The 72089-nt window shown below is 35.1% G+C and overlaps 4 protein-coding genes and 1 pseudogene across 5 annotated transcripts; 2 read left to right on the forward strand and 3 right to left on the reverse strand.

The window, feature by feature from the left end:
• Positions 1–14887: 14887 nt before the first annotated feature.
• LOC110704702 lies at positions 14888–16258 on the forward strand (annotated as a pseudogene).
• A 4038-nt stretch (positions 16259–20296) lies between these two features.
• Positions 20297–23450, forward strand: LOC110704789. Its single transcript, XM_021882597.1, has 2 exons — positions 20297–20451; positions 21829–23450. Exon 2 carries the CDS (start codon positions 21931–21933, stop codon positions 23023–23025), a length of 1095 nt encoding a protein of 364 aa, XP_021738289.1. The 5' UTR covers positions 20297–20451; positions 21829–21930; the 3' UTR covers positions 23026–23450.
• A 2439-nt stretch (positions 23451–25889) lies between these two features.
• Positions 25890–28260, reverse strand: LOC110704703 (disease resistance protein RPM1-like). The gene is made up of 3 exons (XM_021882516.1): positions 27310–28260; positions 26441–27045; positions 25890–26190 (listed from the first exon to the last, which is right to left on the reverse strand). Exons 1-3 carry the CDS (start codon positions 28236–28238, stop codon positions 25904–25906), a joined length of 1821 nt encoding a protein of 606 aa, XP_021738208.1. The 5' UTR covers positions 28239–28260; the 3' UTR covers positions 25890–25903.
• A 23498-nt stretch (positions 28261–51758) lies between these two features.
• Positions 51759–59619, reverse strand: LOC110704790 (superoxide dismutase [Cu-Zn] 2-like). Of its 2 annotated transcripts, XM_021882599.1 has the most exons (7): positions 59468–59619; positions 59282–59383; positions 58713–58808; positions 58597–58628; positions 55482–55557; positions 53950–54003; positions 51759–51952 (listed from the first exon to the last, which is right to left on the reverse strand). In XM_021882599.1, exons 1-7 carry the CDS (start codon positions 59550–59552, stop codon positions 51924–51926), a joined length of 474 nt encoding a protein of 157 aa, XP_021738291.1. In that variant the 5' UTR covers positions 59553–59619; the 3' UTR covers positions 51759–51923. The 2 variants fall into 2 exon arrangements, with proteins under 2 accessions (XP_021738291.1, XP_021738292.1); XM_021882600.1 differs by lacking the exon at positions 53950–54003.
• Positions 59620–62234: 2615 nt separating this feature from the next.
• On the reverse strand, positions 62235–66883 carry LOC110704791 (mitochondrial dicarboxylate/tricarboxylate transporter DTC-like). Its single transcript, XM_021882601.1, has 6 exons — positions 66524–66883; positions 66222–66305; positions 65460–65521; positions 64681–65042; positions 63114–63328; positions 62235–62657 (listed from the first exon to the last, which is right to left on the reverse strand). The coding sequence occupies exons 1-6, from the start codon at positions 66641–66643 to the stop codon at positions 62601–62603; spliced, it is 900 nt and encodes a 299-aa protein (XP_021738293.1). The 5' UTR covers positions 66644–66883; the 3' UTR covers positions 62235–62600.
• Positions 66884–72089: the final 5206 nt, after the last annotated feature.

The following is a 72089-nucleotide window of genomic DNA, read 5'->3' on the forward strand; positions in this document are numbered from 1 at the left end:
AAAGAGGAAACGAAATGAATGATTTTTTAAGACACGAAATGATTGATTTTGGTTTAAAACATTTTAGAAAAGGCTATAAATGGTCAAGGCTAAAGGGAAATTCATGAGACTCTTCAATTCTTCGCCTAACTCGATAATCAAAGACGTAAAAGGTACTCATCACTAGGTTTGGTTTTTGGGGAAACACAATCAGGTGTTTACAATGTAATCCCTCAATCAGGAAAAGCATTTACCACAACCTTTATTTCTTGAATATGTATCACTATTTTCATCCTTGGAGAAAGAGATTTGTATAAAGGTTCACAAAGAACAAAATTGTGATGAATTCTATTGTGCCCCAGAAATAAATCAATGATCAAGTTGATTGTGGGTGAATCTCGGTGTTTGTATCCAAATGGGGTTAAATGATACAACTAAGCTCATATTTATGCGCGGTAGCATTCCAGGTATTTAAAGTGGTTTTTATTCTGCGTGTTTATTTTTTATTGTTGATATGAATTCGGATTATACATGTTGTGTGTAGACATTAGTACTGAAGTTAGATGAACGGTGCTCGCATTACATAACTCCTTCTATTCTCAGTTATTGTTCCAAAATGTTTGAACCATTTATACCGTGTGGGGATCTCACCAAGATTGAACAGGTTTGAGAAATTTGAGATATGCAAGTTTTGTCCAATTTAAAATTTTAATGTGTTTGATGATTTGTGTAATACTCCGTATTTTTATAATATTTTTACATATATAAATTATTTATTTTATTTAAAAATTTAAAATGATTCATTTCATTTTAAAGAATTAATTATTTAAAAATAAAATAATATGAGGTCATTAATTGAGGCAATAAAAGTGTTTTGAATTGGGTCAACATCAATTTAATTGTTGGAACGACTTGTTGGGAATGAAGAACACTTAAGAGCCCAACAAGTTGTCCTCAAGGGAGAAGTTAAGGGGAAGTAGGATTAGTAATAACAGTTTTGGTAAATAAGTGTTTTGCTTTAAAAAGGGGGATATAAACACCACAAAACCCCAAGAATTTCACTCTCTAAAAATCATATTGTCATATTTCACAAAAACCCCAAAAGTTTTCCTCTGATTTCTCTCTCCTTTTTCCTCTCTCTTTTCTTCTCTTCCACGCCTCTCTCTCTCCTCTCTCCACTCACGTCCACCAACCATCGGCGCCACCACCATCACCGGCGAGCCACCGGCAACCAGTCGTGCGCACCTTTCTCTCTTTCTCCTCACGGTTTTGGTACAAGAAAAAAAAACACTCTTTACTCTTAATTTATTTCTAGCTTGTTTTAATTAATTTATAGCATGATTTTGATTATGTTTTGGTGTTGATTTTGGGTAGTTGATGTTGTTAATTTATTTTCTATAATTTTCAGATTTTAATTTAATCAAAGACCCCAATTTACAAACCCTAGAATTTGAGAATTTAATGTATATGGTTAGGGTTTGATCCTAGATTGTTGTGATTGTTAAATTAATGAATTAAACATGTTTCTAATGAGTTTTAAGCCCTCAATTAATGCTGGAATTTAATTATACACACTACTTTTTAATTATTGTGTTATGGTTTGATTACCCATAAAAGGGAAAAAGGTTTTAATGATTTAAATATGATTTCCTAGTCTATTAGTGATGTTTTATATTGAATAAGTATGCTTATTTAAGTCATGAAAACTAAGTCTTTTTTAGAGGATTTAAAGTACCCACTTAAAGAAAAGGTTTTAAGGCTTTTAAACCATTAAATTAAGTTATTTATTAGTAAGGTTTAAAGTGTATTATAGTTGCTGGAAATTTGTAAGAATAGTGGATTAATTATAGTTATGTATTTTTATTTGTAGGAAGCTTTGAGGTAGGTGATTTCTAGCTAGTGTGGCCGAGTTTAGGCACTATTCAAGGTACGTATGCGCATGAGATTAATTGTGTATGCGTAGTATCATGCTAAGAATGTAAAGTGTGTTCAAGTGATGAATTAGTAGCATGTTTGGTTGATTATATGCTTGGATTTGATGTTGGTTGATCATGAATTATTATGCAAGCATGTGAATATCACTACTAGAAAACAAGTCATTTTCGACGGAAATATTCCGTCGGAAACACCCTGAATTCTGTCGGAAAACACTGTTCCGACGGAATTTCCGTCGGAACGTGTTGTCGGAAGACCCTTTGTAGGAAAAACGCTCATTTCCGTCGGAAATTCCATCGGAATAGTGTTTTCCGACGGAATATTTTCGTTGAAAGTGATTTTTCCGGTACCAGAAAGTCCGTCGGAAATTTCCGACGAAATTCAAATCCGCCGGAAAATTCCGACAGAAATTCCGTCGGAAAATTTAATAGAAAAAAATAAAAAATAAAAACCCCACCCACCAGCCCACCCCCTGCCCCCACCATCAGCCCGCCCTATGTCCCTACAACCCAGATCCCCACCCACCAGCCCACCCCCACCCCCCACAACCCAGATCCCCACCCACAAAACCCCCACAACCCAGATCCCCACCCACGAAACCCCCACAACCCAGAACTACCCACCACCACTACAACCCACCACCGAATACCCACACCAGCCCACCCACCTAAAAAAAACAAATTCAAAATCCAAAATCAAAAAAACAAAAGAAAAATCAGAGAAAAAAAAACGAATAAATCCGAAAAAAAAAATCAAAAACACTAAAAATCAGAAGAAAAAAACAAAAAATGGCGAAAAGAAAAACAAAAACACCAAAATAAGGAAAAATCAGAAGAAAAAAAAACGGAAAAAGGCGGAAAAAAAAAACTAAAACGAAAACAAAGAAAAATCAGGAGAAAAATAAACGAAAAAAGTCCAAAATTCAAAACTAAAACACGAATAATAAAAAAAAAAAGTAAAAATGCCGAGAAAAATAAGAGAACTTACCTTGAATTCCATCAAAACCCCTAATTTTGCTTGAATTTGGGTTTTAAAGGTCAAATTCGACCATGAAAACTCTAGATCTAGGGTTTTCATGGTCGAATTTGATATGAAAAACCGTATTTTGTTGGTTCGTGGTTCGTGGTTACAAACGGCGGTGGTTCATGGTTACAAACGCCGGTGGTTCGTGGCTTTGGAAAATGAAGGGGAAGGAGAAGGAGGAGAGAGAAACAAGGGGAAGGAGAGAGAAAGAGAAGGAAGGAGAAGAGAGAGAAAGGGGAGAGGAAGGAGAAGGGCGAGAAACAGAAGGAAGGAGAAAGAGAAGGAAAGAGAGGAGAGAGAAAGAGAGGAGAGGCAGAGAGGAGAGGAGAGAGAAAATAGAAATGATAGGGGAGGGGGAACCGGGTTTTCTAGGGTTTTTAGGTTTGTTTTTTTATTTTTTTTAATTATATTCCGACGGAATATTTCGTCGGAAATTTCCGACGGATTTCATTTCCGTCGGAAACATAATGTTTCGACGAAATAATCCGTCGGAAATTTCCGACGGATTTCATTTCCGTCGAAAGATTAAGTTTCCGACGGAAAAGCCCATAAATTCTAACGGATTTGTATTCCGTAGGAAATCCGTCGTAAATTTCCGACGGAATTAAAATCCGTCGGAAAGTTCCGACGGATTTCATGTCCGTCAGAACTGGTCTGTCGTAAATTGGCCTATTTCTAGTAGTGTATGTTACTTGAGGCATGATACATGTTGAATGTGTATGAATCATGGAAGTAAGTTTTATTTTCAAGTATCAAGAAAGCATGAATTTAATAAGCAAGGCATATGTATGTTTAAAAGAGCTAAAGTTAGAATTATTGAGCATGATTCATGATTTTATTTCTCACCCATTTATTATTGGTGTTGAGTCAAGAAGTTAGTTTAATTATTTACTCACTCATGTAAGTTGAGTTTGAGTCAAGAAATTTTAGTAGTTCATCTTATGCACCAGGGTACTCCCTCCGTCCCATAATATAGTTCATGTTTGTGTTTTTACACGGTACTTAAGACATAGGAGGAGAAAGTGGATGAAGTACATTAATAAAAGTGAAAAGTACAATCATAGACAAAAGTTAGAGAGAGAAAGTGGAAAATAGTACAAGGCATGTGTAAAATTCAAGGATAAATTAGGAAGTACAATGAATAAAGTTAAAAAAGTGTGGGTATAATAGTCTTTACATACTATCCAAAAATAGAAACAGGAACAACATTTTGGATCTATAAAATAGGAAACAGGAACTATATTATGGGACGGAGGGAGTAGTAATCGTGCAACTTTGTGCACAAAACTAGGCAAGGAACCTTAATTAAAATAAATTGTATGTGCTCACTAATCAATTCAAGAATAAAATTGAAGTATGTATTGATGATTGTTGTATTGTATTCTTGATTGATTGGTTGGAGTCATTACATGTTAAATTGGTAAATCACGTAAAGTGTAAGAGGATACACACCAAAACTCTTGGAACGTATACACCTGGAGTATGAACATATGGGGTTTTATATTTAACCATAGCTTCTACAGGGGTACAGGACGCTGTACTTTCTTTTATTATTAATATGCGCTGGAATTTCTTCACTAGGCGACATTAGTTGGTACTCGCTTGGTTAGCTCCCAACTGAGGGGTCCCTTATTATTAAGGGATAGTTAAGGAAGGAAAACCATTCGATGCGTAATCCAAAGCTATTATCTAATAATTAATATTGTTAATTTAAGTCAAAGGTAAGTTGACTTGTGAATTGTATGGCAAGCATGTTTTAATTATTTATTGTTAGGATGATCATGTTAGTGTCGTGCAAATGTACTCAGGTTTTGTTGAGTCGTACTTTTCTGTTTGTGTTTGGCTTTACTTTGGATTGGCCCTACTATAACCCATACATGTTGTGAGTAGAGGGGTCGAAATTAAATAAAGAGAAAGTGACACGTACTTGAAGCATGAATGGAATGAGTGTAGAGATTTACTTGTTATGCTTTCGTAATTTTATATTTGAATTGTTGATTTATAATTCATGGACTAACATTGTTATGTTTTATTTTTAAATTGGTTTTGAAGGACCATGTTTATATTGGTTCCAATTTGTGAACATTTAATTTTACTTTTGTTTTGAGGTTGTGAACTCAAGTTTTATTTTGAAGAGTTGGTTTTTAATTTTAGACTTCCGCTGTGTGACTTTGAAAATAGCCTTAGCCATTACCACGGTGGTCGTTATATTTTGGTTATTTCCTAAAAGGAGTTTTATTTAGAGTAGAAAAAGTATTTTTAAAAGGAAGAAATTTCCTGGGTATTACAATATGTGTGTCACAAAATGTTGTTTGTTCATCATATATATATACATACCCATTATGGGAACAGAATCAAACCATTGGTTCCTATTGGTATATCATGTCTTTATAAATAAAAAGGTGTACATCGTTGATTCGCTACAGATCACTAACAACCGATACCTTCTTGCTATGGATATTGCAACTATCTAACTCTGTGTGAGCTAGCCTTATAAAAACTAATTGTGTGATTAAAATGGTTTTTGAAATTGTGATTAGATAAGCTTTACTAGCACTGCAATACGGAGAAACCCCTTTGGTCGAAAGAATTCAAAAATCTTACATTTGAAGTTTTAGATGTCCATAAACAACCAAATGTGTATATCTAACATCATTCCATTTACCTAAATGTTTTCATTATTCTAATCTTTTGTTGATTTAAATATTTTTTGTTATTCAATCATGATTGTGGAATGCATGTGTTGAAATACATCGAGTGTGGTGATATCAAGGCCATGAAAGACATTACCTATGCAGTATGGATGAAATTATATTACTTGTGAAACTCATCATTTTCTATTATCTAACAATTAATAACTCCCTTTTTATTTGTGTCATTGACCAGACAATTGACATGCGCGTAAGTACTTGGCAAAGCTTCTTCTTAGCGAGCATAATAATGAAAGCAACATCAAAAGGTTGATTGGCGCTAATTGCGTCTGAATGTTATAGACGACATTGTTCAGTCTGAATGTTATCTATAACTTGTTCGTTGTTCTTCTCTATCACTACTGTATTTTTGCACTTCCATTGTTCCTGTATGGTGCATGAGTTCTAATTACCAAAAGCTAAATAAGCTAAGGAAAAAAAGAAAAACAAAAAAAAAAGGTATTAAAAAAACATAAAATGGCACCTTCATCAATGTACAATAGCACGTACATTTACTTGAATTTCATTAACAAAGTGCCATAAATTTTGTACTCGTACGTCATACTTTTAATACCAAGTAATTTGATTTGTTAGAAAGGATTGATTATTAACTCATGCAACCTTGGTTAAAATTACACTAAAAGTCTAAGACATGGCTAAATTTAACATCTTTTCTAACCCAATTCTTACATACTGTAATAAATTGTGCTTCGTATAATTCTTAAATCTATTAGGCAATATTGTCTAAATTAAATTACAAACCACTTGGGCAAGTAGCATATATCTCATAATAACAAAATGTAAGTGATATAAGGGATATTTTTTTAATTTATAATAATGTTAATCATTAAAAAAAGAAAAAATGAATATATTTCTACCATTTTAAAAGTATGACTAAACTCTTATGAATAGTGTTGAGACAATTATGCCCCTAAAAATGTTTATTTACATATTTACCCCTTTTAAAAACACTTTTATGAATAGTGTTGAGACAATTATGTCACTAAAATATTTATTTACCTATGTGTCCTCATTAATGTTAATTGTTTTTTTCAACTCTTAAGAATATTGTGTGAACATTATACCCCTAAGAATATTTATTTACATATACTCCCTCATTAATGCTACTAACAACTAAAGTTGTAACATAATGTCAAACTGAAAGAACTTCCCGGACATAACTAGCTATGACGCGCGCGATAACCACCCTAGTAAAATAAAAATAAAGGTGAATAGCATGTGCTCTTAATCTCCGCCTGGATATATACTAAGTATATTCCATTGTTCATCAATATTATATTATCATGTATCATACATCGTATAGAAGAAGCATGTTGGGAGAGATTGTTATATATTCCCGTGTACACCGTACACCCATGAGTTTTTTGTTCTCACTTTTGATAATTGTTTTTCATTCAATAGTCAAATAAAGAGCAAAAACTAACCTTGGGTTAGTTGGGTGTATGATACACCCGAGTGTATATAACAAATTATGAGATGTTGGTAAAGAAATCCATTATCAATTCTTATCACTCTAGCGATGTGAAGTCTGTGTTTTGTTTCCCTAATTCATTAAAAGGTCATTTATTATCAAATAAACACTAATATAAAAACTACAGCAAATGCAACATCAACATCAAATAATTAAAAATAATAAATAAATAAAATCAAATATAATGGCTTTCTTCTAAATCTTATTACTAGGATGGACAACCCTTGCTTATATTGTCATATTTTTCTCTAGACAAATTGATGGCATTATAGTATCATAATTTTTTGCAATTATTAAATTAAAATACATATACTTTCCCTAGTCTCCTATGCACATCTTTAACTAATATAATATATCTTGAAGCATTGCATAAATGAAAATTATTTTTTAAAAAAAAAAAAAAAAAAAAAAAAAAGAAATAAGATAATCATTAAACTATACAAATACATTGAGATGTCATTCAAAAAAAATGTATCTTAAGATGAACATAACAATATCTCACAAATTTAAACGGTTACTAGTTTTTTTTAGAGAGAAGGGCTCTCTCTTCTCTTTAAAAGCCACGTCTTGTTTTTCTTCTTTGTTTTCTCTTTCGGATTCTCTTCTCCTCTGATCTCCCTCTTGTGTTCTCTCCTCTTCTCTCATGATCTCTCTTTCTTGGCTTCCTCTTTCTTGATTTAAAGCATGTATTCCTTGCTTTTTGCCATCGCCACCGCCGCTTCCTCCACCACCGCTTCCGCCGTTGTCGGCTCCTCCTCCGAACCAGCCCCTTCATCTTAATCTCTCTTTAGTTTCAAAGGGATGATTACCAAAGGGTTGGAAATTTAACAAGATTTTTCATATCTTGTTTTTTATATCATGCATGGCTTTGATATTACGGGTTTTTCCTTTGATTTCATTTTCTATGCTTCAATCCACTTCAATTTGTGGCTGGTTGTATATCTAGGGTTCAAGTCGGTGGAATTCGAAAAGCCTTGGTTCCACCGACTCCGCCACCTTCACCACTAGCATCGCCGCCTCCATCGTCACCACCAACGCCTTCGCCTTCGCGTCTTGGCCTCCGTTTGAATTTTCGGCAAACTTCCTTAGGTCATATTATTTTTGGGTCTTTGCTTTATTTTACAGTACTTTTTACTTTAGTTCAGCTTCCTATGGAAGCTTCTTGTATAGCTTCCTTTTTTGAAAGCTTTAGTTTGTAATTAAATTTTTTTTTTAAGTTGTACTTTTTTTTTAATCCTAATCTATAAGTCTGATTCTATAATATGTGGACTTTTAGATTTTAATGATCATTTCCTGTGATAGGGGGATTATTAATCGTGTATTTTACATTTAAAAAAATATCTCACAAATTTGACAGTAATTAAGTAGTTATGGTTTTAATAATTGCTCTCATATTTTCTGTCTCTCCTCTTTCACTCACTGCTTTCTCACTCCTCTTGCATGTATGTTAATGGTGACATAGACAACTATTAGGAAATCTGGTGGTATTGTGTTTGATTAATGCGGAACAAGTCAATGAAAAATAAGAACGAGAAAAACGATAAAAATAAAAAATAAAAAATACACAAGAATTTACGTGATTCGGTCAAATCAGATCTACGTCAGAATTTGGAGAATTCGAGTGTTGTTTCACTATAATGGAGAAAAAACAACGAGAATATACAAGGAGTCATAATTTTAATATATAATGGCTCTCTAGAGTGTGATCTAGTTAATCACCTAAATGATACCCTAATATATAGGTACTCTTCAAGTATCACTCAAGTAGTTGTTATAGAAGAAATATGGTTTTAGGAAACATTCCATAAAACAAGCTATGCTTCATCCGGAACCAAAAAATACCCCACTCGACCACACACGTGCTTTGGACGTCCTATGCTTAGCACGCCTGTGCCCTTTCCAAAAGGTCGAAGATGAGGCTGAAAATCTGAAACATTCCAACCAGGCACGGTCGTGTGTGGCCCTTTTTGGCAAAATGACAATTTTTCGTAAAATGATCATAACTTTCATGTTTCTTATAGAATTGGGCACATGACATGTCATTGGAAAGATTTTGATGAAACATGGTATCACCTCCAACTTGAATCACCTAAAGATCACTTATATATTTGAGAGATATGTGCATTCGAAGTCATCCCTATGTCATTTAACTAGAATTCTAGTCATAAATAACAGCAACCACCACCTACATCGCCTCTTATTCACCTATATGGTTGCCAAAATCATAGCAAACCAAACCCTTTGGATCCATCTTTTCTTCTCCTATAAAAATTCCCAAAACTTTTCAAAAAAACACTTGCTTCCCTCATTTCTTCTCTCTTCTTGATTCATTGATTTCTTTTCAAATGTGTTATGAATATTCTTAATTTCAATGACAAATAAATTTATGAACCTTGAAGATTTAATAATATGGAATTATTTCCAGATTATAAGTAGTATTTTGCAAATTAAAGTAAATTCTACATACGTTGTAATAAATACATATAAGTTTTTGAGGAATTCTTTTTAACCTATTTCTTAAAAGCAACATTCAAAGTTATTCTAAATACAAATTTTAGTTTTATTTCCAAACAACTTTGATATACAAAGATAATAAAAAAAAAACAAATGGTGTAATTTACATATCTCTCTCTCTCTCTCTCTCTGTCTATGTGGTACTACTGTCACGTGTCTACCAAAAATAAACCTAACTCTGACCTCCTAAAAAGGTAGTAGGGTAAGCTAGGGTCGATCCCACAGAGAATTAGATTATCAAATTATTACTTGTGTATGTTAGAAACCCTTGTTTTGAACAATGACTATTACGATCTAATATATAAAACTACGGACTTGAAAATAAGCTAAGTACGGAGATGTAAAACTAACAGTAAGAATAAATATTAAAAATCAAGAATGACGAAATAGGGATCGGGAGATATATTATAGCATTGGATACCAATTGTTCATCGAATTATATAAATCATGTTTTTATCTCAATGTTAGCCGATGAACACAAACAAGCATTCGAAACTTCCCTTAATTGCAAATAAACCAAACAAGCTCTTGGAATATTGTCTAACTAACTAACAATCTAGAACAAGCTCTCTAGACTCGATTAATTAGCAGCATTAATAATTAGGAAGTAGCTAACTTAAGTCACAAATCTCACAAGCTCAGATTCGTGCAACTTAAAGGATTGATAATCATCGGTATCGGACAAATTTTAGTCACCTATCGAACACCTAAGTGCTACTAAGGAGTACTAACCCGGAAAATTACGTATTACACGGTAATACTCTAGCAATTAAACTAACAAATTATACTAAAGATGGTTGGTCTGTAATATAAGATGACCGTTCAAACCAATAAAACAGAATACCAATCCAATCAAGAAATAAACATAATACAAATTACCACATTCTCACAACGCAATAATCCAATGTATAATATATCTCCGTACCCACTAATAATCTAGCCTAACATATCAAGAATTGAAGTACTAACAATGACACTTATATAAATCATATTTCTGAAGTAGAGGATAAATAACTATAACGGAACAAACTGTAAAATTATTTGACAAGATCTAATAAAAGAATGAACTATTGAAGGTAAAAATAACTTAGCAAAATACTCATTAATTGAAATTCTACATGCAAAAGTTGTAAATAATCAATTAAATTCAGAATACCAAATCAATGAAAGAGCAACCACGAACGACACTCCAACTAAACGGCTTCACCGCTGCTGCTGTTTCACTTAGGTGGTTTTCTTCACAGATCCGTTGTTCTGCCAGCCCAGAAAAATCAAAGCAGAGCCTCTGAATTCCCGTAGAAAATGAAGGATTACAGAACACAGCTAAGTCACCTCGACTTCTCCGTCCGCTGCTTCGCTTCACCGCTGCTGCACTGCTTTACCGCCGCTGCTCTGCTACTTTGCAGCAGCTTCGCTAGCCCAGAGAACAACCCAACCAAGCCTCCTTCGCTGTTCTTCGCTATTCTGCTGCTCAAAAAGTTCTCCTTTTTTTGTTGCCCAACAAGATCTCAAGATAAGCTCTAGAATCTCACCACCAAAAACCCCAAAAATACGGATCTGAATTCCACCAAGAACTCCCCTAACAGAACGATAAAGAACCTTTTATTCATCTCAGCTGCTCCGAGTATTTCGCTCCCATCCTCAGCTGATTCCATCTCTATCTTTTCTTGCTTGACATTTCCCGCAAAAATCGCTCAAGGGTTTATTTGTGCCTTACCCGCAATAAACAGTGAGAGGAGCTCTCACTGCTCTATTTTTTTTTTCTTTTGTTTTGGCTGAGTAACCAGTTGGTGTACTTCATGAGTTCATGGTCCACTTGGCTATTTGCTATGAAACATTATTGGGTTGATACACATGTGAGTCGATTGGGCTTGTGAGCTTTGCTTTGTTTAATCCGGGCGGAAATAAAATATCACCTTGATATCGTAATCTTCCTTCCTACAAACAAATAAATAAAATAGTAGTAAATCGTGTCTTTAAATCATTAATTGTCAATATAAAATCAAGAGTTTAATATATATAAATAATATACTTTTACGACCCTATTACTGTGGCTTTGGGCTTTTGGTCATATATCACCTAATAGGAGAACCATTATATATGTCTCATGTACCTTTCCATTTTTAAAAAAATATCAAGACATGTACCTTTCCATTTTTAAAATAACAACAAGACATTAAATTGTATTAAAATTTTATCACTCCTTGTATGATGGAGAATGTGAATACTTTGACAAAGACGTAGCTAGAGCTTCTTATCAAGAACATTTATTTTCCTTCGTTATTCTGTCTTCTTTACTAAATTATTTGCTGAAATATTCTTTCTTCTTCCTTATGTTATTTAATATCATCTTTTCTTTGTTATTCTTTTTTCGTTTTATAGTTAACACAATAAGTATAACAAATAAGGGTATCTCTAATGGTAAATAACAAAAAGTTATAATATGCCTTATCATATTGGATATTTAAGATACAACACTTTCAAGTTACAATATTCTTCAATGGTTGGCTATAATACCTTATAATTTGCATATATTATTACTTTAATTCAATCAACACTTGTTTTTAAATAACCAAAATTTTACAAACGGTGTAGCATGGTGCATGTTTTAACAACAAGCTAAGTAATTAATGTTTTATTCCAATCATTATTAGCTACTTGCTATATATTTTAAACAATAAATAAAATGGGATTTTGACATTTGATTTGTTTATAATTTTTTTTCTCCGAAAATATCTACTTCGTATAAGTTAGTGAACGAAACAGAAGATATCTTAACCCCTTATTAAAGGAATATTAATTATTGAGGAGTAAGGCGGATGGGCATAGCCTCTCTTTTCATCTCTCTATTTTTCTCTTTATAAATCGATCACATTCCCTATCTTCCACAATAAAATAATAAATATATAAAAAAATAAATAAATAAATTCTCACTCACTTCACAATATCCCTTTCCTCCCCTTTCTTTAATGTATTCCCTAGACAATGAGTATCTTCTTTCATTTTTTCTTTCTACTTTCATTCGTACAATAACATTTATATTAATTAACTACTTACAGAACGCGCGTTTGATTCCGCGAGGTAGGATACTTAAATAATGCAATTGGATAAATGTTGGGTGATGTGATAATACTTCATTACTTCCTCTATGTCTTTTGAAGTTTCTAATTTGACTATGCACATTTGTCAATGCACGTAAATCTTTATATATCCTAATTTTTTTTTAGTTGTTGGTTATACTTATAACAGTCAAAGTAATACTTTCTCCGTTCTTTTTTATTTTACCCATTTTGACCTTTACACTATTCACCACTTTTTCTTTAACCGTCTTTTATGAATTATTTGCAAGAGAAAACATATTCATGTGGGATCTTATTAGAATTGTCATAATAAATACTATCATAATATATAAATTTTATAATTTTTACTTATAGAGAATTAAATTTATTAATGACTAAAGTTTTGCATTGACAAACGTGATACATGAAGCAGGTCAAGTAAAAAAAGAACAGAGTATAATGTCAAATAAATACCTATAAAAAGTGGTGGCATAGTGGTTAAATATGGTCATTTTTGAGCAAAAGGTTAGAGAATCAAACTTTAGCAACCCAACTTTAAAATAATAGGTTGTAGATGAAAATAATTATCCTACTAAGGCCCTGTTCACTTCACCTTAAAAAAAATAATATTTAGTAAAAATAATTTCAGTTTTATAAAAATTAGGGTCGTCACAACCTTTTTGGAGGCCCTATGCAAATATGGAGTGTATAATTTGGTACATGAATTATCTCTACTAGGCTTATTTTTATACCAGAAAATAAAATCGTTGTTTTTTCCCGCACTTAAAAAAACAAATATATAAATGTTGTAATTATCAAAATGAAATACTCCATCCGTTTTTTTTTTATATATATAAGCTAGAGTTGAGATTTTCCACTATTCATATGTCATCATTAACTTAAATTTTTTTACCGATATATAATATATAAATATGATCATATAATATGTTGTTGGATTTGTCATAATGTCTGCTTTTATAAATTAATTTTCTCATAATTTTTACTAATCTATCATTAACAATGTTGATGGTCAAAGTTGTGTCTCGATAAATGTACAAATTTGACTCTAGCTTAAAATAAAAAAATAAAAAAATAATAATAAAAAAAAAGGAGAGAATAAAGGATTAAGTCATTTACTATGGCAGAAAACAAAATGCATTAATAGTTGTGGAAATAGTAAATATTAAATTAAATTAAATACGTGTTAATTACATTTTGCCAAATATATATTGAAAATTAAGCTGTTAGTGGGAATGCTTTAAAAAAAAGTTAATTACATTTTGCCAAAAATATGGAATAATCAAGGCTTTTTTAGTGGGAATGCTTTTGCAAATAAAAAAAAAAAAAAAAAAATTAAAAATTTAAAAAAAAAACAAAACAAAACAAAACAAAATTAACCACTAGGCTACAATTAGTATGTATGAACATGTTATGCAGCATATATTATTTATTCATTTACTTTGAGGCCCCAACCAAATTTGGGCCCTCTGCGGCCACACAGGCTGCACTGGGTATGGGCCGGCCCTGGTAAAAATAATTTCAGTTTAACAAAAATCAGTAACTCTAAAGATAATAATAAATCAGTAAAAATAATTTCAATTTTGCAAAAATAATTTCAGTTCAGTAAATTTAATTTAAATTCAGTAAAAATAATTTAAGTTCAGCAAAATTAATTTAATTTCAGTAAAAGTAATTTCAGTTCAGCAAAAATAAAGTGTATGAGGTGAAGTGGCCTAAAATTTACCTTTATACAAACCAAATTAAACAATAAAATAATAGTACAATGTAGTATACAAACCAAATTAAACAATAAAAGATACTTGTTAAAAAAAATCAACCTATGAGTAAACAAATTGTTTTAACTTTCTACAAAAGTTTTGTTTACTCATTTAAACAAATACTATCTACTTCCATTTCTGAAATTTCAACTCACTTACTATTCATATGGTCAAAATAAAATAACTTTGACCATATTTTATGAGCTGTACAATATAAATAAATTAGCATGTGAGATCATATTAGATTCTCCTTATTATAAATAATCCAAATATCAACTTCTTACATATTTCACTTATATACAACCGGAGTTATTCATGGTCAAAGATGTTCATTGGAAACCGCGCAATTGCTCAAACTTTCAGGAACGGAGGGAGTATAATTTATTAAAATTCTCAAAATCATCTCCTACAAGTTTTACTCTTTTATTTAGGTAAGCAAATTTTACAGAACTTTGTTTATATGATTTGGATTCATAGAGTATATTCTATCTTAGTTTTTCTAAAGCTTTAGCTTTCACAATGCCTACTAAAATATTCTTTTAATCTTGCAAGAAAACTTTAAATTTTGTGTTCACATAAAAAAATGAAAAAAAAAATAAAAAAAAAAAAGGTAAAAAAAAAAAAAAAAAAAAAAAGCCTGCATTATATTCCTATAAATACAGAACTTGGTGAGACCAAAATATATTGAATTGAGACGCATAAACATTCCCTTAACTATTCTGCTCAATTACGGTATTCATTCTTTTCCTCTTAATCTATAGTTTCTATACTAAGTTATAATAATGTTACGTTGATGTTGATTTTCTAACATAAACTTCCTGACTCTTTTACTTCTTTTGTTAATTAATATGTAACGCTTTTGGATGAACATAGCTAAGCTAAGCTAAGGTAAGAATGGCTTCAGTTCAAGTTGATGCCTAATTCAATGGCAAGCAGAAAGCAGCAGTCGAAAAGGCGATGCAAGAGGCACAAAACATCCTAGCCAACAACGATGCTGTGAAGGATGAGCAATATCAACTGGTTGCAGTAGGAGGTGTTATGCAGAATTCCCAAACTCGCCCAATAAGGCTTATGAAAACCCATGAAGTTAAGGGAAAGTTCGTAACCAACCCTCCTAAGACAATCGGCGGAGAAGCTCCTGGTGCGTTTGTGCACCAAGGTGCTACTTCGCAAGGACAACTTCAAGTGATTGTAGGCTCAAAGTGTGCAATTGTTTATGGTACCATTGACAGGGCTTTTCCTGGTCTTGGTTACCTCTTGGCTTGGGACAAGCCTGACAATTCCGATGAAATTAACAAGGTATGACATTCAAATAAGATATATATGTACGCAACATGTAAATCTACAGCAATATAATGCGATACTATGGGACAGAGAGAGTATGCATGTATGTAGCACACAATATGTGCATATGTACGAGGGAACAGACAAATGAATTAGTTTTTACGATGTTTGCAGGTGTATGTGGAAGCTGGGGATCTTACAAGCTGGAGAAAATGGAGTGGAGTGAAATCGAACCAAAACTAGATGCATCCACAAAAGTACCTTCGTCGATGCTGAGACAGGTGCTGCAGCCACAGCTGAAATCAAGGACAATGGCAATAAACGGGCTTTGATTGCTGCTAGCTTCGATCGTTTCTTACCCAAGCCTTGATTATTATATCATGTCAACCAACTTCGCTATAACATCCAAGGGACTTGTTACTTTTAATTAATCTTGTAACCTGCCTTTTCTATTATTTATGCGGCTATTATCATGTTTATGAATAAATAATTCCCCTTGGTTTAGATAATGGTGTCTATTACTAATTTACTACTTCCTCCGTTTCATAGTGATGTTCTTGTTTATGTAAATCGATGTAAGTTTTTACCCATCTTTGACCGCAAATATCTTTAGTATCACATTAGCAAAAATTATAAAAGTTATTAGATATTAATAATGTACTCATCAAAACGAATCAAACTAGATACCACATGACTATATTTGTTCTTATAGATTGAGAGAAATTAAGAAGATTCTCTCTATTTTTAAAAAGTCAAAGATTCCAAACAGGAACATCATTGTGGAACGGAGGGAGTATAATCTATGTTCACCTTTTTTTTTTTTATCTCAATGTCAATTCTTTATTTTTGCACTTTCATGGTCGTTTAACCAATACTTAATAATGTTTCGTGCATGAGTTCAAATTGTTAGAAAGAATGGGCAGAAATAATAATTGTAATTCTGTTGAGCCTTTTGGTTTTGATGGACAAATTGACAAACTCGACTAATGAATGTTTTGAGTCTTTGGTGAATAAAGGATTCAAGCAAAGTTCGTTCCGGAGTAGGAACTTGGATGCGGAGTAGCATTCTTTAAAAAGCCTCGTGCAAATCTCACGTTCTAGTTTTAATTGTGAGCACTCAATAATATAAAGTCGGAAAGGAACTCAATGACTTATGTTAAAGACTACTGGAATAAAAGTTAGTTTTAAAAGATAATTTCTTAAAGAAAAGATAATTTGTAAAAGTTTTAATAAAGATAATTATCGAAGATAATTATCTAGTTGTTTTAATAAATAATAAATTTATCTTTTCAAATAAAATCTTTTTAAACAACCTTTTGATAATCTTTTAAATAAATATTTGATAAAGTTAGCAAGTGGTTTTTCTGTGAGAAAATCTTTTATACGGCTAATGGTTATCAAGTTGTTAGGATAGTGGTTTAATTAGATAAGGCTAGGAAACCTCTTCATGATCACAATCTGTCAAGATAACTCCACAAGTTGTTAGTGGGTTGTTGACATGTGGACGTGATTATGGTGGAGGTTAATGACTAAGCCTTCTCTATAAATACTCATGCAAACTATCTCAGAATAACATAACTCTTGAGCATAAAAATTCCAGTAGCCATCTAATAACATAAAGAGAGTTATTTTCCTTCATATATTCTTGAGTGCAATAGGTATTTGTAATCACAGATTGTATTCAAGTACTTAGGGGTTGGGATTGTGAGTTTGTAAAGTGAGGTCAAGGAAGCTTCGTTGCTGAAGTCTTCTGTGAGAGTTGGGAACAAGTTCCTAATTTGGGGAACTTGTTAACGGGTTTGAATCTTCACTTGTAAAGAGTTTGATTACTTAGTGGAAATTTAGAAAAGCCTATATCTTCTCTCGTCACTATTTCATTTAGTTAAATTCCGCAAAAAGTTTTTAGATTTCACCTCAAATACAATTCACCCCCCCTCTTGTATTAGCCAGTTAGACTTTCAGTTGGTATCAGAGCGGGAACTCAGAACACGCAGGCAACCCTGTTGAGTAAGTTCCTGGAAAATGGCTTACACAGAGGAAAAGGAATTCGGGAGTACATCCATTCAAAGGCCTCCATACTTCAACGGCAAATTTTATCCTTATTGGAAGGATAAGATGGAAATCTTTATCCAAGCAGAGAATTATCAGGTATGGCGAATTATACAAGTAGGAGATTACGAAATTACGAAAACGAATGCTAATAATGAGGTAATCCCTAAACCTATGGATGAGTATGAAAAAACTGATTTTGAAAAACTTGAAATGAATGCTACTGCCAAAAAGTTTTTAATTTGGGGACTTGGACCCGATGAACATACTCGTGTCAAAGGGTGCAAGTCCGCAAAGGAAATTTGGGATCTTCTGGAAGTTACACATGAAGGAACGTCAGATGTTAAACGTTCCAAAATAGACATTCTTTTGTCTCAGTATGAGCGCTTTGAAATGGGAAACAAAGAATCCATTAAAGACATGTTTACTCGATTTAAAGGTATTACTAACGAACTAACGTGTCTTGGCAAGATAATTCCTATAGATGAGCAGGTCAGAAAAGTCTTAAGAAGTCTTCCAGACAATGACAGATGGAGAGCAAAGGTTGCAGCGGTGCAGGAATCAAAAGACTTCACCAAGTTCAATCTGGAACATCTTGCGGGTTCCCTCATTACTCACGAGATCCAGTCGAACAATCGGACTCAGGAGACTGTCAAAAGTCAAGGGCTAGCATTAAGAGCTAATGAAGAATCCGAAGAGAAGTCTGACATCGATGAAGAAGAAGCTGCAATGTTGGTGAGAAGGCTGAAAAAATTCTACCGTAACAACAAGTTTTTAGACAAGAAGAAAGGATACAGTAAAAGAAATCAGGAACCCAAAGCCAAGTCTTCTTGTCACAAATGTGGAAGCACCAACCACTTCATCAAAGAGTGTCCATTATGGGAATCTGAGAAAGGCAAGGGAAAAGAAGCTGATCAAAGCAGAAATTCCAAGCCTAACTTTTCTAAAACAAATTTCAGGAAAGCAATGATTTCCACGTGGGGAGAATCAAGTTCCGAAGAAGAGGAACAGGAACACACAGACGATGAAGTAGCCAATCTCTGTCTAATGGCAAAGCATGATGATGAGGTAGTCATTCAACCTAATTATTTGAAATCTCTCTCAAAGGATAAATTAATCTCTTTATTGTTAGAAACCTTAGATGAATATAAAGAATTATGTGCAAAACTAAGGCAAGCCGAAAAGGCAACTGGAATTTGTAGAGATCATGTTAAGTATCTGAATAGCTTAAGAAATGATGTTCAAGGCAGATTCTTTGAATTGTTAGATAAAAATATTATGCTAAAAGAATCCCTTGAAAGAGTCAAGAGTGAGAATATCATGCTGAATATTGAATTGACTCAATATAAAATGTTGTGTACTAACATTGATTCTTGCAGGTCTACTGAAGTTCCTTTAATCATGTTTAATAATGAACTAGAGCATGTTAAGAAAGAGATAAAGGAAACCAATGATAAAAATGAGAAACTAGAAAAGGACCTAGAAATTGCAAGAAAAAGTAAAAATACAGCAAGCACGGGTGTTCCCAAGTGGGTAAAGGAAGCTCAGACAAAAAGAACAGAAGGTCTAGGCTATGTTCATAAGAAGAAGTCCACTGGAAAGAAAAAGAAATATGTGAACTTACCTAGTGAGACCGTTTGTTCTTTCTGTGGTAAAAAGGAACATCGCAGTGAAGAATGTACTAAGAAAGCAAATCTGTACAATAAGAATGTGAATTATGTTTGGCAGAAGAAATCTGATTTAAATGTGTCAACACAGGAACCCATGAATGAAAGGGTTCCTACTACTAACTCTTAATTTCTTTTGCAGGTCGAAGTGAGGGGGAACAACCAGTGGTACCTCGATAGCGGTTGTTCTAAGCACATGACAGGAGATGAATCCAGATTTCTCTCACTGACGGCCTATACAGGGGGAACAGTGACCTTTGGAGACAATAAGAAAGGCAACATTGTTGCTGTTGGCAAAGTAGGAAGGTCAAGTTCCCATGCAATTGACAATGTATTTTTAGTCGAGGGTTTGAAGAATAATCTACTCAGTATATCTCAGCTTTGTGATAAAGGAAACTCTGTAAGCTTTTCTTCTGAAAATTGCAAAATCATCAACAATAACACTGGAAAAATCGTTTTGGAAGGAACTCGTAAAGGGAACACGTATACCGTGGATCTTAACAAAGTTCCAAAATACAATCTATCCTGTTTAAATGTTATTGAGGATGATCCACTTCTATGGCATAGACGTTTTGGACATGTTAGTCTTTCATTGCTTGACAAATTAAGGTCAAAGGACTTGGTAATCGGATTACCTTCTATCAAATTCCTAAATGACAAAATTTGTGAAGCTTGCATCAAAGGAAAGCATGTTCGATCATCATTTAAATCAAAGAAAATGGTAAGCACCACAAAACCATTGGAACTCATTCATATGGATTTGTGTGGCCCCGTTAGAATTCAAAGTAGAAGTGGAAAAATATATGTCTTAGTTCTTGTAGATGATTATTCTAGATTTACATGGGTCATATTCTTACATAGTAAAGATGAAACTTTTGATATGTTTATGACTTTCTTGAAAAAGGGCTTAATTAAGCTAGATTTTATTTCTACTGAATGACAAATTGCTGATATATTAACTAAGCCTTTAAGCAGAGACAAGTTTGAAAAGATGCGTGTGGAATTGGGGATGCTACGGCTCAAGTGACTTTTGTTTGGAACCCCTAAGGTAAAATCGGATGTAACTAACGATGCTATGCTCAATCTTGTGTGCATAACACAGCTGAAATTACCCAGGGGAAAGATTTGTGAAGTATTGAAAAGTCACGTATACATACTTTTAATATGTTAAAAATATTGAGCCATGTTTTTTTTTTAAGTTCCCTTTTCATCATTCTTTACTCTCTGTATCATGATCACGTAAATTATCATCATAATTTACAATCAATTTGCTCTTATTTATCCTTTTCATTTTTTATTTATCTGTTTTTTTTCTTCTTGTTATTTTCTTTCTTATCTTTTATTCCTATCTTATTTTTTTATTCTTATCTTTTTCCTTCCTTATTTTTTCATGATGAATTTTTCTATTCCTCATAGAATTCAAAAATACAAAAAGATCTTATTTGCTACGTAAGATAAGAAGCATGTATATCAACTTCTTAACTTACGATTTTATTTTATCAACATTGAATTAGATGAGTGCAATTATTTCACCAAATTAAATCCTACTACCTCTAAAACTACCCCACTACCTCACAGTTTAAACCGTCACTTTTCTTTCTCACTCCTCCCCATTAAACTCTTTTTCTTCTTTTCACTCCACCTTCACCTATCAAATCAATTAAATTCCCCATACACTCCCATAACCGGCCTCACTCTCTCTCCTTCCTATTCACACTATTCATCTTCTCCTTCCCTTCATTTTATCTTCAACACCATGAAAACCAACCGAAACACCACCCCAAAAACCCGATCACCACCATTCAAACCCTCCTCAAACACGGGGTCTCCACAACCGGTGCCAATTGCGGTGGTGCATCCATCTGCTCAGCCAAAGAGGAAGGCTAAGGCTGTGAAGGGCGGCGACAGGAAACGGCGCGCAACCACCAAATTCCCATCATGGAATTACACTCTCGGATATCACATCAACAATGATTGGTGTGTGGCGAGTAAGTTCACTGAATTTACTTCTTTAATTGATTATCAAAAATGGACTCACTTGTTCCAGAATTGTTCTCATTACCCTGTTTATCCTAAATTTATTTATGAGTTCAAAAATACCTTTCAATGTGATAATGGTGTGTGCTCGGCCGTAGTTAATGATATTCCAATTTCGTTTGATGCCAATTATCTTGGAAATCTATTTCAAGTTCCTGTTAAAGGCTATTGTTCTTATTTAAAGCACAAACAATCTGTAAATATTGCCATAATGATGAATGCAAAATCCTTAAATTTATTGGAGGAAATACGAAAGTGAAAACTACTCACCATCATGCCCTAACACCCCTTCATAAGCTACTGTTTACCTTCACCTGGAAGGGTATAGTACCCCGTTTACAAAAACGGAGTACCGTATCACTCTTGGATGCCTCCCTCATATTCTGTCTTGCATGCAAAATACAGATTAATTTCCCTGCTCTAATGATTGAACACTTGAATTTTTATGCTCAAAAGACCACAATTCCATATGGCTCTTTCCTTACTGTGTTGTTCAAATCTTTTGGTATTGATGTTGAATGTGAATCCCCAACATATCTCAAACCCGATAATATCCTCTCTGAACAATCATTACTTAGACTGAGTCTTAGGCTTACAAATGGCAAAGTATGTTTTGTGCCTCGGAAAGGAGGGGAGAAAAAGAAAGGGAAAGGGAAAGAAGCTAAGGAAGAATGTGATGCAAGCAGTGACCAGGGTAGTGAGGAGGCTAGTGAGGGTGCTACCACCTCCAGTGATTCTGAGGGAGATAAGGAAGAAGAAAAAAGTTCTAACGGAGAGAAAAACAAAGAAAAAATACTTGAGGGAGATGTGCAAGGAGAAAAACAGGAAGATTCTGAGGGGGAACATATGGAAGTTTCTGAGGGGGAAGCTCGACAATCTGACTTACATGAGGGGCAGGGAACTGATCAAAGTGAGAGGGAACATACCACAGACTCTGAGAGCACAGCTGGACCACCTGTCATTCCTGTGTTTACAGGGGGCCTTAGAAGGAGTAAGAGGAATGTGGTCAAGCCTGCCCTTTCTACTACACACCCTGTGACTGTAGAAACCATCAGCTCCTCAGACAAATCTGATTCCACCTTCAACCCTACCCAAGTTCCCTCTTCCACTGAACCCTCTTCTATTCCTGTCTCACCTACTAGGCAGCCTTCTCATTCACCTTCTCCTCCTCCATTTCAGCCTACTGGCTTTGCTGCTTTCTCTGGAACTCGTGTGTTTGTTTATGATTTTCAACAGGTTAAAGCAGATATGGAGAAGTTGACTACTCTGGTGAGCAAGAAACTGGAGGAAATGGCCTCGGAATTGCTTTCTCTTAAAGGCCAGGTGCAGGCTCTGGCAGAATCTCAAGCAACCGGATTTGCAGGCGTGGAGGCAAAGCTTGCACAGGCTGAAGGCAAGTTTAGTGAAGGCAACAAGGAGATCTTGGAAACTATCAACAAAGTAGCCTTTGAGGAAGTCGAGGAAGACTCTATTGATCCCACAAATCCAACCCTTGATCCTACCAATGCAGCCTCTTAAATCCTTGATTGCACTTATTCTAATTTCATATGTTGAACAATTTTATTTTGGTTTTGTTTAATCTCTCTGAACTTTGGTTTGTACGCCTTTATCCTTTGCTACATTCTCTATGTTCCTCTTCTATTTCCTAAATCGGAACTTGGCTCGTATTTTTCATATGATTGTGTGTGTTTGCTGATAATTTGGTACCTAACTTATTTTTGCCTTGCATTATTTGAGCTCACTATTCCCTACGTAGTCTAGTGGGAGTATAGCAAAATGTTTTTTTCAATCTTTTGATAATGCCAAAAGGGGGAAAAGACAAACTTCATGGCGGCTAAAGTGTTTACCAAGGAACTCACACATCGAAGGTACAAACTTTTGCCAAGTTCAGTTTTTAAAGTCTTTGTTAATTTTTCTTTTGCTCAGTTTTTAAAAAAAAAAAAAAAAAAAAAAAAAAAAAAAAAAAAAATACTTTTTAATATTTTTCTAAGTTCTTTAATTGTTTTTTTTTGTTTTCATGCCTTACTCTAAATTTTTGTTGCATGCCTGGATGATTTTATTTACCTAAGTTTGTCAATGTTTGTCATCATCAAAAAGGGGGAATTTGTTGAGCCTTTTGGTTTTGATGGACAAATTGACAAACTCGACTAATGAATGTTTTGAGTCTTTGGTGAATAAAGGATTCAAGCAAAGTTCGTTCCGGAGTAGGAACTTGGATGCGGAGTAGCATTCTTTAAAAAGCCTCGTGCAAATCTCACGTTCTAGTTTTAATTGTGAGCACTCAATAATATAAAGTCGGAAAGGAACTCAATGACTTATGTTAAAGACTACTGGAATAAAAGTTAGTTTTAAAAGATAATTTCTTAAAGAAAAGATAATTTGTAAAAGTTTTAATAAAGATAATTATCGAAGATAATTATCTAGTTGTTTTAATAAATAATAAATTTATCTTTTCAAATAAAATCTTTTTAAACAACCTTTTGATAATCTTTTAAATAAATATTTGATAAAGTTAGCAAGTGGTTTTTCTGTGAGAAAATCTTTTATACGGCTAATGGTTATCAAGTTGTTAGGATAGTGGTTTAATTAGATAAGGCTAGGAAACCTCTTCATGATCACAATCTGTCAAGATAACTCCACAAGTTGTTAGTGGGTTGTTGACATGTGGACGTGATTATGGTGGAGGTTAATGACTAAGCCTTCTCTATAAATACTCATGCAAACTATCTCAGAATAACATAACTCTTGAGCATAAAAATTCCAGTAGCCATCTAATAACATAAAGAGAGTTATTTTCCTTCATATATTCTTGAGTGCAATAGGTATTTGTAATCACAGATTGTATTCAAGTACTTAGGGGTTGGGATTGTGAGTTTGTAAAGTGAGGTCAAGGAAGCTTCGTTGCTGAAGTCTTCTGTGAGAGTTGGGAACAAGTTCCTAATTTGGGGAACTTGTTAACGGGTTTGAATCTTCACTTGTAAAGAGTTTGATTACTTAGTGGAAATTTAGAAAAGCCTATATCTTCTCTCGTCACTATTTCATTTAGTTAAATTCCGCAAAAAGTTTTTAGATTTCACCTCAAATACAATTCACCCCCCCTCTTGTATTAGCCAGTTAGACTTTCAAATTCAATAATTCATTTATTTGTTCACCTTTAATTTTAACATTTCGAATTTTATGTCTGCTAATATAAATAGAGTCGATTTTAAGAAAATATAAATTGACACTGATCTAAATCAAGACATACTACACAGACATTATTATCAACCACCTTTTATAGTATGGTATAGTCGTTACCCACAAGTACATATTTTTTTTAATAACAATCTCCTCATTTTTCATATAATAGGCCCATTTGACAAACAGCTAACCAACTAATCTAGTTGATCATCAACCCAGATACAATATCAATAAAATCTAGAAAGACAAATCAATAAACTTGTTTCTTAGAACTTAGAAGATTTGGTACGACTCATAACACGAGTGTTTAACAACGTATCACTTGCTTTCAAAATTTGAGGTGGAATATCCTCTAGATTGTAACAGGTATGATATTCAGCTACATTAAGCTTTGGAAGAGCATTTTCCCCAGCTTTTAACGTCTTCAATCTCCTTAGCCTTATGATGCGCAACACTACCAGTTTCTTCAATCCTTTGTACCCAAAATCCAAGACCTTACCATCATATGCATTATCAAGTTCAAGCACAAGCAACTCTTGCATAACTTTGAGCTTTTCGAGTGGATCGTTCATAAACCCGGAGTTTATCAACCGCAATCTAACCAAATGCTTGAGTTTATGTACCCATTTTGGCAATTCTTTTCCTACCAAAGGACCCTTTAAGTAAAGCCGCTCGAGAAATTCAGGAGGAGATATTAAGTGGCTCAAATTGAGAACATTTTCATCATTGACTTGAACATCATCAATAATCTCAATACTACTTACACTCAAAGATCGAAGTTGTGTCATGTTTTGCAATGCCTCGCATAATGTTTTCCCGTGTTCCGGCCTTAGATTTTCGATTGCCAACCTTCTTAATCGCTTTAGCGTATCCAAACCAGGCACTAGAGTAGGCGAACTTCCATCCACAAATGCTAGCTTTTGTAGCTCCTTGAAATTATTCAACACGCCTTCGTGTATCCTTACTGGTACCATCTTTTCGTCTTTATAATTGCATACGAGAAGATGTCGGAGTTTCTGAAGGCGGTTAATCCCTTTTGGTAGCTCTACTACATCCGTTTTCTTGAGATCTAAGGTTTGAAGGTTCCAGAGTCCACCAATAGATTCAGGCAGCTTCTTAACCTTGGTGTTTCTCATACATAAATAACGCAAGTTATGTAACTTTCCCAGCACTTCCGGGACATTAGAAAACTTGGCATTTTGAAGGTCAAGTACTTTTAGCCGGAATTCAGCTTCCTGGAATGGTGATGACCATGAAATAGGAAATTTTTCGAGGCGGACAAATGAAAGGATTGAACGGACACTTGGGGAATGACAGTGTTTGGTGCATCCTTGTGAATCGAAAGCCTTCGACATTGATTGTTTGTACTTAATCTATTTTGTGGTAACACTTGACAAAAACTTAACTCTGCCAACTTTGGGACCATTATATGTTGCCACATACATGGAAGTATTAGAGTCCTGTTTCTTCCTGTTTCGTCGCTCTTCAAAAGATGAACCATACCTATAAGATATATTTTTACAAGCATCTGTTGTTAGCAACGGAACAATTATTTATCAAACTATTGAACATGTAATTACAATTGAGCTAGATATATTTTTGCCTATTTAACTTGTTTATGTTGTAGATATATTTAAATGTATAATATTCTTGTTCGACTATAATTACTTTTGTTGAACTTTACTCATCGGCAAGCTACTTGGATTTGGTAAAACGTACTTCTAAGTCTTAACATTTTGTTTCAAGATCATACCTCTTTCAACAAGTTCATTGAGATATTCTTCAGCAGCTTCTTCGCGAGTGTTATGATCCTTGGCTTCTACAAAACCCTCAGCAAGCCATAAGCGGACTATTCTCATTCTCTTAAACTTGCAACCTTTAGGAAACATGCACAAGTATAGAAAACACGGCTTAAGATGATAAGGCATTTCGTGGTAGCCGCTTAAGAGTAAAACTTCCCTGCTCCAGCTTGGCGAAACAGGATTGATTTGGAAATCATGGTACAACTCAATCCATTTATGGGTGGTCGAGAAATTTGCCCCAACTTTCTCAATTAAGAAAGGCAAACCATCACACTCTTTCACAATTGTATCCCTTAAACTTTTCAGCTTTCGAGGGCACTTTCCTTGGTTTCCAAATGCCTTCTTATTGAACAGAACCTTAGCATCTTGCTCAGATAAAACTTGGAGGTTGTAGGCTTCACCATACGAAGATGAAGTCTTCCAGTAATTAGCAATGCGTTCACTCTTTGTTGTCATCAAAATTCTACCACCTTCGCTACAACTCGGTACCAAAGTGGCCTTAATGATCTTAGACAACTCCTCCATTTCCGATACATCATCAATAACCACCAAGTACCTATATATATACAATAAGAAATTGCTAATTATATACAAGCATATTCAACTATTCTGCCATCGTTTTTTCATATTTAAGAACTGATGAGAATATAAGTACATAAATTCAAAATTGGGGTTATGTTGCATTTGAGCTCAATTATTTCTGTCAATTTTTCCCATATTAAGAAGATTAGAGCTATATATTGAATAATATCAACTCTGTTCATATACAAGTTGTTCAAGAAATGTAAGTGTAAAAAGAATAGAGCAATCATGAGATTACCTGTTTTTGGGATGATTTTTCTGAAGGTAATTCCTTAAACCATCAACTATAACCACTTCAGAAACACCATTATCCTGTAATAATCCCTTCAAACAACTTGCAGATTCGTCGTCTACAACTGCAGCATTCGAGCTGGTTATGAATTGCTTAGCTAAACACTTGAGAAGATCCATTTTCTTGTAAGGCTTGGTTGCTGTGATCCAAGCATAACAAGAGAAATGCTTCCGAACATTCTCTTTCTCATACACTTTCTGAACAAGTGTCGTCTTCCCAAGTCCCGGCTGACCCCAAACAGCTAACACAAACTGTCCTTTACCATAAATCTTATTCTGTAAGTCCAACTTCTCAATCACTTTTGATTGACGATTCTTAAACCCTACAAAATCTTCTTCATCCTTATAAAGGGGACAATGTCCGGGGTCACGTAGGATTAATCCTAGTTCTTCCTTGAGTGTAAAAATCGATTCCTCATAACCTTTTCCATTTCCTTTTATCTTTTCCATTGCCCACTTAATCCTTACAATTGAACAAGCAATCCCACGTTTGTCCTTAAACCCGTCGACTTCCTTAGAACCTCGGTCTAATAATTTCCAGATTCCCACCAAGCACCCTTTGCCATCTTCTTGTTGGTTTCCTATTTGATGAGTTGATTCGAGCAGCTTATAGTCGTCAATGATATCTTCAACTTTAAAAACCAATGCTCGTAAATTACTCAGTTTCTTAAGCTGCTCCTTTGTTTGATCATTTGTTCTGTCAACCTTAACCTCGGCCTTTTTCAAGTAATCTTTCGCGATATCCATTTCATTCTTGATGTCATCTAGTAATTCATGGACACTTTGAAACTTTTGTGTCTCAGCTTGTAGTACAGGAACAACCTTTTCCATGAGAAAACTCAGCAATTTATCTGGTATTGGTATTGCTAAAGCCATTGTCCAACTTTTATTCTTGTAAACTTCTACTGAAAACAGATAAAGACATAGGAACATTTTATTATCACTGAGACATAGTAAAGAATTCTTTTTTATTTTGGAAAATATGCATGCATGTCCCATGACATGAGTGTGTTGGATAAATACTCCTACGGGCGAAGCCAGGATTTTCAACACTGGGGGCCGGATTTATTAGACAACAGATTGATATAAAAAATTAAAATGTACTAATATTTATTGTTATTAAAAACAAATTAGTTATATCGTACACTACGATTTTACATAGTAGCAAAATCATCAATCAAAGATTCAACAATAAAATCTACAACAATCTCTTTTTCTATGTATACTACCAAAACATCTCTAAGAAAATCATCCTCCATTCAATCAAAAAAAATTAGCCAACCAACATGACAAGCTATGTTTGATGTTACTAATATGTCTTTAATAATATATATAATAATTTTAGGGGGGCCATAAGATAAAAAAAAAACATGGGCTACAAATCTAGGCTGGTGGAGGCCCCTTCGCCCTTGTCTGCAGCGTCCTTTAATGTTTGCTCCGTTTACATTTTTACTTTAAACTCTCAAGAACAAGTTTGACCGTTGATATCTTAAACTAAATAGTAGTTAAAAAAAATTAAAAATTATGAAACAACATGATACAATAAATCTAACAAGATCCATCTAATGTATTTTTTTATTCTTATAGATTGTTGAAAATATGTAGGAAAAGTTTTTTGAACTTTCACTCCTAATAAGAATAAGGAGCAAAAATTAAGGGACACAATAAGGGATTGGTAAGCTTAAGCACGATAAGAAAGCTTGACACTTATAATTGTAAAGCCTATCACTATAGGCACACGGAAAATTAAGGAAAACATAATAGGTGTATTATTGTTAAATTATTTAATTTAAAATATAAATAGAAATATTAAAAAAAAAATAGACACAATATTTTGGGACACCTAGAAAAAGAAAAATTGCACTATTATATGGGAAGAGATTTCTTCAAAAAAAAATTATGGGACGAGGTGATAATAAGATTTTTTAGAAATACATTTTAAATTGTTGAAGGATCAACCAAAAACTTAAGTTGATAGTTGATATCTAGAAATAGGTTTTATCCTCTATCAGCTCCCTCATATGTCTTATCATGAATTCATGATGGTTGCCTAGCGTAGTGGTGATCATATTAAAGAACAATTCGGGTCGGCTAAATGATAAAAAATTGGCCCACAAGGTCGGGACGGGCCATGGCTCAGCGCGAAAATATTTTTCCAAAACCCGTAAATTTAGACTAGCCCTAGCGGGCTTTTTCGTGCCATTTTGAGCTTGGCGGAATATATTAACTAAATGCATGTCCATAGCCCGCTCACAATAATTTTATTCTCGGATCGTTGACTTTAAGAACCAACTCAACCAAAAGTATAATCTAATAGTTGTGACACCAAAATAGGTTTTATAATCTATCATAAACGATGTGAATTTTATAAGATCTTACTAGATCGATAATTTAATTGTAATGTACAACAAGATTATAAAACGTCATTCATACAAAACATGATAATAATTTATAAAATTATACTTCCTCCATTCCATAAATATTACAACAATTATCATTTTAAGAAGTTTCACAAATATTGCAACATTTTCCTATGTGCACATGTTTTCTCTCCTTATCACATGAGCCCTATTTTTATTCCTCTCTATCTCTCTCTTTTTTTTTAATCCATAATTCATCCCATATTGTAATATTTAGAAAATGGAGAAAGTATTAATACACTCAACTAAAAAGAACACTCCTTGAGAAATGAAAAATATGGTCATGAACTCCCAACAACATTCTAAGTTCTAATTCATCCCACTCTCAATTTCCGAAAACTCTCATTCCCACCTATTAGACGCCCTCTAACGAATTCCAATATAATTTATATATAGATATTGTAAATCTACCCTAAACCCTACACATTACCAAAATTTCAAAAGTTACAATTTAGAGATGGAACATAAAAAATTTGCAAGCAATTAAACTCACCCTGGGATAGCTCAAGTGGTTAGAACTACCCTTCGATTCCAGGAGATCCTGAGATCGATTCTCACCCCGCCCTTGTGGCTCTCTATACACCAAAAATAAACTCACCCCTTTTGAAAAACTTTTTTTGAGCTTCAAATTACAATGTGCTAGCACAATTTGAATTAAACTAGCTTAATTATTTAATTTCAACGAAATTACAATTAAAAATATAAAGTAAAAAAGAGAGGAAGATACCTGGTTATCTGGTATCAAAGATGTGATGATGAATACATCAAAGATCGGGTAAACCAGACCCGTGGATTGTTGCAAAGTTGGTGGAGGTTTTGGGTTTTAGCTTGTTGGTAAGAGAGAAGACTTCGTTTGTTGGGTGTATTTGTTGTTTACCTCAAACAAATGTAAACTATTTAAGTTTAAGCTTGATAGCATTGAATTAGCTGTATTAGTTTGGATAAAAAAAATAATGAAAAAATTCAGTCTTGTTGGATCTAGCATAGTTTGGGATCACGTTGCTGGGATAATATAAAAGTATGATATTCTTAAAACTTTCATTTAATTGATACAAATCAAAAAATGTTAAAGACTTCATTTACGGAATACGGCATATGTTTTTTCTTTTTTCTTTTTTTTAACAAAATCAATTCATGTATTTGCTTATATATTGAGAACAATATAAAACATAAAAACTTTCTCAAAAACATATATATATATATATATATATATATAATAAAAATAAAAAATCAAGTGAATTGTAAACAATTTGAACATACCAAAGAAATGAATTAATGAATAATAATAATAATAATGATAATAATAATAATAATGATAATAATAATAATAATAATAATAATAATAATAAAAATAATAAAATTTATTATTATTATTATTATTATTATTATTATTATTATTATAAAATTAACAAAAACTTACAAAGTCAAACATTTTACAAGAAATTAGTGGGTAGCCGAGACACAATCTGAGCCCCCACTGCTCTAGCTATAGCAAAGCCTATGCTAGTGAAGATATGAGCTGTAGCACGAGCCCCAATGTCTTGCGTTGTCGAGAACCTCTGAACCCGTTTCAGCAACACAACAGCCTCCTTCTCTAATTCCCCAAGCGAAGAAAAGGAGAAGGGAATGAAACCATATCCAATCAGCCGACAACTAGCTTCATACTTCACCCGCTTCCGATGAGCCGCATCAGCCACAACCCGTCCAGGATAAAGTCAGATAGCCTTGTCTATGTCAAAGGAGAAGACCCTGTTAAGTCCACACAAACATCGCGACCACGATTCAAGGAATAAAGTAACACATCAGCAGGTCTGAAGGGTCCTTCATTCCCTCCAGACAACCCTATGTCAACCTCCTTTCTTGCTGAAATCCCAGATCTGTAGCAGATATCAACAAGGGTATCCCGGAAAACATTATTCTGATGTTTAATACCCACAATACCAGCACACGACACTGCGTGATCACCGAAAATATCCCCAGTAAAAACCCGAGAACAAGCATATTATTATTATTATTATTATTATTATTATTATTATTATTATTATTATTATTATCATCATCATATCTCAAAAATAGACAAAGTCATACAACCAACAAAACCTATCCTAGTGAAGATATGAGCAGCAGCACGTGCCCCAATATCCTGAGTCTTCGAGAACTTCTGGATTCGCTTCAGCAATGCAACAGTCTCCCTTTCTAATTCCCCAAGTGAAGAGAAAGAGAAAGGAAGGAAGCCATATCCAATTGCTCGACAACTGGATTCATACTTGACTCGCTTCCGATGGGCCACATCAGCCACAACTCGTCCAAGAACAAAGTCAGATAGCGCAGACTGTGTCAAAGGAGAAGACCTTGTCAAGTCAACACAAACATCGCGACCACGATCCCAAGAATAAAGTAACACATCTGCAGGTCTGAGGGCCCCGTCGTTCCCTCCAGACAACCCAATGTCCATCTGCTTTCTAGCTGAAATCCCTGATCGGTAGCAAACATCAACAAGGGTATCCCGAACAACATTATGCCAATGTTTAATGCCCACAATACTAGCACAGACACCGCATGATCACCGAAAATATCCCCAATAAAAACCCTTGAACAAGCAGAGCATGGCGTCATGATAGAGAACAATGGAACACTCAACCAATAGCACAGCACACATTGGTAAGTCTTAGTGTTCATCGTCTGACCTAACCACGAAATAGGGACCGCCCAAAGCCAAGCAGAGGTGTGGTCTCCCTGCTGTGATTTCCACAATGTTGATTGTCGAGGAGTTAAAGAATAGGCGGATTTCGCAGAAGCGGTAACCTTTGTGAAATATATATCTGCTAATTTCTTCATGAGTTTAGGGGCAGCGACCTCACTAGGATTACTCAAGATGTCAGACTCCACCGTTCCATTAAACAAACGCAACGCATCCTTAAAGGCTCGTCCAAGACCAACAATGCCAGCATGCCGTAGAATCTGTGTCTGCAACCCAGCAGACTATAACCGAGAAGCAAGAAAAGCATAATGACGAACATCACCTGCGGCATAAACACCAAGCCCTCCAAAAGCAAATGGTAAGGTGGCAAGCCGCCACTGTCAATCGCCAAACCCAGGCCCCGAAGCAGTAACAATACGCTCCAAGGAAGATCGAAGAGCCCCGTCGAATGTACGCTAAGCCGCCTCAAAAGTACTTAGAGGACAAGTACGCAGTGCAAAATAGAGTTTAGAAACTCCGGTACATGCTCTAAGTAACAACAGCTCACACTGAGGATCATCCAGCATAGCAACCTTATCCATAAGCGCAATTGTCTTGGTCACCCTCTGCATCACCAGCTCACCACTAAAACCAGAATCGGAACTAGCGGGACCACCAAGCAACTTAACACCACGCAAAGGTCGAGCAATATTATGTGGATAAGACACCCACAAGCCTACTTCGAGGGTCTTCCATAGGCTAGAAAACTTCAGTTTTTTCCATATTAAGATGTAGCCCAAAACGAGGCCCTTCCTCCATAATCAACTGCAGAACCTTCCCCGCCACCAACGTGTCCCTAATAACAGTGTCGTCATCCAAATACCAAGCCTGAAGACATACATCAAAAGTGTCTCTGATTTTACACACCAGGGGTTGTAAAACCAAAGCAAAAAGTAAAGGACCAAGGGGATCACCCTGCTGCACCCCCTGAGATGACCATAAGGTTTGGTCCCCATAATACAATTTGGCTGGATTAGAATAACAGAATTCAACCCATCGCGAAATGCCAAGACAACGGCAACGAACCTCACATAACATGACCGAACGATCAACTAGATTGAAGGCATTTTGAAAATCAACCAACAACATAGAAAGACCAACATTAGAACCACGGTCCTCAATCAACCGATTCACTGCATGAAGAATTGCCTCGCCACCCGAAGAAACCCCAACACCAAATTGAAGACCATCAAAGTAACTTCCTAAAGACTGGCAATCTGTAACGGCACCCACCTTCGAAACCAAACGCCGCCAAACAGTACCCATAGCAATAGGACGAATACCACCACTGGGATTGACAAGTGGTGTAAGAGGAGCACTAGCAATACTCTCTCAGTTGCATAGGACATCTTCCATCTAGAAAGAGATTAACCACCCCGGAAATGGAGTCAACTAACTCATCTGATACAGCCACGGCATCACCACTCAAGCAATCCATAAGGTGCTGAGCACGTAAATCGTCCCTACCACATGATGTGCCACGGGGAAACTCTTAATCCGATCCAAAACAACAGCAGAAGTAGTAACGAGATGAAGGTGATCAACAGGTATATCAGGCAAGGATGGAGGTAGAGAAGTAGGGTGTTTAGACCGTAAATCCGCGAGAGTGGCATCATTATAAGGAGCAATGCCTGAAGAAGAAAACACCCGGACAGCAGCGGTGTAATGGCCATCACAAATCTTCCTACGACACTGCTTGATATTACGCTCCTCTAAATCAAGGTCCTCATCATCAACCACTGAGAAAGTAGGAGAATCCTCTGCCATAATATCCCCTACAAGCTGCAAATTACCGCCTGGTGCACTCCAAGAACAAATAGCACGGGAAATACTCTTTTCTTGAAGCCGACGTTTAATTTTGTCGAAGACCTAGACTCAGAGTTGCTCCGCGAATGAAAGGTTTTAAGGGTGCAATGAGGTAACACCAACAAAGAGACCCAACTAGAAATGTCATTAGGCTTAGATATCACTTATCAAGAGCACATTTCAGAACCCGAGAAAACCCCAAACGACACTTGGGAGGGATAGACTTCATAGTACGAAACCCCTTAGAGAACAAACAATCAAGAAGAGCCACATCAAAACCACACTGTTGATCTTGCACCAAACCACCCATGTGTCCAAGCCGAGCTGGAGAAAAGGGAGCTTGCGGTCTGGAGAAACCATAAAGCACAAAACGAACAATACCATCTCCTTCATTCGGGGGTGACACATTCTCACCCGTACTATGACGACACTTAGTACGATGCGTATGCGTTTTGTAGCAAACTCCACATAACCAAATCCCCATACGCGAAAAAGTAATTTCAAAAAAAAATAACAAAAGCCTACAAAGTCAATCGATTTAGAAGAAATTAGTGGGGAGCCGAGATACAATCTGGGCCCCCACCCCTCTAGCTATAGCGAACCCGATTCTATTGAAGATGTGAGCAGCTGCACGGGCACTAATATCCTGAGTCCTAGCAAACGCCTGAACCCGTTTCAACAACGCAACAGCATCCTACTCTAATTCCCCCAATGAAGAGAAGGAGAAAGGAAGAAAACCATAGCCAATAGCCCTGTAACGCGCCCCATACTTGTACCGCTTCCGCTGAGCCGCAACCGACACAACACGACCAGGAACTAAGTTAGACAACCCAGATTGAGTCAAAGGAGAATACCCCGTCAAATCAACACATACATCAAGGCCTTTATCCCAGGAATAAAGCAACACATCTGCTGGTCGAAGAGCCCCGTCATTCCCTCCAGTCAACCCAACGTTAACCTCCTTTCTTGCAGATTTCCCAGACCGAAAACAAATATCAACAAGGGTATCACGAACAACGTTGTGCCGATGTTTAATACCCACCATCCCAGCATAAGACACTGCGCATGCATGATCCCCACAAATATCCCCATCAACCCTTGAGCAAGCAAAACACGAAGTCGAAACGAAGAACAAAGGAACACCCAACCAGTAGCAAAGAACACAACGGTAAGTCTTACCATTCATAGTCTAACCCAAACCTAATATTGGGACCGCTCGCAACCAGGCCGAAGTGTGATCCCCCTACTGGGACTTCCATAAGGCAACCTGACGCAGAGATAAGGAGAAAGTGGATTCTGCAAATGCAGTGACCTTCGTGAAATATATATCTGCCAATTTCCTCATGAGTTTGGGGGCAGCGATCTCACTAGGGTTACTCATAAGGTCAGTCTCCACAGTCCTATTAAAAAGACTAAGAGCACCATCGAAGGCCGGTCCTGGACCAACAATACCAAAATTGCGAAGAAGCGTAGCCTGAAGACCAGAAGACTGCAAACGCGACGCAAGGAAAGCATAGTGTCGAACATCACCCATTGAATAGACACCTAGTCCACCGTAAGCAAAAGGTAATTAAGGTGGCAAGTTGCCATTCCCAATCACCAAAACCAGGCCCCAAAGCAGTTATAATGCGCTCCAAAGAAGCCCGAAGTGCCACATCAAAAGAAGTCAGGGTCGCTTCAAAAAGACGAGGGGGACAAGTGCGCATAGCAAAATAGAGTTTGGAAACCCCAGTACATGCACGAAGAAGTAACAACTCACATTGGGGATCATCGAGCTTAGCAACAGCATCCATTAGCACAATGGTCTTCGGCACTCTCTGCGAAACAAGCTCACCATAGAAAGAGGAATCTGCACTAACAGGACCACCAAGCAACTTAACACCCTGCACAAGACGAGCAATATCTGGAGGAAAGACACCTACGAGACGACTACGAAGGTCCTCCGAGGGCCAAAAAACTTCCGTTTTCTCAACGTTGACATGGAGGCCGAGACGAGGTCCCTCCGCCAAAATCAACTCCATAACCTTACCTACTACTAAGGTGTCACCAATAATAGTGTCGTCATCCAAATACCAAGCCTTCAAACATAAGTCAAAAGAATCCCTGATTTGGCACACCAACGGATGAAGAACCAAAGAAAAAAGCAAAGAGCCAAGAGAATCACTCTGCTGCACTCTTTGACATGACCATAAGGTATGCTCCCCATAAAACAACCTGGCAGGAGAAGAGTAACAGAATTCAACCCAACGCAAGAAAGTTGGACAAACGAGACGAACCTCACGCAACATAGCTGAACGGTCAACCAAATTAAAGGCAATCTGAAAATCCACCAGTAACATAAAAAGGCCAACATCACCACCACGAGCCTCAACCAAACGATTAACAGCATGAAGAATAACCTCACCACCCGCCTGCACCCCAACACCAAACTGAATACCTCCTAAATAGCTTTTCAAATGTGGAACAATTAAAGCAGCGCCAACCTTTGAAACCAGACGCCTCCAAACGGTACCCATAGCAATAGGTAAAATACAACCACCAGGCTTAACAAGTGGCGTGAGAGGAGCACTAGCAATATATTCTCCCAACTCAGCAGGACATTTCCCAGCGAGAAAGAGATTAACCACCTGCGTAATAGAGTCCACCAACTCACCTGAAATAGCAACTGCAGCACCACTCAAGCAATCCATAAGGTGTTGAGCACGCAAGTCGTCTCTACCACATGACGTACCACACGGAAAACCCCTAACCTGGTCCAAAACAATAGCAGGAGTAGCAATAAGGTGATGATCAACGGGAATATCCGGTAAGATAGGAGCCGGAAAGGAAGGGTGCTTAGCTTATAATTCTGCAAGAGTAGCATCATTGTAAGGGGCAAGACCAGAAGAAGAAAGAACCCTAACCGCGGCAGTGTAATGTCCGTCACAAATCTTTCTCTTACACTGCTTAATATTACGCTCAAACAAATCATGTTCCTCATCAGCATCCAATAAAGATGGAGTCTTACCATCTTATTATTATTATTATTATTATTATTATTATTATTATTATTATTATTATTATTATTATTATTATTATTACAAGAATAAAAAAATCTATTTGATTTGGTGAAATTCATCTCATTGTAAAGTTTTCCAATATTACATTTTTATGTATATATACTCGTACCTAATTGAATAATCATACAGAGTAACAATTTTCAAATAAATTCATAAATATTTGTAACAAAAAAAGTCAAATAATTTAATTCTCCAATCAAAAAGAACATAAATATAATTATTACAGATGTTACCGGTGTTAAGCTCAAAACGTTACTCTAAGTACATATTGAGGACAAGCCTTTATGATATTAAAGAATTCGTAGGATAATATAGTGATTTGTGTATCACATTAATGAATTCATACAAGCCTTTATTGACATCTAGATCAAATAATACTCCGTACTAATTAAATACTTCATTTTACCAAGTAAGATTTGTACTGTAATTAAGTTGACTTTTCGGACATTTAGTAATGTTTTACTGATATGATTAGTTGTACAAATCTTCAAGTTAAAGTGGCCATATCATATCATGTTTCCATATGGTACTAATTTAATACGGATTAACATTTCAATTCGTCAGCCTATGAGGTTTGTGTGACATCATTTCCGGGTTATTCGGAGAAAAATTTTAGTGTGACTTGTTCTAATTCGGAAAAAAATACAACATGCTAATTTGTTACCTTGTTCATAAATGAGTTAGATAGAAATAACCTAAAAACCAGTTGTATTGTTGACGTATTATTTCTCGATTTCCTCATTTTTTTGCAGCTTAGATGGAATTCTTCAAATGAATAAAAAATTCGCTGTAATTGTAACATCTAGATACACAGGAAAACTGATATATGGTGTTACTCGATTTATAAACAATGTGTTAACTACGTTCAACAAAATGATTAGATGAAGTTTTATCGTTTATCTTGATCTGTTTGCCTTGCCAGAACTTTAACCTTGACAACATACTATATGAGCTGGTAGTAGTAATGCAAAGTCAGCACAATCGATGAAGCAATATCTGGAAGAAAGACACGTACGAGACGGCTACGAGGGTCCTCCGAGGGCCAGAAAACTTTCATTTTCTCAAAGTTGACATGGAGGCCGAGACGAGGTCCCTCCGCCAAAATCAACTCCATAACCTTACCTGCTACTAAGGTGTTACCAATAATAGTGTCGTCATCCAAATACCAAGCATGCAAACATAAGTCAAAAGAATCTCTGATTCGGCACATCAACGGATGAAGAATCAAAGCAAAAAGCAAAGGGCTAAGAGGATCACTCTGCTGCACTCCTTGACATGACCATAAGGTATGCTCCCCATAAAACAACCTGGTAGGAGAAGAGTAACAGAATTCAACCCAACGCAAGAGAGCTGGACAACCGAGACGAACCTCACGCAACATAGCCGAACGGTCAACCAAATTAAAGGCATTCTGAAAATCCACCAGCAACATAGAAAGGCCAACATCACCACCACGAGCCTCAACCAAACGATTAACAGCATGAAGAATAGCCCCACCACCCGCCGCACCCCAACACCAAACTGAAGACCTCCTAAATAGCTTCCCTAATAAGGACCAATTATTAAAGCAGCGCCAACCTTTGAAACCAGCCGCCTCCAAACGGTACCCACAGCAATAGGCCGAATACCACCACTAGGCTTAACAAGTGGTATGAGAGGAGCACTAGCAATATATTCTCCCAACTCAGCATAACATTTCCGAAAGAGATTAACCACCTGCGTAATAGAGTCCACCAACTCACCTGAAATAGCAACTGCAGCATCACTCAAGCAATCCATAAAGTGTTGAGCACGCAAGTCGTCTCTAGCTATCGCGTGACGTACCACGCGAAAAACCCCTAACCTGGTCCAAAACAACAACAGGAGTAGCAATAAGGTGATGATCAACGGGAATACCCAGTAAGATAGGAGCCAAAAAGGAAGGGTGCTTAGCTTGTAATTCTACAAGAGTAGCATCATTGTAAGGGGTAAGACCAGAAGACGAAAGGACCCTAACCGCAGCAGTGTAATGTCCGTAACAAATCTTTCTCTTACACTGCTTAATATTACGTTCAGACAAATCATGTTCCTCATCAGCGTCCAATAAAGGAGCCTTACCATCTGCTTATTATTATTATTATTATTACAAGAAAAAAAAAAAATTATCTATTTGATTTGGTGAAATTCGTCTCATTGTAAAGTTTTCCAATATTACATTTTTATGTATATATACTCGTACCTAATTGAACAATCATACAGAGTAACAATTTTCAAATAAATTCATAAATATTTGTAACAAAAAAAGTCAAATAATACAATTCTCCAATCAAAAAGAACATAAATATAATTACAGATATTACCGGTATTTAGCTCAAAACGTTACTCTAAGTACATATTGAGGACAAGCCTTTATGATATTAAAGAATTCGTAGGATGATATAGTGATTTGTGTATCACATTAATGAATTCATACAAGCCTTTATTGACATCTAGATCCAATAATACTCCGTACTAATTAAATACTTCATTTTACCAAGTAAGATTTGTACTGTGATTAAGTTGACTTTTCGGACATTTAGTAATGTTTTACTGATATGATTAGTTGTACAAATCTTCAAGTTGAGGTGGCCATATCATATCATGTTTCCACATTGTACTAATTTAATACGGATTAACATTTCAATTCGTCAGCCTATAAGTTTTGTGTGACATCATTTCCGGGATATTCGGAGAAAAATAGAAGAACTTGCTAATTTGTCACCTTGTTCATAAATGAGTTAGATAGAAATAAACTAAAAACCAGTTGTATTGTTGACTTATTATTTCTCGATTTCCTCATTCTTTTGCAGCTTAGATGGAATTCTTCAAATGAATAAAAAATTCGCTGTAGTTGCAACAGGAAAACTGATATATGGTGTTACTCGGTTTATAAACAACGTGTTAACTATGTTCAACAAAATGATTAGATGAAGTTTTATCGTTTATCTTGATCTGTTGGCCTTGCCAGAACTTTAACCTTGACAACATACTATATGAGCTGGTAGTAGTAATGCGAAGTCAGCACAATCGATGAAGCAATTTCTCAACTAAGAATTAGATTGGAACAGTCTGAAAACTTAACAGCGACATATCAATCAGATCAGCTCGGGCCTTGGCAAAAACATGAAATTATTTCCTGATGCAACTAGAGAAACCTTCAATTATGTCACCTTTCATTGTAGTGACCCAGACCCAGTACACATTGTCCTAAACCATATTATAGCCTTATAGGCTCAATAATCACTAAAATGATTTTCTTGAATTCTTTGTATGCTTAATGAATTCCGGTCTGACATACATTACATCAGTTGAATTTGGAGGAGCTATGCTTATTAGAGCAGTCACAACAGCCCGAGGAGTTTGCTGTCTGCAGAACCTCTAGCAAACAATGCCATGATGGGTACTAATAAAACGTAGGAGCACTCACCTTTAAAGGTTTATACGTTTGTAATCGACTACAGTACATCTTAAAATTTTTACTAGCATTTACCTCTCTGATAATGATTGCATATAGAAGAGTGTTGAAATCTGAAAGCTCCTTTAAGTACTCAGTCTTTCCAAGCTAAAATTTTGAACTCTCTTGTAACACCTAAAGTGTGATAGAATTATGAGAAAGAGAATGTTGGAAAACTTAATTATATTGATGAATATACACAAGTATATGTAGTACAAGATTAGAACATTGAACATACCAAGCTATTACTAGATACAATATATGACTAGGTACGTTAGCTAATTATAAGAGATATACTTAGACTATCAAAATTAAAGAGTAAATCAAGGGATTTACATATTCTAAACAATAACTAATAATGATAATAATGATATAATCATCTTTATCCTTTATACAGTGAGAATCTGCCTCAAGAGCTCACAAAGTCGAATTTCCTCGACTAATTGAACAATTAAACGTATCCTTCAATACGCTGTCAGGAAAGATCACAAACTCACAAGCAATTAGCTTCAGTCATTTGACATCTTCATACGAAGGAAACGAAGAACTATACCACCGATCAATAACCCCTGATAGTAGAATTGTAGAAGTGTATCTTGTCCTAGAAAGCTAGCAGATCTCCATGAATCGACCACTCCAAAGGGATCAAATCAAACTGGTTCAAAGAGCGAGATAATGTGGCTGCTGAAAGCTTCTGAAGTTGAGCTTCCTATCGGCATCACCATCTGTCCATGTCCATAAGATCATAAGGCCTTGCTCTTCTCTAAATAATCCATCGATTGAGGCAATGAGATCACGAGCACATTGATAGACTAGTCATGAATATACCGAGTAATGAAGATCTTGAAACGGGGCAAAAAGGATAGACCCAAATTAATAATGATACAGTCAAGGCAATTGAAGGGTGAGTGACTGAGTATGATAATGTTCATCCCTAAATTTGTTCGATACAACTCTACCAATCCCGAATATCTAAAACAAATCTGTTCAGAGTACTTTGATGCTTAAGGCCGTTGATGGCTTAAATCTAATGGTTGTCTTTGGTTTATTCTTTATATTGCTTTTAAGGTTCGGATCTTATATTTGTCCTGCCGGCTGCCGGCTGCTGCTAGGTTTTAAGGAGTTTTTTAAGTTTCATCTAGGTTCTTTCAAAAAAAAAAAAAAAAGTTTCATCTAGGTTATTTTATTCAAAAAAAGTTTCATCTAGATTATATATTGAGTACTACGTAAGTGTCCTTAGTACTTGAATTATCAGGATTTAAGTAGGGATGGCAATCTAATCTGAACCCGACCTTGGTCTAATCCGATTTGAAGAAAAACATTCAAGCTGAATTCGAGATATAATAATCCGAATCCGACTTCAAAAGTCGGAGTCGGAGTCGGAGTGCTTGTTAAGGATAATTATTGACTTTTGGGGTCGTATTTGTAATTAAGCACTTTTGCGACATTTAATAATATGAGTTTTGCTGATATGATTAGTTATACAAATCTTCAAGTTGAAATGGCCATATCATATCATATTTCCAGGCTAATGAACAAATCACTAAAAAAATAAAAATAAAAATAAATAAAAAATGACTCTTAACGACAATTAGGTTAAAAAAAAATAACTCTGGCGACAATTAGGTTAAAAAAAATAACTATGGCGACAATTTGGTAGACTAAAAATTAACTCAGGCATATTTGTCAGAAAAAATCTTTTAAAAGCACCATTTTGCGAAAAAAAAAACCTTTAAAAATATTTTTGGTCAAATAAAACCACCACATTCATTATTTTTGCGAGAGGAAACCTATTTACTAAATTACTCTCTAATTTACTTAATTAATCTCTAATTTCCGCCCATTTCTTCTAATTAATCTCTTTTTTTTTTTTACGGGAACGGACAAATAAAATGAAGCATTAATAGAATCAAAAGCAGCAGCAGAGTTTACATCCAAAGGAACTTCTTCAATCCAAACACGAATTTCAACAAAATTTTTGCCAATGTGAGCTAGTTTGTGAGCAGCACCGTTTCCATTCCTTCCAATGTGAGCAACATCAAAGAACGAGCAGGCCTTTGCGAGGTGTAGGATGTCAGCAACAATAAGATAAAAGTAGGATGATTCCTGTTTTTTGTTCTTTAAATGTTGGATCTGTTGATGATTTAGAGTGTTGTATGGTGCGCGCTCACGCAAGGTAGGCGCGGCCGCGTTGAGAGCGCGCCTAAACCGTGTACCTCCCTAGAAATCAGCAATTTGGAAGAGTGTGTGTGGCGCGCCCGCGCTGCAAGTCGCGCCTAAACCACGCCCCTAACTGACTTCAAATAATCTTTCGCAGGGTTTGTGTCGCGCCTGCGTCTTCCCAGTTCTGCTTTTTTTGCTAACGGTTATTTATCTTATTAAAGAGATTTTCCGTGAGATGAGAGAGGATATAGAACACTCATGATCTTTTTCCCCCTAAGTATTCTCCATAATTTTCTTTGAGAAATCTTGCAAATTTTTCATTGAAAACACTTGAAATTTTGCCAAGTTTGTGAATTGTTCATCGTATTTCGATTCTAGTGCTAAGAACGAAATTTGCTGTCAATTGTATCTCAAAGAGGATTTCCGGTTTAACCCAAGCACCGTGTGGGGGAAATAAACCTCTTTAGGAAAGTGTATACACGCCTTTGACAGTGTATCAAGGTTCAAGTCTTACGGGACATCTTTATTCTCATGTTCATGTTGGTTGTTGTCGGCTTGGAGAAAAGGCAAGTTTGATCATTTTCACACTAGTGTTACCTTTGTGATTTTCTGTAATCTCTTAGATTTTTCTAATACTTGTTTGAAATACATTGTGTTGTATTTGGTATTTTACAATGCGTTGTAATTATACACTTGCTTTAGGTTTTGTTCCCACAATCTTAAGTAGTTCTTGTTTAGAATACTGTAAAAACCTAACAATCTAAAGAGGTTTATTTAGAATTTAATCAAGTATGTCTAGTGTGAAGGAATTGACTACTAACTTTGTCAAACTGAAAAAGTTTGATGGTGTTGAATTTCGAAGATGGAAGAAGAAAATGTATTTTCTTCTTACTTCTTTGAATGTTGCCTCTGTGATAAGTACTCCAAGGCCGGGTGAACATGAGAATGAAACCTTGAAATCCGTTCGGGAGAGGTCAAAATGGGACAACGACGATTTCATATGTCGTGGTCATATATTGAACGGGATGGAGGATGATCTTTTTGACGTCTACCAAAATGTAGAATCGGCTAAGGAGCTTTGGGAGTCCTTGGAGAGTAAATACATGGCGGAAGACGCTTCAAGTAAGAAATTTTTAGTTAGTAATTTCAATAACTTTAAATTTGTTGATGGTCGGTCCATAGTGGACCAATTTCATGAATTATATTGCAACGTATTTATGGTAGCTTGGAACAACATGGGATAGCCATGAATGAGTTATTTGTTGTTTCAAGTATTATAGATAAGTTACCCGTTGGAAGAATGTTAAGCATGATCTTAAGCATAAAAAGGAGGACATGACATTGTCCGGTTTGGCCACCCATCTTCAAATTGAAGAAGGGATTCGTGCCATGGAAAGTGCTAAAGATGTAAATCCTAGCACATCTACCGTTAATATGGTAGATGAAGGAAAATCTAGTGCATCTACTAGTGGTAAAAGGAAGAATAATAATTCTTCCAAAGGAAAGTCCAAAAAGAAAATGACAAGTAACAAGTTTACTTGTTGGGAATGCGGTAAAGTTGGTCACTGCAAGAAGGACTGTTTTTCTTTTAAGAAAAGAATGGAAAAAGCCAAGGAGGGTCGTACTTCTGAATTTTTACACCATGAATCATTTTCTTACTTTCGGCATCTCTAAGGAGTGTAGAGAGGCCCTTCGCACAAATGAATGAAGAAAAACGGGGATAGCGGATCACCTTGATGGAGCCCTCTAGAAGGAAGAAAATTCCTCGATGGTTGTCCATTGACAAGAATCTGGAAAGAAGCACTTTCAACACATTTCATAAGCGACATCACAAAATTACTCAGGAAGCCCAATTTTCTCATCATTTTCTCTAAAAAGCACCATTCAACTCTGTCGTAAGCCTTTCTCATATCAAGTTTGAGCCTAAGGTGCCCCACCTTCCCCTTCTTCTTTTTCCTCAAATAATGGAAACACTCATAAGCTACGAGGATATTATCAGTGATAAATCTACTAGGAACAAACCCACTCTAGGACTCATGAATAATGTCAGGTAGAACAAGCTTCATTCTATTGGCAAGAACTTTCGCAACAATTTTATACAGTACATTACAAAGACTAATTGGTCTATAATCAGCAGGAGACTCACATTCTTTTTTTTTTTTGGGAATTAAAACAATGTAAGTCTGATTAACAGAACCAATATCACCACCATTATTCGTTGGTAGTGATGTGATTGATAGTGTTCTTGATATTCTTCTAATTAATCTCTAACCTATCAAATTACTTAATAATTAGATTTAATTTATATATAAAAACCACCCTCACCCACCCACTAATGACCCCCTCCCCTTCCTCCTCCCTCTCCCCCTCCCTTAGCAGCAACCCCCTCCCACACCGAACCTGCCGCCCAGATCCCCCTACCTCCGGCGACATACCTCCACTGCTGGTCGACTATCCCTTTCCTCCTTATCCCCGTCAACGACCATCACCTCCCTTCGAATTTTTGGCTTTAATTTACTCAAACATGTTCAAATCAATTGCAATTTGCTTCTAAATCACCCTAGCATCATATACATACATAATCAAAGCCAAAACAAGCATCAATTACAAGCAAGATGCACAAAATTAAAAACCCCCAAATCGATTTTCTAGGGGATTTTCAAAATCAAGGAGGTGTTGGTCGCCGGCGGGGATAAGGGGGAAATGGAGGGTCAACCGGCGGTGGAGGTAGGTCGTCGGAGGTGGGGGGATCTGAGCGGCGGGTCCGATAGGGGGAGGGGGTTGCTGCCAGGGGAGGGAGGAAGGGGAGGGGTGGTTGGTTGGTGGTTGGGGGTGGTGGTTTTTTTTTTATATAAATTAAATCTAATTATTTAGTAATTTGGTGGGTTAGAGGTTAATTAGAAGAAATGGGAGGACATTAGAGAATAATTAAGTAAATTAGAGGGTAATTAGGTAAATAGTTTCCTCTCGCAAAAAAAATGAACGTGGTGGTTTTTTTAACCAAAAAGATTTTAAAGCTTTTTTTTCGCAAAATGGTGCTTTTAAAATGTTTTTTCAGACAAATTTTCCAAAAAATAATAGTACGTAATTATCACGCGACATTTGAGCCAAAACTTTTTTTTTATATAACAAACTGTTTAAAATGCCTAATATAATTCGTTTTTGTGTTTTTAAAATTTCTTTTTCCCATAATAAATTTCCAATTAATATTTCATTACTTTTATTTTGGAAAATCTCTAATTTCCTAACTTTTTTCCAATCCTTTTTCACAAATGAATCATATGGTTGGGAAATTAAGTGCAAATTATTTTTGAAACCCTTTTTTTTCTTCAACTTTGAATTAAGTGAAAAAATACATGAGATAAATTAAAATTAAAACCACGAAAACAAATTAAATTAGGTATTTGAGAGTAGTTTGCTAGAAAATTTAGTAGATTTTTAGGGACAAATATTCCTTGAGGTTTTTTTTCTTTAATTACCAAATTGTCATGCATGGGGTTAATTTTTTTTTTTACCAAATTACCGCTGAAGTTTTTTTTTTTTTTTTTTTTTGGGAAATTCTACATGGTAACCCTCAATTTTTGCTACTTCTACTTGATAACCTCCTTTTATTTCTATTCCACAAAATGACCCAAATTAAAATTTTATTCTATCTTATAACCTTATTGGGTTAATTATAATAAAAATACTAAACCATGATTAACCTTAATGATAAAAATTACTTATATGCCCCTACCTACAACACTTTACAACCTCCATTAGGACCACCACCACCGCGTCAAACACCGTAACCGCCCATCCAACGTAAACCAACCATGACTTTTGAAATCTACACCAGCCACTCCCAAATCCACCTTCATCATGAAAATCGCCCACCTCACCGCCGAATACCCACCACAAAACCACGCATCTAGCTCGAAACCACCCCTCCAACCGTAAATAACCTCACCCACTACTCGAAAACCACCTTTCAACCTGTAAAATCAACTACCTATCCACCCAAATCCATCCACGCTAGCCCAAAAACTGCCTACCTCCTTTAAAAATTCGATCCACACCGTCAACCCCCTTAAAAAATTCTACCCGCACACCGCCTACCTCCTTTAAAAATCTGACCCCCACATGCCACCCCCATCATAAATTTGACTCACACCACCCACCCCTTCGAAATTAATTAGGGACGGTGCCTTGGTGGTGTTGGATCATTGGATAAGAGGGTTGCGAGAGGGAGCTGCAACCTTAGGATTTTGTGGGTTGTGGCTATTTTTGTTGCTACTTTAGGGGGTGTTTGGTATGGGTTTTTGGTAGAGTTGGAAACGGAACCAATTACCGTTTCCGTTACAATGTGTTTGTTTAATGGCTAAAGAAACAAAAACCGTTTCCCGGCTCTAATCGTTTCCATTATTTTGTTTCCACAGTAAAACATGGGGAAACAAATAATGTTTCCAGAGTAAAACAAGGGAAACAACTTTTCTCTCTCCTCTCTCCTCTCGTTCAACAAAATTCCCAACTTTGATCCACAATTTTTCTAAAAATTCTCCCAAGAAATCTGCAATTCTCCTGATTTCGCTCCAAATTTTCAGTTTTCTACCTAAAATCTATAGAATTCTACAATCTCAAGTACGGTAAATTCTTCACTTTCGCTTGTTCAATTTCTAGGGTTTATGCGATATCAATTTCGCTTTCTGATTTGAATTCTTTACTTGCTTGTTTGATTGAAGTTTTCTTTTCTCTTTTATTGATATTCTGCTGAATTTGATGGTATGTATTGCTATTATTGCATGTAATTGTTGGCTATTTTTGTGTTTCCCCCCAATTTGATGGTATTGATGTAGTAGTGCTAAAAGCCACCCCCTCAATTTGAGTGGGCTCGCCGTAGTCAGGGCATTGGTCCTATCCCTAATTTAATCGTTTGCCATCATAGGTTTTTAATTTTATCTTGTTTTCTATTATTTGAAGTTTAGCTTGGTTTATTGGGACGTTGGTGAAAAATGTACCAGTAGTTGATTTTTCAGCTTTTGAACTTGAGTGGAAGCTGAATTTTGCTAAAATAGGCGTTATGTGTATAATATTAACATTAGAGTAGTGAACTGGATACTCTGAATTTTGCTACTGCTTGTGTTATCATCATATGGGTTTTTTTTTAGAAATTATTTGTTAGTTAATGATGTTGTTTGTGAAAGTGTATATTGATAATATTGTACATTTTTTGGACTGATTTTTCAAGGTTTCTACAATGCCTCGACTTATGCGTTCCATAAGGAAGAAAAAGCTTAAACAAATACAACTAGTTATTTCAATGGTTATTATTATTTTGATGATGTATTGGATGTGGCATATGATGTGTGTTGGTACAATAAGGGGTGTACAATTAAAAGAAAGGAAAAGAAACAAAAAATTGTTACGAATGTTTGTATTGAGAGGGCTTTATAGGGAAAGTGATGTGACATGCAAGAGTGAGCTTCGCGTTAATAGAAGAACTTTCAATATTATTTGTGAGATGCTTAGAGACATTGGGGGTTTGAGTGGAACAAAAAACATGTCGCTTCAAGAGATAGTAGCCATGTTTTTATACACATTGGCTCACCATAAGAAGAATAGGTCTATTGGACAATACTTCTTTAGAAGTTGAGAAACCGTGAGCCGACAATTTTACCGTTGTCTAAGGGCTTTTCTCAAGTTGCATGAAGTACTACTTTACAATCCCACACCAATATCGGATAATTGTGAAGATGAAAGGTGGAAATCTTTCAAGGTATTGATTTTTTCTAAGCCCCTAAATTTTGCTAAGATTTTCTTATTTTTGCTTGTTTGTAAGTAATATTTTTCCTATTTTTGTATAATTGTTTAGGGGCATTAGATGGGACTTACATTAATGTAAATGTGCCTTCACAAGAACGACCAAAGTATAGAACAAGAACAGGAACAATTGCTATGAATGTATTGGGTGTTTGTGCACCCAATATGCAATTTATTTATGTTCTTCATGGTTGGGAAGGTTCAGCCCATGATATGCGTGTACTTCGCAATGCTCTCTCTAGACCAAACGATTTTAGGGTACCTCGAGGTAAGTGAAGTTCATTCTTTTGTGAGTGTATAAGTTTTGTTAGTTTTGGTAGGTAGTAATCCTTTTCTTTAATAACTTTGAAGGTAATTATTATTTGGTTGATGCGGGATATACGAATTGCGAGGGCTTTCTTGCTCCATATAGAGGTCAAAGATACCATTTAAAGGAATGGACGGATCAACAACCCGAAAGTGCCGAGGATTTTTATAACATGAAACATGCTAGGGCGCGGAATGTGATTGAGAGATGTTTCGGCCTACTTAAAGGAAGATGAAGTATTCTTAGAAGTCCTTCATTTTTCCCTATAAGAACTCACGGACGTATCGTAATGGCTTGTTGCTTATTGCATAATCTAATTAGAAAATTCATGCCTACGGATGACATAAACGAAGATGAGTTGAATGAATCCAATGATGATTCCGAAAGTGATTCCGATGATTCCGAAAGTGATTCCGATGATGAAAGTATTATTACAAGTGTTGCTACTTCAGATCATTGGACCAATTTTAGAAACGAATTAGCCCAAGCTATGTTTAATGATTGGAGGGCGAGAGGTAGACATGTTCAATAGCACAAAATGTATGATTTTCTTTCTTTTTTTTTCTTTTTTTTTTTTCTTTTTTCTTCGAGTACATTCTGTTATGTTCATTCTCTTTAGCCTTGTAATCTATTTTGTTCAGTTCTAACTAACATGCCTTCTAATCTTTTCAGTTTTAGTTATGTCTAATATGCCTTGTAATCTGTTATGTCAGTTATATTATAATCTGCCTTGTAATTTGTTCTGTTAAGTTTTATTATGCCTTTTAATCTACAATTTTTTCAGATGGAGGCTAGTCAAGCTAAGGGTGAGGCAAGCAATCGAGGAAGAGGTAAAAATAAAAAGGTATTGGACGTATGAAGAAGATGTGGTTCTAATAAGATATTTGCATGAGTTGAGTTGCGATCCGAAGTGGAAGTGTGAGAATGAGTTTAAGAATGGTTACATGAATAAGTTGGAAGAGATGATCAATGGTGTACTTCCTAATTGTGGCTTGAGAACGGTTCCCCACATTGAGTCAAAGATCAAGCATTGGTCGGAGAAATATAGTGCATTTGCATAAATGCAATCCACCTCAGGATTTGGATGGGATGCTGAAAAGAAATTGTTGCAAGTAGACAAGGCCGTGTACGATGAATGGGTGAAGGTATGAACTGCTATTTCATTCCTCTTTGTTCATTTTTTTCTTCTTCTGAAGATTGTAATGCTATTAAAGGTCAATCTGTAGAACTGCTGCTGGACAGTTCATATGACCTGAGTTCATATGTAGTCTACACCCTCTTTGGTCTTCTGTAATTGCTGTTAACTCACTGCCACTGCTATTATGTGAGAAAGCTCTCTGAGAAGATGTAGATGGCCAATGATAGTCCATGAACCAAATGGCAGTGGAGGTCTTGCTGCCATGTCTTTGTTTTTTTGTTGAACATATGCAACTTGAGCAATATAGGTTATGTGTTGGAATTATTCATATGATGATTGACAAATTATTAGTCAATGTTTGGATAATTAATGAGTGCCAAATTTGCTTTATATATATATATATATATATATATATATATATATATATATATATATATATATATATATATATATATATATATATATATATATATATATATATATATATATATATATATATATATATATATATATATATATATATATATATATATATATATATATATATATATGCAATACAGGTTATTTTTTTTTTATCTTTTTTTTAACCGTAAAATACGTAGCATAGACAATATTGTATTATTCATTCTTATTTTTCATTTCCGTTTGTTTTCGTTTCCTTTGATGTACCAAACAACTAGTAAGGGTAACACTATTTGTTACCCTTTCCCCTCCTAATTTATTTCCATTCCGTTTCCTATACTAACTCTATACCAAACGCCCCCTTAGTGTTATGGTGGCAGATAAGTTGGGTGGTGGTGGTGGCAGCGCACCATAGGAGAGAGAAACTGAGAAAGGGAGGAGGTAGCTAAAGGGAGTAAGGTGGGGGAAGAAATGAGAGAAAGGATGTGTTTTTTTAACAAAAATTCTAACCATAGTTTTCTAACCAAAAATTTAACTTAAAACATTCAATTAGGTTTTAAGGTGGAATAAATTTTTTATTTGGGTCATTTTATGAAAAAAAAAGGGAGGGTTACCATGTAGAAGTAGCAAAAATTGAGGGTTACCACGTAAAATTTCCCGTTTTTTTTACCACGCTTTCTATTTCTTTTTCTACATTTGTGGATAGTAAATTATAAAACTTTGCATCATTGACTTAAATATAACTAGTGTTTGCACTTTACATATAATTTGAGATATAATCTGGTTGATGCAATAACAGTATTCGCAACACCTGAAATCCTGAACTACTAATGGAATTTGTTAAAAGATCTAGTCACTTCCATATAAAGCGCAGTGTTTAACCAGTTTTCAGAAATATGCAGCAGAGACATCTCTTGGCTGTTAATGGTTCGATTTCAAAGATTGGTTCTGGGACTAATGTTCATGTTATGTCAGATTCATGGAATCCTTCTGGGAAGATTTAGCTTCTATATTCTGTTAAATATACATATCATTAGAAAGTTTCTGTTACTAAGCAAGCTCGTTTGTATGTTCTATAGTAAAATTTCTGTGAGAGAAACTCTGAGATGAGTTACTTTTATTGTTCCATTTATCTCACAAGAACTTCATTGACATTCAATTCAATAAGTTAAATATACAGTCCATAGTTACTACATAAGAACGAAACCATACATCATGTAGTTCACGTTTTCCATCAAATAGTTCAGCAAAAGATCTATACAGACGATTGCAGCCCAATTACACCTGCAAAATGGTTAAGCATGCAGCATGATTATCACTTTATCAGTCTTTCACAGGGAGGTGATGTGGAAGGGTCTCACATTTAACAAATAAATTAATAAGCTTAAGTGAAAATGTCAAATATGAACCAGCTATGCCACATGGAATCAGCTAACAAAAGCTTGCAAAGTTTGTGTTCAGGGTTAGAACTCAGGCATATCGTCTTTTTCAAATTTTTAGCCTAAAAGTCAATGGTTTAAGGAACCATATCCATGTTAACCTAAGAGCTAAGTTGGAATAACAAAGGCAGCAACAAAAACAAGAAGGTTATAGCTTTTACAGATGCTTAACTTTCTATTGTGTAAATCTGGGTTTAAAGAAAGTGCTTGAGATGTCCATATGTTCCAACAGGAATTGGATGGTCAGAAGATAAGCTCCACAGGAATAAGGTAACGGCCTATCTTTTTCTTTATATCATTTTTTCTAAATTTAATCAAGGTCAAAGATGAATGATGTATGCATTTTATACCATGTTTTATCCCGGTTTTATAGCGTAATTTGCATGGTTTTGGGCTCTACGGAGCCATTTCTCGCTAACAATCTCTTCTCTAGTGTGTGTTCGATCTATTTGATTGAGTTTCATAGGAATACGAAGGTTTTTGGATGAATTGGACTCGTTTTGGATGGTCAAATAAGAGAATGTTGAGTGAAAGAAGAAGATTTCCCCAATGCCCTATCGGGCACCCCATGCCCTGGCTGCTAGGGCGAAGGAAGAGCAAGCTAACTACGAAGAATCATCATAAGTCCCACATGCCCGACCGGGCATGCCAAGCTCGGGCAGACTGGGCTGTGAGGAGTGCATTACAGACAGAGCTTCATTTTAAGTTGTATTGCGCGCCCGACCGGCACTCAAGGCCCTGGCTGACCGGGCAGAAGAAGAATACAGAGAAGAAGTGAATTACCTTGTCCGCCCGATCGGGCAGTCCATGCCCGGGCAGACCGGGCGACGCTGCGCGGAGCCCGTTTTTTATTTAATCTCGGATTTTATCTTTTTAAGTGGTATAAATACCCATTATAATCACGTTTAGAGGACAACTTTTATTTTCCTAATATTAGAACTTCCTTAAAAACCCTAGTTTTCTCTCTTCACGTAGTTTAATTTCTACTCTTTATGTTTGGATTATTGCTCATCAACAATTCGAGTTCTTTCGATTGAAGCAATTGGTATTTATCTATTCTCTTTTCCTTTACTTTTCATTGCTCATTAATTATGTTTTCTTCATTGAATCTTGTTTTTGTTTTCGTTATTATGTGTGAGTAGATTCATAATCCGGGATCTTGCAAAGCCCGAATATGATTGATACATGAATTGAATCTTTAAATTCTCCAATAATGATCCCAATTGACATGCTTAATTGATTGTGTTTATGCCAATGCTAGATTAGGAATAATTAGTATTGTTATCATCCCTTTGTTCTAATCGCAACGGAAGTTGGGTATTAACGGGATTTAGGTATTTCAATTAAGGGTTTGAAGTTCATCACGGAAGTAGGTGATTGGATGATTAGGAAGTTAAGTATTGTGTTTAATGTCCCTCATTTGCTTGATTCCATGGAAATAGGCTTGATAGTTCATTTGGGAAGCCATTGATAACTCGGAAGAGACCTTTGGTATTGTTTAGGGAATGCTTTTCCTCTTATCAAATTCATTTGTTATTGGGGGTAGATTTATTAATGCATCAATTATATTCGTGGTAATGCTTGATCTTGGATGTTTTAGTTCATTGATTCATCACTTTCTTTAGATTAATTGTGTTATTTAGTATATTAGTTATTAGTATTCTTCATCATCGAATTGGTTATTTGCTTAGTGATTGCTTGAGTCTAATTAATTAGGTGAACCTTAGTCTCGTGGGATTCGATCCTTACTTGCCCGTCTATATAGTAGTGGTCTTGTTTGGTTTATTTTTGTTAGGTACGCGACACGCCTATCAATGAATAACTGCAAATGAAAATAATTACCGCATCCTACTCTAGCACCGGCATTCCCTGTTGTTTTGCTGAGTTCATGTCTACCTGTTCATCAATGAAAATAATCAGCAAAGACTAAGAGAGTGCAACCAGGCCAACCAAACCCCCAAAATTATTTCTTAATGAAGATAGGTGTAAGGAGAAACCATGGCCATCGAGTAATTGCTATTTGTTTATCGACAGTAAAAAAGTTTTTTTTGCTATTTGGCTCATTTGAAACAGGTCACTGGAGGTACAAGGATCTCAATGACATTCACCCAAATCATCCACAAACAATAATCGGGAAGATATAGGATGTTGCATGTAATGGTGTAATAACATTATTACAAATTCATTTAAGCTAGGTATTGGCATGGTCAACATTAAAGAACTTGAAGAAAATACACCAAAATAAATTTTTCTCACATAAGACATCAAACATATGGTCTGGAAATTTCTCCCCTGCTTAGACAGCATACTATCCCTAAAAAGATTTAGTATCAAAAAATACAAGATAGAAGTTATTATATATAGAGGTTATTTAGGATCAAGAAGTCACTTATTGATTACTGACAATAGTAGGTGAAAGTCAGACTACAAAGTAAACTGAGAAGTCTGAGAACCCTTTATTAAGATGAAAAGGGTAACAGGATTGGTAAAAATTTTCATGTACAAGGTGATGCTTGGTTGAATCAACACAAGTTCTGCATAGACAAGATGTATAAAGAGTTTTGAAGAGCTGTCAGCCTAGTCAAAGACTACATTAGAGTAAATTGGTTTGGGATTATTCTAGTACTCCTAATCACAAGTGCATAGTCTGGTTAGACATGCATGAAAGATAGCAAACCAGGCAGAAACTTCAGAAAATAGTAGCATAATTCAGATAATCGTTCGATTTTTTGTTAAGAGACGGAATCACATCAGCATCTGTTCTTTGATTGCACATACAGTAGGCAATACATACAGGGAATTCAGAATTTGGTTAGGTGTGCACACCAGGGCCAAGGAACTTCCTATACCGCTTAGCTGGGTAGAGAGGAGATACAAGTGCTCAAAGTTCAGAAAAGGGTCTTGGTGGCTGCTATTGTTTCAGTGGTGTATAAGGTTTGGATGGAAAGGAATAATGTTCTCTGAAAGAGAATAATTATTACAGTGCTGAAGGTGATTCAGGATGTCCAGTATAGTGTAAAGAAAACAATGCAAGGACTAATCAGAATTTGATTGTTTTCAGTTGTCTTAGATGTTGCTCGTGGGTGGTTGTAATTCTGCTTGTTTTCGAAGTCTTGGTAGTGTTTAAATGGTTCCATGCCTTTATTTACTCCTTATGGATGTAATTAAAAAGTCAGCAACCAAAAGAATTTTCAAACATCTTATAATTACTCTATATATGTTGCAAAAGGAACCTCCACAAATGACATTAATTATTCTGAAAAGATGAAATAACAGAGAGCACAGCAAGAAGGAAATTTGCAAATCACAATTAAAGAAAAGGAGATGTAGATAGTAAGCAACATTCAACATGATTAAAGACTTTCTTGGCTTACCTCTTCCTAGATCATCTGGATCAGCATGCACCACAACAGCCCTCCCAAGAATTGAGTGTTGCCCACTAAGTGGTATCTAAATTACCAAAAGTAATAAAATTATGAGAAAAATAGCTTGCTTTAACAATCCAATAATGCTATACGTAATTTTTATTTTTTGACGGGAAATACTGTATATTTTACTAGGCATATACAATCGGGTGCACCGTTCACCCAACTAATCCAATATTAGTTTTTGCTCTTCATTTGATTATTAAATGAAAACAATCATCAAAATCAGAACAAAATACTCATGGGTGCACCTTGCACCCGGGTATATATAACAATCTCTCCCATAATCAATCAATTAACAAACTGAATAGCTCTATAAAGCTAAAGTTTAACATTCACCCTCTAAATTACACCCTGCTCTTTTTGTGCTAAGCATCCGAGTTAGAAAATCAACAATCACAGATTTGCAAAAAAAAATGGTAACTATAACATAAGCGTGAGATTAATTTGCAATAAAAGAGAAATTAAAGGGAAATCTTAAAATAAAATAGTAAAAGGTTATTTCTTTTTAAGGCTTACAATAATATTGATTTATCACCTCTCTTATTTTAGTTTGTAACACTCTATAAAAGTTGTAATAATTTTTCATTTAAGGTAATATAAGAATGAATAACAACATAATATAATATCTTAAATTCTCCGAATCAATCTCTATTATTTTATTAAATAAAGTAGGAGTTGCAACTCTACTTATTATATATATATATTTTTATATATCTCTTATAGTTTCGATCCTTATACCCATTATACTTCCGTTGTCTCCAACAAATTTGGTATTAGAGCCGGAATAGGTATATCATCAACACCATTTTTCTCTTATTCCCAACCAACTCTTCCTATCTTTGACGGAGAACATTATGACTATTGGAGTAGTCAAATGCAAACATTCTTTATATCTCTAAGATTTAAGGGAGCTCGTGGAAGGAGGCTATGAAGACCTTCTAGAAAATCCTAATGAAGGACAACAAAATCTACACAAGGAAAACAAGAAAAAAGATGCACTTGCATTACGATATATTCATGCCGTGAATAAAACTATATTTCCCCGCTTATATGGATTGAAAAAATTCAAAGAAGCTTTGGATACATTAAAACAAGGATTTCTAGGAAACGAAAAAGTTGTTGCTATCATATTACAAAATCTATGGAGAGATTTTGATAATCTTGAAATGCAAAAGACAGAAAAAATCCAAGTTTATTTTTCACGAGTCATAGAGATAGTTAATCAAATAAGAAGTCTCGGTGATACATTAGAAGAAAAAAGAGTTGTACGAAAAGTATTGAGAAATATAACTGAAAAATATAATACTGCAGCATTTATAATAAAAGAGTCTAAGGACTTGTCAACTCTCACAATGCATGAGTTAATGGGATCTTTGGAATCACATGAGCAAAAATTGAAAAGAAATGCAAATATCGATCAACTTGTAAATATCAAACATTTCAATCCCAACTTAACATATCAAACAAACAATATCAAGGAGAGTTAGAGAAAAGAGGGGGAAACCAAAGAGGACACCAATATGGTAGAGGTCTTGGTACCCACAATTTTAGCCGAGGAAGAGGTCGCGGACAATATCAAAATTATCAACAAAGGTCAAATAATTATTGTCATATTTGTGGTAAGTCTAACCATCAATCATTTGAATGTTATTTTAGATGTAAGAGATGTCGTAATTCGAGTCATTCTCAAAAGGATTGTTGGCATCAAAATGGAAATAATACAAATGAAGCGAATTTCACCGCAAATGCTGAAGGTGAACAATTTATGGTTTTTAGATAGTGGTTGTAGCAACCACATGACAGGAAATAAGGACATGTTCATCAAGTTAGATATGGGTGTAGCAAATCAAGTCACCTTAGGTGATTGGAAAAAAGGCAAATGTCGAAGGAAGAGGAGTTGTTGCTGTTAATAGCAAATCAAATGACACAAAATACATACATAATGTTCTTTATGTGCCTAATTTGACACATAATCTCCTAAGTGTTGGGCAACTTGTTCAACGAGGATATTCAGCTAATTTCGACAATGGGGAATGTATTGTTACAGACAAAAAATCTGGTACTATATTGGCAAAAGTACAAATGGCTGATAATAAAGTTTTCCCACTTCATATGCCACAAAATAAGCTGCCATTGCAAGCAAATGTTATGGATGAATCTTATCTATGGCACTTACGATATGGACACCTGAACAAAATATGATTACAACTATTGAAACAAAAATACATGGTTGTTGGATTACCACACATTGATAGAAAAATTCTAAGTTTGTGAAGGATGTATATATGGAAAAATGCACCGTCTTCCATTCCCAAAGACTTCATGGAGAGCCAAAGCTCCTCTTGAATTAGTACTTGCAGATACATTTGGCCCCACAAGAAATCCTTCTCTACATAATAAGAGGTATTTTCTATTATTTGTCGATGATTACACCCGTATGATGTGGATATTTTTTTTTCAATCAAAAGTCAAATACTTTCAATGTATTTCTCCTAGTTGAAAGACAAAGTGGATATATGATAAAGACATTGACAAGTGATAGAGGGGGTGAATTTATATATAACCCTTTTATGGAGCATTGTAGAAATGAAGGAATTAAAAGACAATTGACAGTCTCAAGAACACCTCACCAGAATCGCACAATTGTAGAAATGGCAAGAAGCATGATGGAAGAAAAGGGTCTTCCTAAAACATTATGGGCCGAAGCTGTAAATACAGCTATTTACATACTCAACCGTTATACTCAACAGTTCACCAACTAAAGCTGTTCGTTACAAGACTCCCTATGAAGCTTGGAACGGTAGAAAAGCGGTTGTTAGTCATTTAAAGTTTTTGGATGTATTGTTTATTTTATATATATATATATATATATATATATATATATATATATATATATATATATATATATATATTCGATCCTTATACCCATTATACTTCCGTTGTCTCCAACAATAAGTACAACCATATCATTATTCATTACACTCAAATCAATCGGAAAATCTCACTAATTCAACTACTGCTAAAACCAAAAGCAAAGGCATTTCTAATCATAAAATCTTACCTGGGAATCAATAATTGAAACCTCAGCAACCCCTACAAAAATAAGCAATTTACCATATCACATTATCAACCAAATCATCCAAATTTTTGCAAAATTCCCACCAAAAAACTACTCACCATCACTGTTTGCAACAATGTTTCCCAGGTCACCCGCATGTCTCTCTGAATCAAATGGAGCTCCATGATCCTTCTTTAAGGGATTAAAATGAGGCCCTTAAAAAGAAAAACAGTAATCAAATTCATATGATAATGAGTTAAGAAAAAACAACTATAAAAAACTAAGCAAGCAACATAAATTGATAAAACCCCCCAAGAAAACATAAAAAACATTAATCAATCAAATCAAAAGAATTAAGATGGGCAAAATTAAAAGTAAAACCCAGAAATAAATTTGATCAAGCTATCATACAAATACAAGTATAAAAAAATAATAATAAAAACATTATTCAAATTCAAAATAATAATATCAGGAAAAAAAAAAAAACCAAACATGATAAACTGATAAATCCCCAAGAAAGGAAAAAAAAAAAAACGTTAATCAAATAAAAAAAAATGAGATGAAAAATTAGAAAAATAAATTTAATCAAGCTATCATAAACCACCTAAGAAAATTAAATTTTAATCAAAGGAAAAGTATAGATAAAAATAAAAACCCATGAAAATGGAGGATTAATAATTAAAATTACCAGTGGAGTTGCAACCATTAGTGGTATCACCAAGAGAATGAATATGGAAGCCATGAAGACCAGGAGTGAGGCCTGCAATTCTTCCTTTTACATGAGTTATCCCTGCATTTTTTTCACAAATTCAAATATTCAAGTGATTGATTTTTGGGTAAAAATGGAGGATAGAGAAAATTCAGAAAGACGGACCATTGGAGGTTTGGATGAAGTGGAGAGAGCCGTTGATGGTGTTATTGGCGCCGGAGATGACTGCCACTCCTTTCACTGTGCTCATTCTTGTTGCCCAGCTCCTGGTTTATTTCACAAGAAATGGATAATCAAGAGGAAAAAAAAGTTTTTTTCTAAGCTTTCCCTAAATTAGTGTAGTTTAAAAGTTAATTGAGAGTGTGATTTCGTTTCGTTATTAGGGTTGTGGTGGCTAAGATTTCTATCTCCTATCATTTTCTTACCTTTTATCATTTTTTTATTAAATTTATTGTTAACTTTAGGTGACGTGGAAATCCCAAGGAGGGTATCATTCATTAATGGTAGTAAGTTGAGGAGCACAACTTAGAAATTTGAAAAAGTTTTGAAAAAGTATGGGTACACCTTAGAAACTCGATTACCTTAGGGGCACAGTTTAGAAAAACCCAAAAAAAAGAGGAAATATATGCAATTTTTTTCCTTAGGGTTATTTAATAATTTGTTTTTTATTATGGTACTCGTAATATGTTAGCGGGAATTACGGATATGAGCATTGTGCACCTGGGTGCACTAATTAATTTGCAATAGAAAGCCACCCAATATTGTTAAAAGTAGAGATGAGCATAACAGGGTACCCTGTAAAAATTCTTGGAACCAAAACCTGTTGCAACAAGTTCCTCAAAATGGGAACCGGAACCGGAACTTGTTGAACAGGTTCCTGAAATTGGGAACCGGAACCGGAACCTACAGGTTCCAGTTTCGATTCAGGGTACCCTGTCTTGTAATATACTTACTATCTTTTTGCAGTTTTTTTAATAAAAAAACTGGTTGGTCACTAATTAATTTATAATGTTTACAACTCGCAAAATAAACAAATTAATAGTAGTTGTCTACAAATTTAATACATATATTTATAATTGTAATTTTGATATTTATTATTAAAAAAATAAGTTAGAATTGGTTTATAATTTAAAATTAAGTGATACTTTTAACAGTTTACATGATACCCTACAGGTTCCGGTTCTAAAAAATTGAGAACCTGAACCGAAACCTGTTGCAACAGGTTCTCCATTTTGCTACCCGGAACTAGATAGAGGTTCCCACCCCGAAACCTGCGGTTCCTAACAGGTTCCGGTTCCGATTCAGGGTACCTTGATTTTTTGCTCACCCCTAATTAAAAGGAAAATTTTGATTTTACGGGGTGATTATATACCGTATAACAAAATAAATTGAAAGATCTTACACTATGTAATATCACTTGCATATATCGCTATACATTACTTGTTTAAATTTGAAGAAATGATAGTTATTTCAATCTTGCATAATTCTTCGTCAACAAAACGAATTCACGATAATCTACCAAAACAAAAGATATTCAATACAGATCACAAGGGACTCATACACTCAATTTTATTGAAACAATGACAAAAACATGAATAACTAAAAAAAAAAAAAAAAAAGAGAAAGAAAGGTTGTTCTTGAACACCAAAACCATGATGTAGCTCAGTGTCACGGTCCGGAAGTTTTGATACCGGATCGTGCAGCGCGTTCTTGCTTTTTGGCGACAAAGACGCAAGCCTGTTGCGAAAATGGGACTCGTGAGCACAAAGCAACACAAGCGGACAAAAGTATCTCAAGGAAGCACGCGTCTATAGGTAACGAGTGCGGGGTCGGGGCTTGTGACGGCCGATAATTCAAATCGGGCACAAGCAAATCCGACAACAAATGGAGTTTCTTGGGAGGTTCTCTTTGTTTGGAGGGGATGCTTTAAAACAAGAAAAGCACAATATCTATAAAGAGTTAAATTAACACATAAGTTTCAATACAATATGTAATCGAATAGGGAGCTTGGATTTCCATTAATCATTCCCGCCCCGCCACCCCCCCCCCCCAAAGAGCTTTAATTAGCATTTACATAGAATTTCTAGTGAACGCGGCAATGATAGTAACACACTAATTATATTACATAAGGGAAATAAAAGGAAAAGGAAAAGGAAAAGGAAGGGGAATACACAAAGGAAATAGGTGAATCCTAAGACTTTAGCAATTCTTATTATACTACAGAAACCTTTAAAACATCTTATTTGTAAATGTGTTTTAAATATATCAATTTAATTTTAGCTTTATGAAAATCATCTAGTTTAGGTTCATGTTCATATATATTCTCTCACACACCTTTTTCAAAAAAAAAAAAAAAAAAAAAAAAAAAAAAAAAAAAAAAAAGCTTTCATAAAGTTGGTGATGCTTTTCTATTTTCAACTACTTCGGTATATATTACAAGTATATTGAGTTATTTAAAACTTTTAAGCCGAAGCACCAGCATGAATTATTGGCATGATAGATATTCATAAATATTTTTAAATCAATAATAATCTTTGATGATGATGTATATTTTGTAGTAATTCATCTCGTCCGCAAGGAAATGGTTTTTCGGAATTATACTAGAACACCATTTTTTCCAAATTCCAAAGGAGAAAAATAATATTGCTCCTCAACGATAGAAAACAAAATTAATTTAAAATTTTTCATTACTTTCCAAATCCGCTATAATTAACTCATAAAATAGAGAAAGCCTTTCATAACCTGCCATATAAACCAAACCATAGAATCCTAATTAGCTAGCTCAAAGTAAAAATCCTCCTTTGATGAAGAAAGGATCAACTCTATTCATAGTAAAGGGCTTGTATCCACAGTTTTCACCTAGCATACTTGAATGGGGTGTCCGAAAATATACAAGTGAGCTAGTCTACAATGATAGCACTTAGAATCAAAATGAGCAATAATACCAGCTATCTAATGAGCCAGGCTTTGCTTAAAAATAGCGAGAAATTTTTGTAAGAAGACAAAATAAACAACCACATTATGGTTGAGGTTACAATTTCCGCGATGATTTTATAGTCTCCAACTCCCACAAATGTAACTAATCCAGCTATCACTAAGGATGGCTTCATCCTACCCCAAAAGAATCATGTAATTCTAAGCCGATAGTTTTTGCTAATTTATTACAGTTCCAGCAAAATTTGAAAGGTTGAATGCGATAAAAGATAAAAAAAAAAGACTGTTGCTGAGGCCTGAAACCAGCAGCCAGAGTTGCAATATTAGGGTTGACTATTACAGCAGCATGACCTTGTCTCTGATCCTACAATCCAACTTTTTTCTCAAACTTCTGAATTTGGTTCAGGAAAATCCATGTCATCTGAAAGCAGATCACTCCAGAGTTAGATTATGTTATAATATAAATGACCAGAAAGGGAAAAATGAAATTTAATATGTGATTTGCCACGAGCAAGAGAATTGCAAAAGAAAACCTTCATAAATTAGACTACTAGTTAACAAACTCGCCTATGTGGCAGCTCCTCTTGCCCTGGTATCTTAGGTATACAAAAGGCAATTTTTTTTTAAATGATTTGCTCATTTAGGATGGCCTCAAATGTGAAAAGGTAGTCCCAAATGAGCACAGCAAAAATAGCCCTGGTACACTTAGGAGCATAATAGATATGCTCATCACAGGGTTGAAAGTATTCTTGATTCTCAGACAGTTGTGATTATCAGACAAGTGAGGCGTCACTTGCAAGCATTTAGTCCAATATACCCCGATGATAACGAAAGATAGAAAGAAGACAAAATAGAGGAGGGATGAAGAATTATATACCATGACATGTGGGGCAATTCTAACACAGTAGACAGGGAATCCAGTGTAGAATTTCAAGGGTCCACCAGCTTTCAATGTTTTCATTGCACAGTCCAACGAACCAGTATATGGGTACTTCCCGGTAGCATCAGGTTGCATTTTCTGAATTTGTGTTTTCACGTAATCAAATGGTAGACTGCAAGCAGAAGCGAAGAATCCAGAAACAGCACTAGCACCTGTATGGCAGAAATAACTCAATACGTGGATCAGTACTACACACTTGGATTCCGACACAGAATTATTTCTCATGCTTCAAAGTTTGCAACAACATGAACTGACAAAGAACTTTAGCCATTTCAACAATAGACAAATACTAATTGTCTTCCAGGCAGATGAGTTTGAATAGGTGTGCCAAATATTCATAAATTTTATTTTACTAATATGTACTTTTTTTAGAATAAAAGGTTTAGTTTACTGATATGTACTGTTTTAACAAAAAGTTTTTTTTAATAAGAGGATATATACTACTGATGGTACTCGAGTATCGGTACATCAACTGAATAAGATGTATATGGTTGGTAACTTAACCAAAAATTTTGGATGGTATAAAAAGTAATTGTACATAAACTGAGCTACTATTTCAATACTATGCCAACTATGCAATCAAGAGAATAGATGAATCAAAAATAAAATAAATAAGTGATTAGCGTCGGCTTTTGCACTTTCATCTCCAACCCATTGCTTACATTTTGCACTTGATCACATAAAGCTGTAGTGTCAAGCTAAGTTATACTTGACTAAATACTAAGACCTTTCAGCCTGCTCAAATATATCTCTCTACACCAAAGTACTACCTCTGTTTTTTTGTTTTTTTTTTTAGTTGACACTATTCTATTATCACACTTTCCAATGCATGTTTTTAACACTTAATATCTCTAATTATCAACATTGTAAAATTATAAAAAGTGGATATTAATAAAATATATATCGAGACGATTCAAACAAGATCCCACATGACTATATTTTATCGTATCTTAAATCACAAAAGCGAGTCAAAGTGTAGTGTGTGAATAGTGTAAAAGTCAAACAGTGTCAACTAAAAAAAAACGGAGGTAGTATCTGAAAGACTAGAACTAAGAAAATGGATAACTATAAATAAGCATGGAAAAAAGTATACTTTAACAAAAAAACTTGCACAATATAAAGCAACAAAAACAATCATGAATCATATAGTAAATCTATCTAGCAAAGTTTTCACATTGACAATAGCCTCAATCAAAGAAATGGCATGCCAAGAGACCAATTAGAAATGTTCAGGTACAGGCAAGTAGTATTCCGTCACCCAAAAGGAAGTAGGGTTTCTTAGTGTTTGATGAGTTTAAAAGTAGGCTAACAAAAAAAGCCCAAAAGATACATCCACTACTCACCGAAAATAAGAGCTAAATTGGATGGAACAAAATATGTAAAAACAGAGTGGTAACGTGAAATTCATTTCAGAAAAATTAAAAAACAAAAAACTAGACTTGTCGAAGGAGAGAAGGGAGAAGGAAGAAACCAGTTCAGCAAGTAGATGTGCAAATCATCTTACCTACAATAGTAGCAGCTTCACCGAGGCCAACAGAATCCCTAAAGAATTCCACAGATTGGTCATAAGAGGCAAGCATTCCCATGTTCAATGCCATAGCTCTTACAACAGTTGGACCTGCACCTTTCCAGAGTGACAAAACCCCCTCATCGGAAACAATTCTGTAAAGGGCATGGAATGCGTTCTTGTAATGTCTCCGTTGTGCAGCTGGCAAAGTAGCATCAGCTTGCATACGAATGAGTGCAAGATCAGCGGGACTACCAACAGATGCTCCAATAGCACCAGCAGTTAATCCACAAAGAGCCTTTTGGTACAAAGGCAAAGGCTTTCCATCATTAGCAGTTATAGCTTTGTTCGTCAATATCCTGAAGACAATAGAAAACTAATAATAAAAAAAATGATAACAAGAATGGAAGATGGAACAAACTTTTTGGAATTCTAGCAAGCTTAATATTTAAAACACTCAATAATAAACTCTTGAAGAGCATTAATGCATAATATCTTCTCATCACACATTACGTCAATCAATACATGATATTGTGACACCAACTTGTCATTATCATATAACTCAATTTATAAGGAGGAGCAACTTATAATAGAGCTTGATACATATGCGCTATTGCACTATCAATCATATCACCAAAAGTAGGATCATAGCCAGGGTAGGGTGACAGATCAGAGGAGCTACATGCAGTAACACTTTCTTATGAACCAAACTAGATATTTATAGTAAACAAGCCGTCGATTAAAATGATTACACATTAGCCAGAAATTATTCTTACCTGAAAGATCCAAGTCTTGCTGTTGTGTATGTGGCCTGCCTAAGCAAACCAGCAGACAGACCCTGCACCAAAAAAGAGTCCATATGAGATAGATGGCCCATACGAGCGTTAAAGCAACCAAATGAATTACTTCAAATAAAAACCCAATTAATACAAGGATATACATCTAACATTGCAAATCAATTGACATACTTAATTATCATAGGATAACATGATATTCCATGATTAATTCATGTCCCATTATACTATCATATTGCCAAAGAACCAAGGTTCTCCGCCGCGTAAGCAGAGAGAAGATCTAGAAGCCTGCAATAAACAAACAACATACAACCTTGCAAATCACTCAATATGCTAACAATCATCATACATTGCAGAACAACACCTAATCAGACCACAACATGTCCAATTCTAAGATTAATCCATACTAGTCATTACACGTTGGTTTGTCAGCTTCCAAACCAAAATAAGATCAACTAACCAACAATTCATTGCAGAACAATAACTAATTAGACCACAACATGCAAGGTAAACCCACTCAAAATGCTAACAGATATAACACATCTACATCCATGATTAATCCTTTTCCCATTTAACGCTGCCAAACCAAGCTTCCTCGAAAGCAATAAGATCAACGAATTCCAACTTTTGTGCACATATATTAAAAAAACAGATCTATAAAGATTCGGACTTGTAAGGTACTGTAAACACGAAAATTGCACGTACAAGAATTGACAGAAATCGAGATAAAAGATCGAAACAAACCTTGTAGAAGGTACCAATACCCTCATTTGCAAGCATGTTCTTGGTAACCTGAACAGCTGATCCTTGACCCAATTGAATTCTCACCTACCCATTTCACAAAATCAACCAAAAACATCAGAAACAACACCAGATCACATAATTTCAACTAAAAAAAAAACTATAAAATCAACCAAAAAATCAAATACAACCCCAGATCACAAATCCCAGGTGAAAAACAAAAACCCCAAATCAACATTTCAACCTAAAAATTTAAAATTCCCAAAAATCAAAACCGAAATGTAAATTCATGAGAAGAGATAAACCTTGATCATATCGATGGGTTGAATGACACAGGTAGCAAGCATACCGGAAGCACCGCCATTAACGAAGGGTTTAACAGTGGGCCAAACTCCGGCAGGCTTAGCGGATTGATCTGCTGCCATTGTTATTGCTGAAACTCTTTCTCTCTCCTCTAGAATATACCCAGAAAGCAGAGAGATCTAAAGAGAGAGAGAAAGAGAGATCCGAAGTGAAGTCAATCGAAGAGAGAGAAGAGCGGCGCTTTTCTCACACTTATAAAGTGTGAGAAGTGTTGGGAGAGGCAGGAGAACGAGGGTCTTTGGGAAGCTCGCCAAAATTGAGAGTATGACGTTGCGTTTTCTGTAAGCCTAAGTGAGCAATGCAAAAAGAGAAGTGAAATGGGGCCTATAAAAATGTTTGAGATATTTGCTAGGAAATGTATTAGTTGTTGGCATGCTTCATGTTGCCTAGCTACCTTGATTTAAAATGATTTAGGCCCGGTTTTCCTCGCCTTAATTTGATAAGATTAAAGGTGCTCCGTAATACTTTGTACTCCGCTGTTTGTGTAAGATAATATATTCCCTTCGGTTTTTTTTAGTGCCTATAGTGACATGACATGTAGTCGATATCTTTAATTATCATTAATTATAAATTATAACAATTGAATATTAATTATTTACTCATTAAGACGATTCTAACAAGTACTCAAACTATATTTTTTCTTATATATAATTCACAAACATCGGTCAAAGTATGTTTAGTGAATAGTGCCAAAATTCCCAATGGGACACTTACAGAAACGGAGGAAGTAGAGATTAATAAAATTTGGTAGGATAAGATTAAGATTAATGAGTTCAGATTAGGTATAATAGAAGTTAATGAGATATGATATACGGTAAGATTAAGTTTAATAAGTTCTTATCAAATATGATTGAGATGAGGTTAATCACATAAAATGGAATAAAATAAGAGAAATTCAAGTTATTGAACACATAACTTTAATAAGTATTTTTGATTTACAGTGTGTTTGGATAAGAAAAAGGGGTGGGAAGAGGGAAGAATGGGAGGGGATAGATGAATAATGATTACTTTATCTTCCGAATATCTTTGTTGTTAAATTAATCAATTTCTTCAATGCAATTGTTCCCTTTCTCCCCTAATTCCCTTTTTTCCTCCTTTGTTATCAAAATGAAAGATACTTCATCCTTCCATTTCCCTTTCCCTCCTTTCCTCCCTTAGCCTAAATCATTTCCTTAAATCGTATGATATAAATATTGTTGATAATTAGAGATGCTAGACTTTTTTTTTTAACTTTTTTTTCATTTATGTTAGGTGTAATGAGTTTAGATTATTTTGGATAATATAAGATAAGGCTAATAGATTCATATAATATTATGGGTAATAAATTCAGATAAGATAAAGGTTAATATGCTTAATAAATTAAAGTTCAGGCTAACAATATAAAATAAGTGAAATTCTACTAAAGGATGCACTAGGTGTTCATCAAAGGATGTTATTATCCTTGGATAAATCTTATCGCACACCCTTTCCTTTCACTCATCTCAACCTCCACAAGCCCACAACCCACCCAACCATCATCAGCACCCCACGCCACCACAACAAATTAACTTCAAAGCCACCTACTTGGAATTTCTAGTGGTACCGAATAAAATTCTAGGTGTTATCGTGTTAGTGCCGAAAAATACCAAGCAGACCACTAAGGCTCTGTTCTTTTGAGCTTCTCGGCAGTGCAGAGCAGATTATTATTATTATTATTATTATTATTATTATTATTATTATTATTATTATTATTATTATTATTATCTTTAAATATTAATTATCTATTATTATAAGTAAATATTAATTATTATTATTATTATTATTATTATTAAGCAGAACAGAGTAGAGCAGATTTTAGCAGAGGAAAGTAAAACTCAACAGAGTAGATCAGAGCAGAACAACTCAAAAGAACAGGGCCTAAAACATCCAACCATTACTACTATATTGGGGTATGTACTATTAACAATGGTAACGAAAAATAAATTTGATTTTTTGGTGGTGGTTGTAAGTGTTGGGCGTGGTGCAAGGTTTACGTCATGAATGAGGGATATGATTATGGGCATATGGATAATTTCACTCATTAGACGTGGGCAGTGTAACTAAGTGCAGATGAGGAATGAATACAACCAAAATTAATAGTCACATACCCTAATATATGAAGTATATTTCGAGATTTTGATCATCTCTTTAGAAAAAAGTAGTCAACTATAACTCAGTTTCTTTGTAGCAAAACTTGTATGTAAGTGTATAAAAACTAAATGCTACGTTCGCCAATAACATAATGGTTTGAAAACTTATTGAGTGTTTTTTTAGTTTCCGATATTCAATTTGAAAATCCAATAAACTTGTCGAAAAAAAATCCAATAAATTTCTTCTTTAAAATTACTGATATTTACGAGTCCACCCAGGTTACTCTCGGTGATTTTTTAGGTGTTTATCATATATGCCAAGTAGGACTAGTTTGTATTATAACATATAATGAAAAAGTGGCGTTTGCTTTAAATTTGACAGTGTGAAGACGTTAATTGTCATTTCCCCCCTTCTTCATTTCTTTTCCCCCTTTCTTAGCTTGAGTTCTTTTCCTTCTTTCGTGAGTTCTTTTCCCTCTTTCTTAAGTTCTTCCCCCTTTGGAGTATCACCATACTATCCCCATTTGCACCCACAAATAGTCACTTATATCTGCCGTTTGCGAAGCTAAAAGGTTAGGGGGGTGTCTTTATCCCTAGATCTGCCCATTTTGCACTCCTTGCGATCGTTTGGTGGGGTGTTAATGGTCACTCATGTTGATGGTTAGTTGAATTTCTCTCCTCTATTACTTATACCGTAGACACTTGATTGTGTCTCCCCAAAAACCAAACCCAGTGATGAGTACCTTTCACGTCTTTGATTATCGAGTTAGGTGAAGAGTTGAAGAATCTCGTGAAGTTCCCTTTAGCCTTGACCATATTTCTAACCTTTCATTAAACGTTTTAATCCAAATCATTTATTTCGAGCCTTTAAACCCAAAATCATTTATTTCGTATCCTTAAAATCATTCATTTCGTAACCTCTTTATAAAAACATCCAAACCAGTTTATTTTGGTTTATAATCCGGGTCTAATAATTGTGTAGTTGGATGGGGCTTGAAAAGAGCTTTCCAACGATTATTATAAGCCCGAATCCGAGTTATAACGAAGAAGTTATGGCCAAAATACTAAACTGGGCCCAAACCGAGCCTTACCTACCACCCAATGACCATGTGGAGGGTCCATTAACCTTAACTTCATTCCTAAATCCCTTAGGATTTATTATTGGCTAATAGAATTCTCTAGAAGGTTCTAATTTATCCTGTTTTTGAAAAGGTAAAATTTAAGAATTTTATATCGGATAAAACACTTGTCTTTTAATGATTTTAATTCTAATAAAATTAGAATACGTACGGAACGGTTAACGCAATTTGATTGATTGTCGAATTCCGTACGGATTCTATCTTCCAAAAAATATCGCGTCGCGACGGAATTATCGTGTCGTGACGGAAACCTGTTTTACTCCGAGTCGGATTCTGACTCTCTTCTGATCTTTCGACCCTTTTTTTTCTTATAAATAGATGTCTTTTTACCCCATTTTCAATCATCAACAAGCTGGATCACCAACAATCATCATCTTAATCCCTCTCTAAGCTATAAAGCTTTTCTCTCTCTCTCTCTCTTTTTCTTAGCCTTAACCTAAACACATCACATATCATACGTCCTTTGCGAGACTTGAATACTCCAAGCCCTTCTCGTAGTTGCCTTCGACCTCGACGTGGAAGGTAGATAGTTCTGAGGGTTTGGTCCCTAATCTATATTTCAATTATTATTATTTGATTTATTTGTTTAATTTAATCTTTCTTGAAGTTACTAACGTGTGTATTGTTTTGATAGAAAGAAATACGAGACATCAAAGTGAGTAGATCTACTATCCTTATTCCTCACTTTTGATATAAAAATCATGCTTAGAATATTATTTTAATTCCTAGTATCATGTTAGGATGCTTTTACGATTTCTAGTATCATGTTTAGGATGTTAATTAATATTTCTATATCATGTTTTATGGTATCATGTTTAGGCTATTGCTTTAATTTTTTATTTAGTGACATGCTAAGGTTTGTTATTAATCCGTTTAGTATCAAACCTAGGATCTTGCTATTAATCATGTTTTGATGATGTTATTATGATGATGATTGTTGTATAAATTTATATGTTGCTTGATTATTCATGATTTATTGCTATTGCTTGATCACGCCGTTTCTTGCAGGTTTAAAGGGAATTTGTACTTGAAATCATGCCTAATAAGATAATTAATAATCTGATTTTAGGCTAATATGATTTTAATTCAAGTGATCGCCAATAATAGATTTATTTGTGCATTAATAATCAACCAACGTAGATTAAACAGGTTTAGGGCCAACTTGTTGGATGTATGTTGATCGGAAAGTGCACATGAATATCATAAGAATTAAGTAGAGGCGGGTTCAATCTCTTTTAGGTTGGATTCCTACCATCATTTCCGAATATTCAGTCATGGTTCCGGACCACTATGGAGTTAGCGATCTCCGTGATCGTGAATGGGGTGTAACCTTCACACCCGTGAACGGTTTACAAGTTCCTAAAACTTGTGGGCGACTCTTTTATCTCTAGCTTCTTTCCCTTTGGACGCCACCATGCTTAAATGCATGATCATAGTGGGGCTCAAAGTTGATGTTTGAAATATTTTCTACAGTTTTTTGGCGACTCCACTGGGGAGGATTTCTAATTTTGATTCCTAAATTTATTTTGGCAATTGACTTTAGAATGAGTGGATGAGATTTGAAAGATTCTAGATTTTCATGTGCGTAATTTTGATTAACATTATGGCATAAGCATAAAAAGGTCCACATTTGAAAGACCATCCGTAATGCGTAAAAAACATAGGATTTTTACATGTAGGAAAAGTCGGAAATATCGTTCACAATTAGAATTGAAAAAAATACTACGAAAATCGGAAAATCCAAAAAACACAGAAAATTGCCTCAAAGCGTAGGAACTGTCGCGAGGCGACAGGATCCATCGCCGTGCGACGACTCTTGTTTTCTCGCGCCGAGTTCTTCTGACATCGCGCCAGGAGTCTGCCTTCTTGTTTTGACCGATTCTAGTATTGTTTCGCCGATTCTACTTCCTGGTTGAGTTTTTCCTTCTTTTTTGAACCCATATGTGTTCTACACATGGTTTTAGCCATCGGGAATTCACGCTCCATCTACCCAATCGAACGCTCCGTGCAACGACGGGTACATCCGAGTTTGTGAATTCACCAAACCATGGAAGCAAGTCTAACTTGCGGGGTCCCATCCATACGTGCCAACCCTTACAAAGGTAAGGTTTCCGCGCAATGCATCCAGACTCATAACCATGGACCCTCTTTGACTACCATAATTCTTGAACTTTAGAGAACTAGAGCCATGGTTAGGTTGCAAACTCACAGCATCATATTGTGACTATTTGACTAGTTGTGCACTCCTTACTTGTGGATAT

The sequence above is a fragment of the Chenopodium quinoa genome, unplaced genomic scaffold, assembly GCF_001683475.1.
Source record: "Chenopodium quinoa cultivar QQ74 unplaced genomic scaffold, ASM168347v1, whole genome shotgun sequence".
Taxonomy (NCBI): Eukaryota; Viridiplantae; Streptophyta; class Magnoliopsida; order Caryophyllales; family Amaranthaceae; genus Chenopodium; species Chenopodium quinoa.

What these genes read in the sequence shown, in the direction of transcription:
- LOC110704789 (XM_021882597.1), top strand. Translation starts at nt 21,931, where the DNA reads ATGATTGAACACTTGAATTTTTATGCTCAAAAGACCACAATTCCATAT.
- LOC110704790 (XM_021882599.1), bottom strand. Translation starts at nt 59,552, where the DNA reads ATGAGCACAGTGAAAGGAGTGGCAGTCATCTCCGGCGCCAATAACACC. An exon ending in TTTCAATTATTGATTCCCAG is followed by an intron (nt 55,558 to 58,596) that starts GTAAGATTTTAT and finishes TTGGTAATTTAG; the next exon opens with ATACCACTTAGTGGGCAACA. An exon ending in CGGTGCTAGAGTAGGATGCG is followed by an intron (nt 51,953 to 53,949) that starts GTAATTATTTTC and finishes ACCATTTTGCAG; the next exon opens with GTGTAATTGGGCTGCAATCG.
- LOC110704791 (XM_021882601.1), bottom strand. Translation starts at nt 66,643, where the DNA reads ATGGCAGCAGATCAATCCGCTAAGCCTGCCGGAGTTTGGCCCACTGTT. An exon ending in GTATTGGTACCTTCTACAAG is followed by an intron (nt 65,522 to 66,221) that starts GTTTGTTTCGAT and finishes TTTTTGGTGCAG; the next exon opens with GGTCTGTCTGCTGGTTTGCT. An exon ending in TGAAGCTGCTACTATTGTAG is followed by an intron (nt 63,329 to 64,680) that starts GTAAGATGATTT and finishes TCTGCCATACAG; the next exon opens with GTGCTAGTGCTGTTTCTGGA.
- LOC110704703 (XM_021882516.1), bottom strand. Translation starts at nt 28,238, where the DNA reads ATGGCTTTAGCAATACCAATACCAGATAAATTGCTGAGTTTTCTCATG. An exon ending in AAAAATCATCCCAAAAACAG is followed by an intron (nt 27,046 to 27,309) that starts GTAATCTCATGA and finishes GTATATATATAG; the next exon opens with GTACTTGGTGGTTATTGATG. An exon ending in CAATGAACTTGTTGAAAGAG is followed by an intron (nt 26,191 to 26,440) that starts GTATGATCTTGA and finishes TATATCTTATAG; the next exon opens with GTATGGTTCATCTTTTGAAG.